Genomic DNA, 71,036 nt, shown 5'->3' with positions numbered 1-71,036 from the left:
GGAGGATTTCATGGAACCCAGTGAAGGCCATCTGTGTGTATCAACTTGTTTTTATTTTGAGCCCACCAAAAATACATTTTGTAATTGTAACCTCACACATTGTATGTTTATATACTGTGTACATCGAAATTATAAATATATGGTACTGCAGTGATGACTGGCACATACAAACAATCCCATGGGTAAGAACCGTCACCATACTTAGAATACACAGAGCCTATAATTTTTTAAGTGTGTCACATGTCAGGGGAGGTTAGTAGACACTCCTTTTTAAATCCTTTATATTAAGTTCACTTGCTTGCTTGCTTGCGCGCTTACGACCGTGCAAATCTTTCGGTCGTTTTTTAACCCACTTCCCGTGATCCAATCGAGCTGACATTTTGCACACAGACTCGTTGTGCGTGACAATGTATTTTCCTGAAAATTTTTTTCCATAACTTTACACTTTTTAGGAATTTTTTTTAAATATTTAATTACCAATTGCTTAATGGTGGCAGGCAATCATCTGACCCATAGGTGGCAGCCATCTCAAGCCAGAGGACGAGAGGACTCTCGCCGCCACACATATAAAGGATTTATAATGAAAAACTTTGTTTTTACGGGTTAATTTTTTTCATATGATAAAAGTTGTTCAGACAGCGACCTCACTAGGTTGGCCATGCTTACCGAATGTGAAGAAGGACTAAATGTACTAAAACCATACTCTTTGGTTCTTTCGGTAAAATCACGTAGGTATAAAATAAAATAAATTAAATCACGACGTTGTGGGCGTAAAACAAGCGTCCGTCATCAGGTGGGACAACCACAGCAAGAAACAATTGCTGAAGTGGGCAAAAGGGGCTGCTGCAACAAGAGGCAACAAAAAAACAAAATACATTTAATTTTATTTTATACCTACGTGACTTTACCGAAAGAACCAAAGAGTATGGATCCCTGCAGTCACCAAAATTTCGAATCTGTACTAAAACCAGATCAGGAACAAGACACAAATAACCGACGTGCACAATCCCAATGGTTCAGGTGCATACACTTTATTATTAAGTGACCTGAAGGGAACATGTTTACAACACATTACAACATTGGTTATAACCGCATGTTACCCCCAGAATTTAATTCGTGAACATAAAGCTGACCTGAAACACGGTAGGACTAACACCTCAGCCGTGGCAGATCACTGTTACAACTCAGTGGGCTCACATGATATTGACTTCTCCAAGACAGAGGTTCTCTGCAAGCCATCTGGCTATCATGAGAGATTCGTTCATGAGGCGATCCACATATACAAACACAGAGACAACTTTAACCGAGAAGATGGATTCTGGCTCAGCAATCATTGGAAGGACGTAATAAACCATTTCGATACACATTAGGGTGTGTAGAATAATACATAGTGTGATATTAAATGTATAAGATATAGGTTGGTTTACAGCAATACAGTATATAATTTAATGTTGGGTTTATCTATGGCAGTATATAGTACGGTATATGCTCGTGTGATGTAAGAGAATAAGGTTTAGATGGAAGCATATTATAGAATTTTTACGAGGTAAAATTGTAATGTATTACTTGCTGTTAGTAACTCAGCTTATTATAGAGTATAGTAAGTATACTGATGGTGCGATGCAGTTTATACTTTAGTTTTTTATGTAGTTTATACTTTAGTTTTCTACGTGTTGTTGAGTAACTGCAGCTACATATCATTAACATTCCTTTCCTTTGTTACTGCTAATCCCTGCACCCCCCTTGGTTGCTGCTGATCCTGCATAATGCATGGGCATAATATGACTTTGACACCCCCCCGCCCAACGCCTACGCATTTTCCATGAATATGCTAAATCCCTCTTCACATGCACATTCTTTTTGTTAAGGCGCTCTTCAACCCCCAATGCAGCTTATATATAAGCTCCTAGTTTGGTAGTGTCTCATTCTTCACCTGAAGACGGCTGCTTGCGTTGTAGCCGAAACGTCGTGAGAATTGTTTTATTATGTTTTATTTTTATTATTTTATTACTTCCCTTCTACGTGACTTTACCGAAAGAAACAAGAAGATGAATCTCTGCAGTCACGAAAGCTTTAAATCGAAATTTAACCGCCTCTACGGGGAGGGTTTCCACATAACTTTGAGATCCTTCAACAAGCTCCGGGATAAGAAGGCTCAGCTAATCGAGTCTCTCACCTTTCTGAAGAGATGCCGCGACTCTAAGGTAATACCAAACGCATTTACACTAACATCTGCTGCTGTAACTTCTTCTAATGCGAAACGAATTCTGTCTAGAACTAGCTTAGCTCTTATCTCAGAGAAAATCAGACTTACGCGCACCGAACTAGATCAGTTAGACAAGACACTCTACAAATCACACTTATCTTTGAGTGTAACAATGTCCACATCGGATTGGGAACATGTGGAAAAAATGACTGCCTCTTCAGCTGCCGCTATGTCGACTAAATGTAAGGACAACTTGATTTCCAAATTCAATCGCCTCTCAAACAAGAAACCGGACCCACACATTGAAAAGCTAGATATTAACAAAGTCGTAATTAATCGCAGTAACAGTCCTATTTCTGAAGGTTTGAAATCCGTTTTAGCTAAAGGACTAAACTTTGCAGTCACACCTAGACACATACCAGTTAATGATATAATTGCTCGAGTAGATGTAGCTCTCAAGGGCTTGAGTCACATCGCTGCAGACGTAGCAAGATCCGAAATCTCTGTAACCCTCAAAAACGCTAAGATGCCAGCTAGCAACATCAGCAAAGAGGAGCGTTTTGAATTAGCTCAATTAAAAAAGAGGGATGACATTGTCATCCTCTCAGCCGACAAAGGCAATGCCACTGTCATCATGGACAAAATAGAATACAACAACAAAATTCAAGAACTACTAAACGATGGCAGCTATACAAAAATAAAAAGAGACCCCACCAACAGCCTCGTCTCCAAAACCAACAACATCATTGCTGCTTCAACCGCATTAATTGATCAGACCAAACAGTTCTCGTTGAAACCTTCTGCAGCCAGACCACCAAGATTGTACGGCTTGCCAAAGATACATAAAGAAGATACACCTCTTCGTCCCATTGTCTCTACTATCAACTCCCCCACTTACAAACTGGCTCGTTTTTTGTCCGAAATCCTACGGCCTTTCACTGGAAAAACCACCTCTGCAGTACTAAACTCTACTGACCTGGTATCGACAATCAAGGGGATTGCCCTGTCCCCAGACGACCTGCTTGTCAGTTTTGATGTGGTTTCCTTGTTCACCAAGGTACCTGTGCCTGACACCATCGCAATCATTGAAGACTTGGTTCATCAAGGACTGAATGCTGGGGTACCCCCCCTGGTGAGACACTGCTTAACCAATACATACTTCACCTGGAATGGAACCTTCTACAAGCAAATTGAGGGCACCCCAATGGGCTCCCCCCTATCTCCGGTTGTAGCCAACATCTTCATGGAGAAATTTGAGACGGACGCCATCCAGACTGCCACTCTACGCCCGACCTTATGGAAGAGGTACGTAGACGACACTTTTGTCATCTGGCCACATGGCCGGCCTGCTCTAGACCAATTTCTCGACCACATCAATTCCATACACCCAGCCATCAGATTCACCATGGAAGTCGAAAATGATGGCAAGCTACCCTTTTTGGATGTCCTAATCAAAAGGAGACCTGATGGTTCAATGAGCCACTCTGTCTACAGGAAAGCCACCCACACGGATGCTTATCTAAAACCGGATTCCCACCACCATCCATCTCAGAAGAATTCCCTCATCAAGACTCTATATCATAGAGCCCAATGCATCTCCGACCATGAACACATTTCCAGTGAACTCAAACACGTACGCCAAGCTCTTAAGGCAAATGGTTACTCCGACTATACAATCCGCAAAGCCATCACTCCAAACATCAAGAAGGATCCTGTTGAGGAGCCTTTCAAGACCATCACCTTACCCTACATTGCTGGGGTCACAAAAAAGATCTCCAAAATCCTGATTAAACACAAGATCCAGGTCCGATTCAACACAGTACATAAAATCCGTGATCTGGTACCGTCTGTAAAAGATGTGGTTCCAGACATACAGTACCCTGGCGTCTACAAACTAAGTTTCCTCTGTGGTAGCAGTTACATTGGGGAAACCAAACGACATGTCTCGGACCGCATCCGTGAACATAAAGCTGACCTGAAACACGGTAGGACTAACACCTCAGCCGTGGCAGATCACTGTTACAACTCAGTGGGCTCACATGATATTGACTTCTCCAAGACAGAGGTTCTCTGCAAGCCATCTGGCTATCATGAGAGATTCGTTCATGAGGCGATCCACATATACAAACACAGAGACAACTTTAACCGAGAAGATGGATTCTGGCTCAGCAATCATTGGAAGGACGTAATAAACCATTTCGATACACATTAGGGTGTGTAGAATAATACATAGTGTGATATTAAATGTATAAGATATAGGTTGGTTTACAGCAATACAGTATATAATTTAATGTTGGGTTTATCTATGGCAGTATATAGTACGGTATATGCTCGTGTGATGTAAGAGAATAAGGTTTAGATGGAAGCATATTATAGAATTTTTACGAGGTAAAATTGTAATGTATTACTTGCTGTTAGTAACTCAGCTTATTATAGAGTATAGTAAGTATACTGATGGTGCGATGCAGTTTATACTTTAGTTTTTTATGTAGTTTATACTTTAGTTTTCTACGTGTTGTTGAGTAACTGCAGCTACATATCATTAACATTCCTTTCCTTTGTTACTGCTAATCCCTGCACCCCCCTTGGTTGCTGCTGATCCTGCATAATGCATGGGCATAATATGACTTTGACACCCCCCCGCCCAACGCCTACGCATTTTCCATGAATATGCTAAATCCCTCTTCACATGCACATTCTTTTTGTTAAGGCGCTCTTCAACCCCCAATGCAGCTTATATATAAGCTCCTAGTTTGGTAGTGTCTCATTCTTCACCTGAAGACGGCTGCTTGCGTTGTAGCCGAAACGTCGTGAGAATTGTTTTATTATGTTTTATTTTTATTATTTTATTACTTCCCTTCTACGTGACTTTACCGAAAGAAACAAGAAGATGAATCTCTGCAGTCACGAAAGCTTTAAATCGATATTTAAACTATTTTGATTCTATCAGGTAAGGCCCACTGTTCTTTATATAACTCTTTTACAAAAGCGACCTGGCCACAAATGATAACCCAACAAATTGGATTATCATGTGGAATTTTATAGCAGCCAAATACTCTACACGCATTTGTCTAAACGTGGAGACAAAACCGGAGGACCTGGAGAAAAATCCACATGACCACGGGGAGAACATGCAAACTCCAAATATACAGGCGTCAAGGTTGGGATCGAACCCATAACCTCCTGCATACGAGACGAGGGAGTGCATACCAATCGAGGGAGACAGTAATGATTATAGCAATATAAACAAAACATGTTGTGATACTGTGTTGGTAGCGGTGATACAAGCACAAATAAAAACGGTACACACGCCGGTGAGCATATACACGGTGTGTCGGCAGGGTGGAGGAACTGGGGCAAGGGTCATGGAAGACCCCATGTGGAAGCCCCTGGAACCCCCTAGTTCAGCGGTCGGGAACCTATGGCTCGCGAGCCATACATGGCTCTTCCAGTGACGGCATATGGCTCCCAGACAATTTAGAGTTGAAAAAAAAAATCAGTTTGGAACTGATTTTAAAATGCTTGCGATATTACTTAATAATACTGTGTCATTTTAAAGTAAACAGAAATTAGTTTTGAAGATACATTTCACGGGTCACGCCTGCATGAAGCTCAACCTCACCACGTATGAACCAGACTACAAGGCCATCAGCAAAACCATGCAGCACCAGAAGTCGCATTAAAAGTAAGACATATTTAATTTATTATACGTTAAAAATACTATATGGCTCTCAATGAAATATATTTAGAAATATTTGGCTTTTATGGCTCTCCCTGTCAAAAAGGTTCCCGACCCCTGCCCTAGTTGGTTCGAGAAGGGAGGCGCAGCTAGGGCAGAGCCAGGCAGCGCTGGGTAGCATAAAACCAGCTGAGAGTGGGAGCTCGTGGCTGCCGGTTCTGGGAGTGGACTCGTCTCATCTGTCGTCGTCGTCGTCGTCTTCGCCGCCTTCGTCGCTGCCGTCTTCGCTGGATAGTGCGCGGCCGGATAATTGTTGGCTGTCTGGGTCGGTGCCATCGGTTTTACAGGGTTGTGTTAATGTGAGGCTAAATGACTCGGGAGAGTGCGAGGGCGAACCTGTGAACCTGTGAAGGCGTTAATAAAGAAGGTGCTCTCGAAAAACCTTGTCTCCCGCTCCGCTGACGCTACATATATAGAGTTACTAGCTGTACTACCCGGCTTCGCCCGGGACTTGTATCTACCACGGCCGGCCGCCTTTGTCTCCCCAGTGGCGATGTTAATACGCTACAGTAGTTAAGTTACTCGTTTGAGGCAGAGTCGATCTAGGGGAGGTTCAAATAATCGTCACCGGTGGTGGCCGTGAGCGGGAATCGAACTGGGTTTGCCGGGTTGGTAGCGCAGCGTAGCGTTAAGCACTACACCCACCGCTCCTCACACACCACACACGCACAGACACACACACAGACACACACACAGACACACGCAGACACACACAGACAGAAACACACACACAGACAGCACGCTAACCACTACACTACCGCTCCCCACACACCACACACGCACACACACAGACACACACACAGACACACACACACAGACACACACACACAGCCAGCACGCTAAGCACTACACTACCGTTCCCCCTACACAACACACGCACGCGCGTCCATAGGTACACATACACGCGCTTGCTGCAGACACACACGACTTTCAGGGTGCATACGGCAGTAAACGACTGAAATAATAAAGCGGCAATGCTGTGTAAGGAACGCCTTAGACCCGCATTATACATTTGTGTAATGCGAGCGTAAACACACAAACACACACAAACACATACACAATACACACACACATACATGCAGACACACAGACAGACACATAACACACATACATACACACACATACAAACACAGAAACACATACACACACATACATAGACACACACATACATACACACGAACACATCCACAGACGTACATACACACATACATACAGGCACGCAGACATACACATAAACACATACAAAAAAACCCACATACATACACACACACATACATACACACAAACACATGCACACACATACATACACACATGCATACAGACACACAGACAAACACATAAACACATACACACATACACATGACCCGGCTTCGCCCGGGACTTGGATCCACCACGGCGGCAAAACCGACATACATACACACACAGACATACACACAAACACATACACACACACATACATACACACATGCATACAGACACACAGACATACACATAAACACATACACATGACCCGGCTTCGCCCGGGACTTGGATCCACCACGGCGGCAAAACCGACATACATACACACACAGACATACACACAAACACATACACACACATACAAACACACATGCATACAGACACACAGACATACACATAAACACATACACATGACCCGGCTTCGCCCGGGACTTGGATCTACCACGCCCAGCCGCCTTTGTCTCCCAAGTGCCGATGTTAATACGCCACACCAGTTACTCGTTTGAGGCTGAGTGGACCTAGGGGAGGTTCAAATAATCGTCACCGGTGGTGGCCGTGAGCGGGAATGGAACTGGGTTCGCCGGGTTGGTAGCGCAGCGTAGCGTTAAGCACTACACCCACCGCTCCTCACACACCACACACGCACAGACACACACACAGACACACGCAGACACACACAGACAGACACAGACAGACACACACACACACAGACACAGACAGCACGCTAAGCACTACACTACCGTTCCCCCTACACAACACACGCGCGCGCGTCCATAGGTACACATACACGCGCTTGCTGCAGACACACACGACTTTCAGGGTGCGTAAGGCAGTAAACGACTGAAATAATAAAGCGGCAATGCTGTGCGAGGAACGCCTTAGACCAGCAACACATTTGTGTAATGCGAGCGTAAACACACAAACACATACAAACACATACACACACATACATACACACACATACACACAAACACATACACACAGACATACACATACACACAAACACACACATACATGCACACAAACACATACACAATACACACACATACATGCAGACACAGACAGACACATAACACACATACATACACACACATACACACACATACATAGACACACACATACATACACACGAACACATCCACAGACGTACATACACACATACATACAGGCACGCAGACATACACATAAACACATACAAAAAAACCCACATACATACACACACACATACATACACACAAACACATGCACACACATACATACACACATGCATACAGACACACAGACATACACATAAACACATACACACATACACATGACCCGGCTTCGCCCGGGACTTGGATCCACCACGGCGGCAAAACCGACATACATACACACACAGACATACACACAAACACATACACACACACATACATACACACATGCATACAGACACACAGACATACACATAAACACATACACATGACCCGGCTTCGCCCGGGACTTGGATCCACCACGGCGGCAAAACCGACATACATACACACACAGACATACACACAAACACATACACACACATACAAACACACATGCATACAGACACACAGACATACACATAAACACATACATATGACCCGGCTTCGCCCGGGACTTGGATCTACCACGCCCAGCCGCCTTTGTCTCCCAAGTGCCGATGTTAATACGCCACACCAGTTACTCGTTTGAGGCTGAGTGGACCTAGGGGAGGTTCAAATAATCGTCACCGGTGGTGGCCGTGAGCGGGAATGGAACTGGGTTCGCCGGGTTGGTAGCGCAGCGTAGCGTTAAGCACTACACCCACCGCTCCTCACACACCACACACGCACAGACACACACACAGACACACGCAGACACACACAGACAGACACAGACAGACACACACACACACAGACACAGACAGCACGCTAAGCACTACACTACCGTTCCCCCTACACAACACACGCGCGCGCGTCCATAGGTACACATACACGCGCTTGCTGCAGACACACACGACTTTCAGGGTGCGTAAGGCAGTAAACGACTGAAATAATAAAGCGGCAATGCTGTGCGAGGAACGCCTTAGACCAGCAACACATTTGTGTAATGCGAGCGTAAACACACAAACACATACAAACACATACACACACATACATACACACACATACACACAAACACATACACACAGACATACACATACACACAAACACACACATACATGCACACAAACACATACACAATACACACACACATACATGCAGACACAGACAGACACATAACACACATACATACACACACATACACACACATACATAGACACACACATACATACACACGAACACATCCACAGACGTACATACACACATACATACAGGCACGCAGACATACACATAAACACATACAAAAAAACCCACATACATACACACACACATACATACACACAAACACATGCACACACATACATACACACATGCATACAGACACACAGACATACACATAAACACATACACACATACACATGACCCGGCTTCGCCCGGGACTTGGATCCACCACGGCGGCAAAACCGACATACATACACACACAGACATACACACAAACACATACACACACACATACATACACACATGCATACAGACACACAGACATACACATAAACACATACACATGACCCGGCTTCGCCCGGGACTTGGATCCACCACGGCGGCAAAACCGACATACATACACACACAGACATACACACAAACACATACACACACATACAAACACACATGCATACAGACACACAGACATACACATAAACACATACACATGACCCGGCTTCGCCCGGGACTTGGATCTACCACGCCCAGCCGCCTTTGTCTCCCAAGTGCCGATGTTAATACGCCACACCAGTTACTCGTTTGAGGCTGAGTGGACCTAGGGGAGGTTCAAATAATCGTCACCGGTGGTGGCCGTGAGCGGGAATGGAACTGGGTTCGCCGGGTTGGTAGCGCAGCGTAGCGTTAAGCACTACACCCACCGCTCCTCACACACCACACACGCACAGACACACACACAGACACACGCAGACACACACAGACAGACACAGACAGACACACACACACACAGACACAGACAGCACGCTAAGCACTACACTACCGTTCCCCCTACACAACACACGCGCGCGCGTCCATAGGTACACATACACGCGCTTGCTGCAGACACACACGACTTTCAGGGTGCGTAAGGCAGTAAACGACTGAAATAATAAAGCGGCAATGCTGTGCGAGGAACGCCTTAGACCAGCAACACATTTGTGTAATGCGAGCGTAAACACACAAACACATACAAACACATACACACACATACATACACACACATACACACAAACACATACACACAGACATACACATACACACAAACACACACATACATGCACACAAACACATACACAATACACACACACATACATGCAGACACAGACAGACACATAACACACATACATACACACACATACACACACATACATAGACACACACATACATACACACGAACACATCCACAGACGTACATACACACATACATACAGGCACGCAGACATACACATAAACACATACAAAAAAACCCACATACATACACACACACATACATACACACAAACACATGCACACACATACATACACACATGCATACAGACACACAGACATACACATAAACACATACACACATACACATGACCCGGCTTCGCCCGGGACTTGGATCCACCACGGCGGCAAAACCGACATACATACACACACAGACATACACACAAACACATACACACACACATACATACACACATGCATACAGACACACAGACATACACATAAACACATACACATGACCCGGCTTCGCCCGGGACTTGGATCCACCACGGCGGCAAAACCGACATACATACACACACAGACATACACACAAACACATACACACACATACAAACACACATGCATACAGACACACAGACATACACATAAACACATACACATGACCCGGCTTCGCCCGGGACTTGGATCTACCACGCCCAGCCGCCTTTGTCTCCCAAGTGCCGATGTTAATACGCCACACCAGTTACTCGTTTGAGGCTGAGTGGACCTAGGGGAGGTTCAAATAATCGTCACCGGTGGTGGCCGTGAGCGGGAATGGAACTGGGTTCGCCGGGTTGGTAGCGCAGCGTAGCGTTAAGCACTACACCCACCGCTCCTCACACACCACACACGCACAGACACACACACAGACACACGCAGACACACACAGACAGACACAGACAGACACACACACACACAGACACAGACAGCACGCTAAGCACTACACTACCGTTCCCCCTACACAACACACGCGCGCGCGTCCATAGGTACACATACACGCGCTTGCTGCAGACACACACGACTTTCAGGGTGCGTAAGGCAGTAAACGACTGAAATAATAAAGCGGCAATGCTGTGCGAGGAACGCCTTAGACCAGCAACACATTTGTGTAATGCGAGCGTAAACACACAAACACATACAAACACATACACACACATACATACACACACATACACACAAACACATACACACAGACATACACATACACACAAACACACACATACATGCACACAAACACATACACAATACACACACACATACATGCAGATGCAGACACAGACAGACACATAACACACATACATACACACACATACACACACATACATAGACACACACATACATAGACACACACATACATACACACAAACACATGCACACACGTACATACACACATACATAGAGACACGCAGACATACACATAAAGACATAAAAAAAACCCACATACATACACACACACATACACACAAACACATACATACACATACATACACACATACATAGAGACACACAGACATACACATAAACACAAACACACATACACATGACCCGGCTTCGCCCGGGACTTGGATCCACGATGCCCCGCCGCCTTTGTCTCCCCAGTGACGATGTTCACACACGACAGCAGTTACGCTTTTGATGCTGAGTGGACCTAGGGGAGGGCCAGGTCCGTTTCAAATAATCGTCAGCGGTGGTGGGCGTGAGTTGGAATCGAACTGGGGTCGCTCAAGCAGCTTAATGACTGTTTGTACAAAGAACATATAAAGAATCGATTATAATAACCAGGCAAGAGTCCACATTATAGACTGCCAGTACACGCACTCAGCTTCATAAGCAGGCTAGAGTGTACATGATAGAGTGGCAGTACGCTCACCGAGCTTAATAAGCAGGCTACAGTGTACATGATAGACTGGCAGTACGCTCACCCAGCTTAATGAGTATTTGTACAGTGAACATTAAAGTAATCGATTGTTGGCGCGTTGGGTTTAAAAGTAATATTAATAGCACACATTGTGGTGGGGGTGTAGTGAAGAGTAGGAAAAACTTTGATGAATTTACCTCAGAGTGGCGTGGTGGGTGTCGAGGCCTAGTAGCGTGCAAAGCCTGCGGCCTCGCCTAAAATTGTCGGCTTGGAAGAGGCAGGGTACGGGTGGCGTTCCTTCCCCCCCCCTAGCGCTCCAACAATACTGTGTAATGGCTATTATTTAATTAAATACGGAGCTTATGAAAGTGGCGAAGGCGTGGCTAGCCGTTGGCAGGGGCAACCGCCGTCCAATGAAACTGCAGCCCTTGGCGAAGGCGTGGCTAGCCGTTGCCAGGTCCAATGAAAGCGGCGAAGGCGTGGCTAGCCGTTGCCAGGGGCAACCGCCGTCCAATGAAAGTGCGTATGGGCCAAAGTCCACACACACACACACAGACAGACATGAACGATTTTATATATATATAGAGTTATATATGCAGAAATGGGCAACGTTTTGGGTAATGACCCTTCTTTGTGATTTATGAGTTTGATCAGTGATGATGTGGATGTGGCTAGATGATCCAAGGGGTCCAAACATTGAGCCAGCAAGGTTCATAGATAATTATATTTGATAACTTATTATGATATGATTATTGAGTATTTAATGATGATCAAAGGCAAAGGTGCAAGGCTGCCCACGCCACAGTTGGCTTTAGGGCTCCTCTAGAACCAACTATATTAGGGTATTTGGTCTACTCTTCAGCGTTGAGCAGCAGAGGTTGGTGTACTCACACTTCATTCCACCTGCCGATCGACTGTGTTGTACTCATGAATACTGCTAGGTGAACAGCGGTGTGGGCTGTTTGTTGAAACAAAAACCCTCCCCATTGTTTCAAATGCCATGCTGGGCGGTGGAATCGAATCAGCAACTAGTCCAGTCGTGTGCTGACCATTGCACCATGGTAACTGATGCTGCAGATTATTGCTAATAATTGTGTATGTATGATGATGATGTACATGCTCATCGCTAATGATGATTATCAAAACATGTTATGCTGATGTGCATACTACATGATTATTAGTCTTACATTTGTTTACCCAGGAAAGCCTCGGTCTCAACTCTTTTTCAGTAAGGTCCTGCCAAGTTTTGACGGTAGGGGCAATGTTGCTATACGTGATATCAACTGAATAAGTTTCTGGTACTGGTAGGATCCTCCTGGTTACACCAGCCCACAGGGATTATTGTGTCCGTCCGTCCTGCATCCAAAAATGGGAGGGGTAGGGCTGGGTGGAGAGGGGAGGGGGTGGATGGGCTGGGTGGGGAGGGTGGGCAGGGGCTGGGTGGGGAGGGTGGGGAGGGGCTGAGTGGGGAGGGTGGGGCTGGGTGGGGAGGGTGGGGAGGGGCTGGGTGGGGAGGGTGGGGCTGGGAGGTGTGGGGCTGGGTGGGGAGGGGCTGGTCACCCCGTGGTGCCCTTATAAAACTCAACGTTTAACCTACTCACGCCGGCTTGTGCCCGCCCTCACAGTCGGCCATATTTGCGGAATACACCACGCCGCCGTTGACCCTGCAGGCCATTGACCGAGCAACCCAACGTTCCTACCAGCTCCCTCCGCAGGAATGTATTAACTTTTCACCATTGGGATGGGTTTGGCCAATTGCAAGGGCACTGTTTTTGTTTTAGCTTTGGGAGGGAAACCGGAGAACCCAAATAACGTCCATGCAGAACAGGTGGAGAACATTAAGCTAAAACTTCTCACGGAGTCGGGAATCGAATCCAGGAACTTTTGACTGCGAGGCACAAGTGTTACTACTGCGCGCCACCGTTATTATCACTCACGCCAAGCCAGACAGATGACCCCCTCCCCTGCCACGCCGCACGTACGCACACATTCATTCTCTCGCCCGTGCAGCATGACAATCTGAATCTCATTAGCAGCTCCCCAAGCACGTGGTGCCGACATCTCCGCCCACACTGGGGCCCAGGGCTGGGGCTGTCTGTTCATGGGGAGACGGGGGGGAGGGCAGGGGGGGCAGGGGGGGGCAGGGGGGGAGGGGTGAGGGCAGGGGGGGAGGAAAGGGATGGGGGGGAAGGGAGGGGAGAGAGGGGGTGGGAGGGGAGGGGTTAGGAGGGATGGAAATGGAGTGGGAGGGGAGGGGGTAGGAGGGGCATGGGGCAGGAGGGGAGGGGGATGGAGTGGAAGGGCATGGGGTGGAAGGGGCGGGGCATGGGTGAGAGGGGCGGGGGATGGGTGGAAGGGGAGGGGCATGGGGTTGGAGGGGAGGGGCATGGGGTGAGAGGGGCGGGGGATGGGTGAAAGGGGAGGGGCATGGGGTTGGAGGGGAGGGGCACGGGGTTGGAGGGGAGGGGCATGGGGTGAGAGGGGCGGGGGATGGGTGAAAGGGGAGGGGCATGGGGTGAGAGGGGCGGGGCATGGGTGTAAGGGGAGGCCCGTGGAAGGGGAGGGGCATGAGGTTGGAGGGGAGGGGCATGGGGTTGGAGGGGCGGGGCACGGGGTGGGAGGGGAGGGGGGTGGGAGGGGAGGGGGGTGGGAGGGGCGGGGGGTGGGAGGGGAGCGGGGTGGGAGGGGAGGGGGGGGAGGGGGGTGGGAGGGGAGGGGGGTGGGAGGGGAGGGGGGTGGGAGGGGAGGGGGGTGGGAGGGGAGGGGGGTGGGAGGGGAGGGGGGTGGTGACACATCACACCGGGCCCCACGTCTTGCTACGCACGACCGTACCAGACGTCAGCAGTGGCTGCTGCTGGCTGCTGCTGCTGCTGTTGTTGTTATTATTGCACAGCCTCAGCACTGTAGTACTGTAGGCAACCATAACAACAGCGGCAACGAGGAAGGCGCCAGCACAATCACTTTGGTTGACAGCAGCAGCAGCAATAGACTCGTAACGTAATCACCGTGTGCCTGTGCTGACTCCTCCAGTGACGTGCTGTGTTGTGCGTGCTGGTAGTTAGTCTTGGTGGTGGTGGTTAGTCGTGGTGGTTGTTGTTGTTGTTGCTGAATCCGGCGTGCGCCGTGGCCTGGCGCCGCCAGCTGTGCTCGGCAATGTCCGCGTTGTGGCGAACGACGACGAGAAGGCGACTTGGCCATTGAACGCCAAGCTGAGCGTCGTGTCTCCGAGACGTCCCCCTTTGTCGTCCGCTTGACACGAAGAAGACGACGAGGACGACGAGTCGTGTAGAGAGTCCCCTGACTACGACGACGACGACGGTGGTGGTGGTGGTGTCTTGGTCTCTCTGCGGTGGGACGTGAGAGAGACGAGACGGATCAAGGGGGGGTGGGGGAGACCTAATAAGGTACGTGTTGTTGTTGTTGTGTGATGGATAGTTACTGCTGCTGTTAGAAGAAAAGACGGGCAACATACAGGGTTGTTTTGTGTGGGGCTTGGGGGGTTAGATCGCGTGAAAATAAATGTGTCGTTAAACCCGCCACCACCCGACACGGCTCCATTCATGTGAGTTGTCACGTAAACGGAACGTGTCAATTTCGTAACGTAGTAGTGGGCCTTTCGCGAGCAATATCCATAACAGAGGTTGTTGGGGTTCGATGGCGTAAATATATAAACGTGTCGTTAAAACCCTCCACCACCCGACACGGCCAACTATAGTAAGGGTTTTCACGTACACAGAACGTGGACAATTCGTCACTAGTACATCACTAACCTGTGTGTGTTGGAGAGGCCAAGCCACACACATTTACAATCTTGAATAGCGGGTAACGTCTCGCCAAATTGCCTGCCCTGTTGTTTCCAGATAAGGACCACCTCGACTGGTGGACGAGGTTTAAATGTCTCGATGAAGGTTATCTTGGTGTGCCCACGACTCATCATGTGTCTGCGTCAGCCGCAGATGATTGAGCTGTCGCAGTGTGTTCAACCACATCACGTACTACGCCTTGGCTCAAATAAAAAAGCGAGGTTTGTAAGATGATTAAGTTGGACCGGTGTACCGATGATATGAACAACAGAAATGTCTTGACGATTATTCGGAAGAGTGATTTTATGATTTTATGTTACGCTTCATAAAAGACAACATCTTATCTGCACCATGTCTCTCCAACAAGCAAAAAAAAATGTCCACGCCTGAAGGAAATCCTCACGACTGAGACGTAGGAAATAGTGTACAACATGAAACCTAACCTGATCTACATGCCGTGTGGCTTGCGTATATTGGCACAGAAAACGCCTTGTACATCTGTGTTGACGCATCGTGCAGTTATTTATGTGCGATTTTTCTACATTGCGTGTTGTTTACACCCCAGTGTCAAGAAGGAGGGGAGGGGAGGGCCTTGGCGGTCACGATCGTGGTGTGAATGTTGCCAAGCCATAGCCTGGGTTTAAAAAGTCGAGTTTCGGGTTTGCTGTGCCAGTTTGTGTGGTGGGCACGCTGCCTTTTGTCGCTGTGCAATTTTGGTACGTCAAGGTTCATACGTTGTGCCCTTAAAGCTTGCCTTATAATTTACAATGCTATCACCGCAGATCACGTTTCACGCCCTTAATGTGTGTGTGGTCACAAAGCTGGGTTTCTCATTATTTTGACCCGTGTGGTGTGCCGTGTTGGAAGGATCTCTTCTTACAAAAGTAGTTGTTTTTAATCATTAATCTTGCAATGTGTGTGTGTGTTTTTTAAAGATATCTCTAAAATAAGTTCCTGAAAATAATCCACAGTGGGTTTGTGACCGTGCAGCCAAAATGACCCATTTACGGAACATACAGTAAACAGCAAACCTACACACGAATTCCATCCTGAAGTGCCTCTCATCATAGCCTAGCAGACCGCACGACATTGTCATTTAGATCCTGGACATATTGCCATATGCACGCATAGAATCGTTCACAAATCCCCCCCACTTCACTTTATCTTTGGTGGTGGTGGAAATGTAAGTCAAAGTTCATGAGCCCCACTGTATTAAAGGTCTGGGCTTTTGTTGACAGTTTTGGATACACCGTTCACGACGCTTTGGGGACACAGTATTGTGAATTTATTACACTATGTAACACAATTTTTATTCCTGGGTAGTAAGTGGTATTTCGTAATTGCTTATGCCTGAAGAGTATAGAAAATGGCTATTATTCTCCACAAGCTTTGCTTTTGTGACCAGGACGGTGATATTTTGAAATTTACCTTTTTTCAATGAGAAAACGGGCAAATTTGTGTATTTTCGTTCACATAAAGTCAGAAAAAACCATGAATAAAAAATTACATGTATTTATACTAAAGTAATACATAAATGACTACAAAAGAATTAGATGTGAGTAGTTTTTCGAGATTTACGGTTATACTGTAAACCACTTTCACGAATCAGCCCCCAAATGTAGTCTCCCATCATGTTCTCGTTATACTGTCCTTGGTAGCGGCGTTCAAAGTCCAGTATATCCTGGTGGAAGCGCTCGCCTTGCTCCTCCGAGTACGCTCCCATGTTCTCCTTGAATTGATCAAGATGAGCATCAAGGATATGGACTTTGAGGGACATCCTACAGCCCATTGTGCCGTACTTCTTCACCAGTCTCAACCAGCTCCACATAGTTTTCGACCTTGTGATTGCCCAGGAAGCCACGAACCACTGTGACAAAGCTGTTCCAAGCCGCTTTCTCATTGCTAGCGAGCTTCATTGGGAATTCATTTCACTCCAGGATCTTCTTCATCTGTGGTCCGACAAAGACACCGGCTTTGACCTTTGCCTCAGACAGCTTAGGGAAGAAGTCTTGAAGGTACTTGAAGGCTGCCGACTACTTTTCTACAGCTCTGACATTGTTTCATGATGCCCAATTTGATGTGCTGTGGTGGTATCAGCACCTTCCGGGGGTCCACCAGTGGCTCCCACTTGACGTTGTTCCTCCCCACAGAGAACTCGGTCCGCTGTGGCCAGTCCCGCCTGTGGTAGTGCACCTTGGTGTCTAAATCTTTGGTCGTCATATTTTTTTATTACTTTAGTATAAATACATATAAATTTTGATTCATATGTGTTTTTTCTGACTTTATGTGAACGAAAAGACACACATTCGCCCGTTTTCTCATTGAAAATAAGTATATTTATAAATATCACTGTCCTGGTCACAAAAGCAAAATTTATGGGGAATAATAGCCATTTTCTGTACTTTTGAGGCATAAGCAATTTCGACATAACACTTCCTACCCAGGAACAAAAAAAAACTGTTACACAGTGTTATTAGTGTCAGTGCTGGGAGGCGAATGCAAAACTAGCAGCAGTGTGGGATGTTTCCCCGGCAGAGTATTCAAACACCGAATGTTTATTTGGATGGATGTTACGCATGTTTTTGTTCGTCAAAGACCACATGCTTTCACTTGGCATTAGCATCACTTTCACAGTAGTACTGTATGCGGTGCATTACTCAAGTTGCATACACTTTAGCGTTTGCTCTAATCGTGGATAATGTTCTGTATTTACAGCTATTTGTTAATCCACCACTGTATGAGGGCCAAGTTTGACCATTCCTTACGACTCTGTTCTTCGCGGCTTTGTGAAGTGGGTGGCCTTGAACCATTTTTAGATGCCACTCGCCACTGACGTTAACCGTGGCCTGGAATTAAAATTGGATTGGCTGGTTAATGTATTCTATACCCATCCACACTGACCAGCATGGGGAAGTATGGTCTTTTAACCCCTCACGACATGGGGAAGACCCTCATTCAGCGGTGGATTGATGACAAGTTCTGTTTGTGTACAGTATTCTTAATAGTTGTTACAACACCTGGGACTTGCTTATCTCAATAGCTTGTGTGTGCGAATGAGGAACAACGCGTATTTACCCAAGTTGGTTCGAGGCCAATTTAAATATTTATATCATTTTGTGCTAGAATTATGCGGCTGACACGCAGACATATCTTCTTGCACCCAAGCTTTGCATGAAGGTGAAGTAAGCATAAGTTAGTGATTCCGTATTCGCTCCTAAGGGTACTTGTACAGACCCATATAACGTGGGAAGAAGCTGACCCGTACTAGTAATTAATCAGCCCTGGTAAAATTGCAATATTCCCCGTGGTGAGTATTTCTGTTCACTTTTTAAGGCCACGACTCACAAATACACAATACAACTCGAGTGCTGTATTGTTTAGACTGTACTTCAGACGAAACCGAGTAACCGCTTGTCTCCCAAGTATGGATTGGCAATTTCTCGTTGTGGCCATTTGGAAAGATTTGGCTTCTGGCTTACACAACTGCCTTGTTATCAAAAGTGGTTAATATTCAGAGAGAAGTGCTCTGGAAAATTGAAATCCTACAGTGCAAGTTGCGCGATACATTTGTTCGTTTTGCTGGTCACAAGTACAGGTCTTTCACAATCGTACAGTGGCAGAGTGCCTGTTTGTTATTTGTTCACCATAAAACATCGTAGAAGTTCTAGGAATGCAGTTGTGCTGCATACAGTCCACACTCAAATGTGGGTAGACAGTAAGTTAATGCACAACTAGTTATTGTGGCTGCCCTGTCAAACTTTAATCTTCGTTACTAAACTACACTTGACTCACCTTTGGCCAGTCACACAACATATATGCTGTAGATGTAATGCCTAAATTACAAAATTGCAATAAGTTTCTCATTACCGGAATTTGTTTGGTTCATCTCTAATTGTTGCTGCATTCTCCAATTGGAGGGTGTTTTTCATCCGCTCCGAGCCCACAAATGGTAATTTTAAGGTTCATTGCTTATGAGGTTGAAGCCAGCTTATTATGTGCAATTTGTGTTTGTTTATATGCAAGGTTCAAAATAAACACATGTAAAAGCATAATGTAATTTATCCTTATCAGTGGAGGGTGTTTTTTGGTTATTTGGTCCTTTAGCTAGGATACAAAATATAAAAAACCCTAATTAAGCACTTTGTAAATTCCAGCCTCAGTTTTTATTCCTCTCACGTCTGGTGTTCTGCATTGTCGGGTGTGGTGTTTTTACGGATGGATGATGATGGTATGCTGAGGATGTGCCGGGCCGATTAATACGGCGCTATACAGCTGAGGTAATATTGCTGATGCGTTCGCAATGTTTCGTACAACACTTTTTTTTGCGCCCACTGTTGTAGGTAGGGGCGTTATGGCGGAGGGTTCCTCAGGCATCCACAGACATGCCCTCCCGGTGGCGTAAATGAACAGCACGTCAGATGTCCACAGCGGAGGAGAAGCCAGCCCCTTCCTCTGAGCATGGGGGAGACCAGTACAGGTTGGTCCACGCATATGAACGTAACCCTGTGTTTTTCTTCGTAGCTCTACCCTGCATGAACATTTGGTCGAAAGGCAGCCTGCATGTGAGTGATCGAGTAAAGTGTGCGTGCTCCCACCTTTTCCAGGACGGCTGGCCAGTGCGGACAAGTAGGCAAAATAATATTTTAGAGAGGTCTCTGGAGCGCCTTCGAGTGGATGCCCTTTTGGCAGTAGTGGTGTAAGCAAGCAGTTGTAAGGCTGCATCCTTTTCCTTTACCCAATGTATAGGAAAAGCAGTTATTCTTCAAATAGGGGCATATAAGAATGCAGTAATTGTCAACAATTTACAGCCCTTTGTCAATTTGCTACTGGATGTCGGCCTCCCCACATCACGTCGGTTATGAGGGTTGTTTTACCATACTTCACCACACTGGTCATTGTGGGTTGGTGAAGAGGGTGAGACAAAGGATTGTTTCATATATTACTTCCCACTGATGCTAGCTATGGCTAAGTATCAAACTCAGGTGGCCAGGTTCATCGTGCAGTGTGCAGACTGCTATGCCACTTCTTCACAGGAGGGACATTGGTGGTTTATTCAAGCCAACTGCTTGTGTATACAAAACACTCATGATGTGTGTTGTCAAGGATTTGGTGGTAGTATAAGTAATGAACAAAAGTTTACCTCTGTATAAAAAATAACATCGCATTTTTGTTGTTGGGTCGGATGAATTGCATATAGATCCAATGGTCTTAAATATTTTTATGTTAAAGATTATATATTTAAAACCATTAGACCTTTAGCAGTTGCCATGTTGGTCTTGTTATTCTTCAAAAGTTTTTGTTTTAACTATATGCAGGTTTGGGCTAGATCTGGTATTGTAGCTTTCCCTATCTGAAACTCATCTAAGTTTTGAAGAAGCTTTGATATATGGATAAAATAACCGATTTACTTGAACCTTCCTTGCATATTTTATGGGAGGAAAAAATATCTTTCTCTGCATGACATGACAGATAATTTTAATGGTGTTTAATTGCTCCATTAACATGAATAAAGTTGTCCTGGGATTCTGAAGACTGAAGTTTTGATAAGTGGGATAGTTTTTAGATTTTAAATGACACTTGTTTTCTAAAATTAGAAATCATTACTGTCCTGCAATGGTGGCTTTTTAAACTATTTTACTCAATTCTAAATGAGAAACATACCGAAATTCAAGTCTCACATCGTTAAAGTTTTAATAACGTGTAAAAAATGCTGGCTAACCGTTCCACAAACCATCTGTAAAATATTGACGAACCTTCAGAACCATTAAATGTATAAATTGCAATTTTTCGGTCGAGTTATATTCAGTTTTGCATCCTAAAATACACAGCAAATATAGGTTAATCATTTAGTACTCATGACCAACCAGTGTTTAAGCGTTTTTTATTTGTTTCACAGATGATCCCGTTTCGCCAGTTTTTCCCGGCTATTTTACTTGGAGATCCGTCGTGCATGAGCATAGCTACAATAAAACAGTCGTAAAGAAAATAATGGTGAAATTTCACAGGCATTTTCTAGTTTATTTACAAACCTGAATTGTACGCTTGGATTTTTATTTTGTATTCCTGTCTTTTGCTCCATGGGTCCTGTGTGGAGTGCGGGAAGCGAAAGCCCCTTCTGTCGGATCTGTCACGAGGGCAGCGCCCAAGAGGAGCTGTTGTCCCCATGTGAGTGCACCGGCACCCTGGGCTGGGTGCACCGGAGCTGTCTGGAGCACTGGCTGGCAGCCTCCAACACCAGCTACTGCGAACTCTGCCACTTTCAGTTTCTGGTTGAGCGCAAGCCACAACCGTTAACGCAGGTACGTTTTTGTATGCAAGACCATTTGTTCTGCAAGGAAGTACTGTACCTACTTGTGCTTCCGGGTGGTGGCGCACGCCTGTAATGCACCACTGTGGCGGTGAGGGTTGGTGGAGCGCACGAATGTTGCAAAACTCCCAAGCCCTTGGGCGTTCAAGTGCCATACCTTGGCTTGTCAGAAGAGGGCAGTAGCATACAGCAAAATGTGGACTCGTAAACTTGCGTTTCTATGGAATTGAGTGTTTCCCCCTCGCACGTATGGAGCTTCTTTGGGTACTTGGGTTTTCCCCACATGTAAATACTCATGAAATGGTGAATAACACTTTAATATATAGAGGGCCGCGGAGCTTAGGCATTGTCAGCCCGCACCTTCGATTAGCATGGTTGGCTACATATGGTGCAAAAGAAGTTCAACATAATACATACTTCATGCTTGTCTGTGGTTCCAAACTCCTCTGAGTCCTTGTCTGTCTCCGGCAGTGAATACCGTTTGTGTTACAAATTGAAATTATTATTCCAGCATGTTTTTATTCTTCTATTATGAACTGAATGTACAGCATTCATTATTGTGAAGTTTTAACGGCATAACAAAATATTGATTACATAAAGTGCCAATCGTCCTTAATAGAACCCTTTGGAAGGTTTAAAACTTTGGCTTTTATTTATTGTTGTATATAAGGCCATGGCTTTTCAGCAAATGCAGTGCATCTTCATAGAATTGGGAGATGCACCGTATTTGTGTGTGCAGATAAGGTCTTAATCTTAATTTTAGAAACTTTCGTGACTGCAGGAATTATTATTTGGTTCTTTCGGTTGTCACGTCTAAAGATAAAATAATAAATAATATTTAATAATAATATAATAATATTTAATTTTATTTAAGATAAGGTCTTGTTTATTAAGTGTTTTGTTTTGGGAAATGTCTATACAGTATCCGGTTTTATAATTTCATTTGACAGTTGTACTATAATTGTAGTGCAGTTAACGAAATGTTATGATGCAAGACAGATGTGTTAAAAGTCTTTTGATGTTTAATCCGAGTCGATGGCCCCAGCTTCATTAATTACTTCAGATCGATAATCGTATACAATTGGAGTTTGCTCTATTTGTTGAAATGTATATTTTAGGGCAACGACAGCTTTGTCGAACCATTTAGATTCCCTTTTAACTGGTTGCACTTGAATATTCCTGTCTGCCAGCCAACAGAGGCCATCCATCATTCCTGAGAGTTAACGGGGTATGGGGGGCTTCAAACACCATCACATTCCTGATAACTAACTTGGAAAAGAATAGATGTTCGGTGCCTATCTTACAGTAGAGGAAAATTGTTACTTATGAGCTTTAGTACCATCAAATAACAATTAGTACATTTGTATTTGATCACAAGGTGATTTTGGTAAAAAAAATTATATTGTCTAATACTGTAGTACTGTACTCTTAGACATAATAACATCACTAAATATAATCTTATCTGCGAAACATGGTGTGGGAAAGTGCTCCCCCCTCCCCGAGAGAAAGAAATGTCACTTGAAAGGGTCTCAAAAGTAGCAGTTGGAATCGTCATCTGTGTGCGGCTCTAACACACCAGGTAGCACTGCTGTGCGAGTTCCAAATGGAAACTTTATCTCATCACCCAACAGCACAATGTGGATAATATTGTGGAAAACACAAGAAAAATGTGGCACTGTTAATCTTATTTCTGTAGTGCTTTTTTATTGCAGAGGGCCCCATTGTTTAGATGGATTGCCCTTGCCAATAAAATTTCGTAACCAAACATTTAACAAGACTGACTACTGAAGAAACAGATCAAAACCATTTCAGTTTTCTTTCTCCTGGATGTTGGTCTGGAAAGCCAATAGACTGATGAACTAAAACATTTTTATTTATGTGGAGACACAAAAACAGTGCTGCTTATATAATTTTTTGTTAATTTTCTGCAGTGGCTGAGGAACCCCAGTCCCAAACAGGAGCGAAGGACTCTGCTGAGTGATACATTATGCTTCCTGTTCATCACACCACTGGCCGGCATCTCAGGGTGGTTGTGCCTCCGTGGGGCAGCTGACCACCTAGAATCTGGCAACCGCAGTCAACTCGAGGCCGCTGGGCTCATCGGACTAACCGTAGCTCTGCTTACGATTTACCTCTTCTGGACAGCAGTGAGTTTTTTTTCTTCCAGCACCTCATTTTGATTGTTTTCCTATGGAAAACAACTCTTATTTGTGATTATCTCGGTGGACCACCTACGTAAAATATTTTATATTATGAAAGTTGTGGTTCAATTGTCACTATCTTTATCCTTGCCTTGTTTTTCAGAAAAGTACCAATTTAGTAAAACCATTACTAAACACCATAATTCATACGTTTTTATAATGTATCTCGTTGGCAGATTGCAAGTTGCTACTGTTAGGCAAATGGCTCCATTTTCTTCTTCCTATTCCCAAGTGTTTCCTGTTGTAGCTTCTTAACTTATTCAATTTGTCTCTGCTGCTGCTGCCGCGTTCCTCTGCCTGTTTGGCCTTTTCTCAATGTCCACTCCGTGAATCATATAAACCTTAGCTCTTGATGGTTTTTTTTAGGTTTCTGTACGCTATCACATACGACTGTACCAAGAGTGGAGGAAGACGCACCACCGAGTGAAATTGCTCACACCGCGACCCACTGGCCTGCCTGCCTGCCAGAACCCCTTACTGGGCCCTCGCCAGCCAAGCAAGCGGCTTTCTTCAGAGACTGTAGTCTGATAGGTATGTGAGGAAACTTTCAGAAATCTTTTTTCAACTATCAACACATGGCGAACTTATGTTCCAACATTGACTGACTATTCTGGGGAAGTCCTCTGGAACTGCCAGGAATTCAAGTCAACAACATGTGATAACCATCTCCTGCAGCCTAAACAGATTGGACTGTAATGTCATGCTGTGACAGGTACATTTGGGTCAAAGTGGTTGAAATAAAACATGTACTTGTGGTTTATCAGATAAAATAGTTAACAAGCTTGCGCATGTATAGCAACTAATAAGGGTATATGGTTTACTACTTTTTGGGTCTTTCAGTAAAGTCACGTAGAAAGAAAAATAATAAAAATCACGACGTTTCAATCGCAACACAAGCAATCGTCTTCAGGTGTATTTTTTCACCTGAAGATGATTGCGTGTGTTGCGATCGAAACGTCGTGATTTTTCTTATTCTTTTTTACCGAAAGACCCAAAGAGTATGAATTCCTGCAGTCACGAAAGCTGTAAGTCAAGATTTATATGGTTTACTTTTAAATGTTACCAGAAGTAGCAATTAAGTTTTCCATAATGGCTGACAGTAATATTTAAGTTTATTATTTGAAATATAACAAGTCAAACAAAATTGTGGAATAAAATGCTCAATGTAGTCATAAGCATATCAGACCGAAAATTAGAATTTTATAAAATATATATAAACATTTGCTTTTTTTAAAAGCCTTCAAAAATCTTTTCCCTATATCATTGTGGCTTTACATAGAAGTACATAAAAGTTATATTAACATATTTTGGGAAGTACAGTAAATGTGTAACTGCAAATGTATATTTTGTATTGCATTGTTTAGACTGCATTTATCATTTATCAACTTGTGATCTTTAATACTTGGCCAAGCATTTTTTTAATGAACATTTTAAATATAACCAACATAAACCAGGAACAGCAGTTAACTATAAATTAAGCATTTAAAAGAATGCAAAAATACAGAAATCAAATAATTAATGTTTGATACAAAAAATCGTTTCAACATTGTATCAATGAGCATTACCATTTGTACATTTTAAGGTAAAACATTGGCACTCGTAAAGTTTTGTAATCTTTTAATATTTGCAATGTTTGGAATTTCTTAATTCTGCTGGACCAATGGGATAAACCTGCTTGCACATCAGCCCATTGACAAAACCGGTCAGTTCTGCATTGCAATAGTGAAATGAGTTAATATTCTATTCAAATACATTTGTCCAACTTCATTACATTTTGACAAATTAAAATTCCATAGAACAAAATGGCACATATGTTTACAGTAGCTGGAAATGTCAGCATCCCTAAGTATTTGTGACAGGGTTAAATATAAGTTAATAAGAGGGATTATTTGGATAAAGCCACTAAATTTGAGGTGGCTTGATCGCTTGGGTCAAGAGCACTAGGTTGGGCACTGCTGGGTTTGTTTATAGGCAGCTACCTGTGATTAAACCACGTTCAAGTGCAGAGTTCATGGTCTTAGTCCAATCACTGCATAAAAAATGATTAAAATGAAAGCTTGGTTTTGCACTTAATTTTGCTAAATTCCAACCAGAAAATAAAAATATTTGGTTTGTCATGTGGTCAACAGAGTATCTTTGTAGCAGGGTATGTGGAAAAGTGCTGCCCCCTAAAGGTCACTTAGAATAAATTCTGTAGTATCTCCTTTCGGACCAATCTCTTAACATTGAATTACGTTGTTCTACAAGCGGTCTTAATATTTCTGATTAACAGAACTGGTTTAAGTCCAGAAAAAGAAAACAAACATAAAGCACCAAGTTACTTTGTTTAGTTATGAGGAGATTGAAGACAAAATTAGGCATATTAAGCAAATTGACTGCTCAACGTCTGGGACAAGTGTTTTCCACTGGACCACGTGATTTAAGGAATGTTGCCTCCATTGATTATTGCTAATTTTTAGCAATCAAAAGTTATGAAATAACAAAATATCCATGTTTAAAATCTATGCATGTTGTACATTAATGCAGATGCTAGTACATTTTGCGTAATATCTTATTAAAATGCAATGAGAAACAGACAATGTATTATACGCATAACAGTTGTGGAAAGTTTAAATAAAAATCCGTGACTTTTTTTGCAATTTTAAATATTGTCACATGAGTTGGAGTAAACTTTGCTTGTATTGTGTTTTGCCACTGCAAACTAAAATGATAATAAATTCTGCTGTGTGAATTTACCAAAATTGATCATGGCTTTGTTGGTGAAGTAAACGTTTAGCCACCGGTATAAATAAAAAACAAAATCAAGATTCCATTACAAAAAATGTTTATTAGAAACATGCTTTAGAAAAGTTGACAAAACCCTCAAAGTCCACCCAATACTTTCTTGCTCCCTTTGGCATGCATTCTTTATGAATCAACTAACCACAGACCATTGATACATGCTTATTTTTACCTTAAAAAAATAAAGCCATTAAAATACTGCAAGAAAAATATTCCAGAAAACACCAAGCTTAAAACACCCTTAGTTTTAGAACCTTTTCCAAAAGTACAAAACCATACACATTGGTATGCTTGAAACACATTCTCAATACCTAAAAAGGAATATAGCAACCTTTTTTTTTTACAAAGCACCAGATCTAAACTTGTGCTCAAGGCAACTCCAGTAGGGTTGTTCAGCTGTGGTTGGTGATGGCTCAGTAGTTGTGTACAGCCAGATGCCCCTCCGACATTGCCATTTCCTCAATGTAGAGATATGCAATGTGTTTTATAATTAGCGAAGACTGGTAAAAAAATGCACGTTTTGAACCTTCCCATTCCCTTCACTCAATAGTAACAGCAAGTCTTAAAAGCCATTCCTCCCTTAATGTGTATCATCGAGGAAGGAAAGACATCTGTATGGTAATCACTTTGTAATCAAGCTCCAAACCTTTGAAATACATTTTCATTAAAAGGTGGCACATTTGTGAAAGTGTGTTTGAACACTAAGAGCTATCAGTGTCAAAAACATTGCCCATTAATTCATCAGTGGCAATGGCATATAGTGGTCCATTCTTTTTAAACAAAAAAAACTAAGGTATTTGAAGAAATTCCTTGTACAAATCACATGCAAAATGTCCAGTAAAAATTGGGCTCAGCCTGCTTTAAACACTTGTTTAAAGAGGGGACCATTAACACGTAAAAAACCCAACAGATTTACTTCTGTTGCATGAGTAAAATCAAACACTCCAAGTGGTGTTGCCAGTGTCATGTAAACTCCAATTCATGTTATTATTTGTGCAAAAAAAAATCTATAACAAAAATTTGTATCATTCAAAACATTGCTGTGCTGTAATAAAATGTGCACCCACATTAAGTGTAATGTTGAGTGTACTTTTCTCACCTTTGGTAGTGTTTACAAATAATGGCTTTAGAAAACTTAAAAGCAAAGCAACATATGCGATAAGTAAAAAAATTGACCTTAAAGACAATTCAAAGGCAGTGTATATTGGAGGTCAGCTTTTTAACTAACACCTCTGAAGACCATATCACATGATTATACACCTTTTCGAGGATGTGCTTTCAACCTGTAAAACAAAACATTTTCATTAGTTTCCCTTTGTATGGTATTTTAATACAGAACAACCATGGAGCATTGGCAGGTTTGTGCACATGCATTGCGTGGTGTCCAAATATTACCCTAAACTTACATGATTCATATTGAGAACTTGATTTGCTAATAGTTTAGTTAAATTGAGGTACACTAATATCGATACATTCAGAGCTATTCTATAATTGGATATCAACACTTAAACATTTTTAAAATGCTAAAATATACATAGCACTTCCTAACTTACAGCCTGAATTCAAATGTTTGTAAGTAATATACCTATATACATGTAATCTAAATTGAAGTCCAATCAATTGGAGATTATCCTATCCAACCACTATCGCCACAATCAGCAAGGTTGTTGCATGTTGATGCAAGCCAGCAGTTATCCAATCAGTAAGCGCATTAGTCACATGACCAGTGTCTGAGTTTGTGCATGTGTGTAGGTGTGTGTAAAGACAAAAATCCCCCATATAGCCTGTAACAGACTTGGGGCAAGGCCGGCACGGCACACGAGGGGGGGTGCGTGGCAAACACCACACCCGATCGCTTTTGTCTCCCTCGTGGTGATGTTTACATACCGCACTAGGTACTAATTTGAGGCCGAGTCGACCTAGGTGAGGCCCAGGACCAGTTCAGATAATCGTCACTAGTGTTCGCCCTGAGCGGGAATCGAACCCGGGTGGCCAGGTTCTTAGCACAGCGCGCTAACTGCTACACTACCGCTCTTTGTATGTAAGTGGAGGAGCGTCATGAACGATGCTACTGGGCAGTTGAAGGCAGTCGCCCTCCAGCAATAACGGAGGGCATAAGAGTAACGCTTACTACGAGTGGAGTGCAGGGCGGCTAAAACAAATCAAGTTGGCAGAGTGGGGAGCACAGTTGGTGCATTTATCAATCGTCTCAGTCAATCCAAGGCACCTGGGTTTGGTCCGTGACCTACTGTGAGCCCAACACTTCACATGGCCTCAAAATGCACCTTGCCTGGCGCAAGTGCCGTGGTGACGTCACTGCCACGAGTGACAACAGGTGGATGTATAGTGGGGAGTGGTGGCGCAGTGGTTAGCACACTACACTGCAAACAGACTCCTGTTCACAACCAACAATGTTGGATATTTGAACCGATCCTGGGCCTCCCCTAGGTCGACTCAGCCTTAAGTGAGTACCTGATGCAGTAAACATCGGCACTGGGGAGATAAAGGCGGCCAGGTCGGGGTGTTGGCCTACACTTCCACTCGTGTACCGTGTTGGCCTTCATAGATGCTCGCGAACAGCACTTGCTCCAACAGTTTGTTAAAAAGCTATACAGGGTACTTTGTCTTTCTACATATGATTGATGTGTGCTTTTTGCATATTATTTGTGTATTGTTGGGTGTGTGATCAATGAACTTGTGTGCATGTTTTATTTATGCATGTGGTAGGTGTGGAAATGTGCAGGTGTCTTTCTATTTTCCTGACTCAGACCATCCTTTACAGTATTCCAATTGAATGTAGTCCATCCTGTAGCATAATTCTTTACCTTGGGTGCAATCCAGTGAGTACATCCCTATTATTAATATATATAAAATTGCAAGTATACCAAGACGATAAAGCATTGTTTTTGGGGTACTGGAATGTTCTTCTACATTCGATGTTATTTGTATAGTACGCAACCTTGTACTACTCAATCTACAAAATTACCAATGATGCAAAAATACATGAAATGCATTTTAGTCATTAACATTAGACTAGTCATGTATTTGAACGAATGTCTAAATGACCAGAGGAGAGTGATTTGTTTTTTTAATCAAGATATACTAGATGTCTGCACACTATTTACAGCTCTGCTGCGAAAAAAGACTTGGGTCAGATTTTTTTAATTATCCCACATAAGTGATGAGTATTTAATATGCTGGACCAAGGCAACTAATATGTTTTGGATGTTAATTCTGCAATGCGCCTCATTTTTATAATTTTTTTAATGTTCCTTTTTTAAAATTTGGTGAACCTAACATTTACAAGTGGATAGCATGCACACTTTACATTTTATCCATGCAGTTTACACACCTCATGAAATTGTACATTTCAAACAGGAATGGATCATGCAGGGAACATTTCTCACATCACAACGCATGCACAAGATTGTCAACACTACCTTCTTTTGAAAGGAAACCTGGCAAGGAAAATTAATCAGCAAATGACGCAGCATTTTCTCCTCTTTGCCTGTGTATAATAAAGAGAGCATGAAACGTGGAAATAAGACCAAAAACAGAGATAGAATAAGAAATTAGAGCTGCTAAGGTAGAAGACGAAATGAAAAAAGAATGCAGAAGAAAAATGTACAGGCTGACAGATCTTTTGAAGTGCATTTGTCAGACATCAGTAGTGAAGGTTTAGATGTCATTCAATCAGCCACATATTTTACAAGCAGAAACAAAAAAATAGTATTCCATATGTAAATAATTTACAGAAGCGTTAGGTTCTGGAGATGCAAACCTGATATTGAAGAGGCTCTTCTCTTGTGTACTGCATCACTTCCTCATCGGGTTTATCTGCCACTTTACTAGATCGCACCACATTCCGCACAGCAACTTCCTAAGAAGGGTAAAGCACCAGTTCAGGGAAGGATTAAGATATTTTCACAAAGAACAGAGGTAAACCCACAAAAGAGATGTAAAGTAATAAACAGTGCCACAGCCTTTATCGACTAATTTTGACAATTTTCCGAACAATGTAGTGCAGGTGTGTTATTTCCAGTAAAAAAAAACATCAAATTGTATGTCTGCATTATGACTTCAGCTAGGCACGCATCAATTAGTTTCCCCCGCATTCCATTCACCTTCCTCCATCATGTATGTTTAAATTCTTTTGAAGCAAACATAGCCAACCGTACTAATCGCAGGTGCGGGGGAAGCGCAACAAACTAAACACAAAAAGTAGTTCTCAAGAAATGAGTTTTCAATCTATATTTAAAAGTGCATAGCTTCCTAATATCGGAAGAGCAATTCCAGACGGCTGCAGAAGCACATCTAATTGTGCACGATGCAGTGACTGTCTTTGTTCAATGGCCAGCCAAAAGCCACTGCAAGGATGACTGGAGTTAGCATAATGGTTTATGCTCCTTGACGAGATTAGTGAATAATCAATTCATTATTCAATTAATTTGTCTCGTTTGTATACTCATCTGTTCAGCACACTTGTAATTTTCTTCATTGAATTGGCTTCAGATAATATTAACATATCAAATGAATGTTGTTCACCTCAATATTTGAAAGATAATTTCTCATGTGAACAATTTGATGGATGTATTGTAAGTAAAATAATTCATGTTAATTGATTAATCGATGCATTGTTGCATGTCTAATAGTAAACAACCTCCGATTAGCACGGTTGGCTATGTCCGGTGTGAAAGAAGTTTAACATACAACAGTGCCTGCAGTTTTTTGTACCCAAGACAATTCCTTACCTCTCCATCAGAGTTAAGAAGTGAGGTTCGAATGTCGTCTCCGGTACCCCAAGAGCTTTGCGTTTTCCAAAGTAGGTCTGATGGTGGGTTGTGCGATACCCCAGCATTGGCTGCCCAAATCTGACATGCAATTCATTCAAGCACAAGTGAAACATTTACATATAATCACGTAATCCTGTATAGTGCATGGAGGTAATGAGAAATACACTTCGAACTATTGGCATATCCTAGAATCTACATTCATCCAGAATATAAATGTGAACATTCTATTTATTTTCTACCACTTTGCAGGAAGGTGACTCCTGTTCTTTACAGATAAGTGCAAATATGATTGAGTACTTACAGATCAAGTCCAGGTGAATCATTCACGAACGTGTGGATATAATAGGATTTTCCACAGCTGTTTTCAGAAGCATTTACAAATAGGATAAGCGAATTATGTCACTGTAGTTAAATGTAACACTGACCGTCACAGTTTGTCCTGCTTTAAGAACATAACGAGAAGAAAACTTATAAGCAATCTCAGCTTGATCTTCAATTTGCCTCTTCAGCACCCAGCCTCCGAGTGGTTGATCCTGAACACCGTTTGAGGAATAAAAATATTTCAACACAAAATAACATGAAAGAAACAATTAAACAACTTTACTGCAATTAACTTCCATCAGATCTTACATCTGGCAACGATCACCTCCACAACATGAATGTAAATTTGTCATGAGAAAGACACCACATCAATATGCCGAGTCACACCTTTTCAGAGTTGTTAACCATCGTCACAGACTTCCCCTCCATGTCGACCTCTTTGATGCCGATGCTGCCGCTTGCCGAAGCATGCTGTGACACGCTTCGTTGGCTTTGCGCCATCGAATCCACGAAGCTCTCCAGCTGCACTCGCTTTCTCTTCCCTGGCATGGTTCGTATGCTATGGCTGGAAGATGTCGACGTCTGCACCACCGAGCTCTGGACCCCCTTTCCAGGAGATAGATTCAACCTGTAAACATAAGCATTTATCTTTCAAAGATTATTCAGATAAGGCATGTATGAAATATACATAGAGTAATGAATGTAACAAAGATCAAATATGGTGTCAGGATTAAAATGTTTGTCATTGTAATGGTCTGCCAAAAGAAGCTTAAAAAACTGATAAGATACAAGACTAACTGCAAGCAGTGTTATCATTGTTCTTACAAAAATGTATTTCATTCAACCTTTACTCCAATTAAACGGCCAAACAGAATGACATGAGATGGGCTTATCTACAGGAGATTCGTATCAATACAAGTTAACCACCTGTATGCTAATTAATATAGTATACCCAATTTATTATTGCAAAAAAAGCACAATATGTTCCAAAGCGATGGTCAGCATTATTACAATTGTTTTCTCAATGGCTCAGCTTCACTCAAAGCACATCACCTGGACTCCTCTCCCTCCAGAAGCTTGCGATAGGCAGCAATCTCCATGTCCAGGGCCAGCTTGATGTCAAGCAGCTGCTCATACTCGATGAGCTGCTCATCCATGGACTCCCGGAGCTCTGCCAACTCACGGTCACTCTCATCCAGACGACGTTTGCTCTGGTCGCGCTCGTGGCTCAGCGTCTCCTCAAGCTCCCGCACACGGCCTTGCAGCAATGCCAACTGCAATGCAGCAAGCACAAAGCCACATTGTATTTGGTATGCAATCATTTCCTTGCCTGCCTAGTAATTATCCCAAAGGCCCCTTTTGCTCTGGCGCCTCGAGATGTACTGCATGACAATGACAGCAGAGGCGTATCTCGCTTGATGAGCGAGATAGGTTCCGTGAAAATTGCTCGGTAAGCAAAAACTCGTTAAACGATAATTTTTTAATTGACTCCCAATTAAAAGCTAAGTTTCGTTTCAGCCCCAACATTGTCCACTCTCGAACAACTTTTTGAACATGAGAAATACAAATAATAATTTAAGAAAAGTAATAAAATATCAAATGTAAAACTTACTACACATGAAGAACCAGTGCTTGCAGATGCCCAACCTCAGCATTTACAATTAATTAGCGCCCCCCCACCACACCCATTAGAGCCACCACAAACCCCCCCTCCCCCACAGCCAAACACGTGGGCACGCAGAACAGCACAACTGGTAAACAGCTGTGTCCTGCGTGCACCCCCAGTCGCAAACAATTTGTCCGAAATTAAAATTTATCGTTAGAGCAAACTATCGTCAGAAGAACGCTCGTTAAGCGAGACATGCCTGTTTAAATATTAAATGATACAGCTCCAGTTGCGATAATTGATTCTCCACGTTCGATTAAAGGTATGGAGCAAAATAAACTATTTAAATCGATGAATTGTTGCATGATAAATTAAACACTTTAAGTTCAGATTTTACAACCATATGTCTCATGACAGGGAAACATGGTCTGTCGTTAAGATGTGAAAATGGAATGATGAGATCAGCTCGTGTAGAGGAGCTTAAATGGATTGTTGTACAGAAAAATCACGAGACATAGCGAGGGATTTGAAGCATCTCCAAGTGGCTAGATTATGGCTCTTGATGATACTTAGTGGTTGAAAGTTCAAACAGATTACCATAAAAACCTGCAGCTTTGTGGTATGTGGGAGAGCTCACATCGTGCTGGGCTGCAGAGAGTTGTGAAGACAGTGTGCCAACGCGGCTGGTCGCCTCTCGAAGATCTTCGCGAATACTGACATCCAGGCTTTGTTTTTCAGGAGTCAAAATGGATTTCTCCAACTGCATCCAACATTTGTGCCTTTAAATGTTACCACTTGCACAATATAACTGCATAACAGACTTAATGGAACAAATACATGACTGCCTTTCTTAAAACTCAACTTGCATTTTTAGCGTTCATACAAGTACTAAAGTAATTTCAATGTAATATCACTTATGTTAAATGTAAAATACCTTTAAATATTTAATACCTGTTCTGTACCTCCTTGCTGTTCACAACTCTGATCTTACACTTCCTGCAACTAACATCGACATCAGCCTTTCTCTCCTGGCAGGGACGAAGAAACTCAAATTCCTCGTTTACTTTCAGCTGTCATTGAGAAACACGGTTTACTATTACAATTGCCTCCTACATAATATTACATGATTCTTTCGGTAAAGTCACGTAGACAGAAGAAAACAATTATAATAAAATAATAAAAATTAAGTGAATAAAAAATATCACGACATTTCGATCGCAACACAAGTGGTCGTCATCAGGAACAGGGAGGTTAGCCTCTGAGGGCAAGCTGTTTATAAATGTTTCGAGATGGGCAGGGCAGCTAATGTTAATGCAGGAGAGGTCTCCGACATCGGCAGTAGGTCTACACAAATCAAAGCATTGCACCTCGCTCCACACACCCACACTGCTGACGGTGGTGGACAAGAAAACACAAATCAAGTCATGACCCAAAGTGGTTGATGACATCTTTCCAATGATTGCTGGGTTTAAAACCGTCGTCTCGGTTGAAATCGAAACGTGATATTTTTATTATTTTTTTTATTTACTTTATTTTCATTTTTGTTATTTGATTGTTATTATTTTTTATATCTATGTGACTTTACCGAAAGAACCATAGAATATGAATTCCTGCAGTCACGAAAGTTTAGTAAAAAAATCCTACGTAATAGTTAATAAGATATGTAACACTATGGGAACCTCATTTGCCAGTAAAAATATGATAATTGGTTCTTTACCCTTCTATCTGGCAACAAAACTGACACCTTTTTACAAGGAGTCATGTTTGCATAGACCGCAATACCTGCAGTCATAATACAAACAAAAGAACATAACTCTGATAATGTGCACTGTCCTTGAAGTTGATTGGTCCACACCCGAGACAGCTTTCCTTTGAGCCTAGTCTCATATGGGTTGGACCAGATGACGCCAAAAGGCGCACAACTCAAGGACAATGCACCATCAGAGTATGAGAGCTCGGGGCAAGCATCTACACTATGGGAACCTCATTTGCAATTTACTGGCAATACTCTGATGGTGTATTATGACTGCAGGTATTGCGGTCTATGCAAACATGACTCCTTGTAAAAAGGTGTCAGTTTTGTTGCCAGATAGAAGGGTAAAGAACCAATTATCAAGATATGTAACACATAACTATATTTTCCAAGGGTCAATTCTAAATGCATATTTTGCATGGCTACTTGTTTTTTTTACAATAATGCCAAGTTAAACTAATTCTATGTAACGTACATAACTTTTAAAAACTTGAAATACAACTCAGGTCTCAATAATATGGTTCTACAGTTGGCCAGGATGCCAAGCATTATCAACTATTTGGCCAGTTATGAATAAAATGCAACATAAGTGGAACGAACATGCAGCACTTATGACATTTAGCCAAAAACAGAGATTCTATTTAGTTCACTGGCTACAACCTTTTTTGGCTTGGCAGGCCCTTGTTTCACATACTAAATACATAAATACATTTTCCACATCAGAATTCGTGATAAACAAATTCACATTTTATAAAGAGAATGCACGAACATGTCTTACTTTAGTTAAGAATGCATTACGAATGTGATATAAAAATGTATGCTTCTATAAAATGCATACTGTTCACGGGCTTTAAAAGTACAGCATTTTATTTAAAACCATTTTTACCATTCCTTTATTAGGTACACACTTGAGAAGAAATGAGAACTGCTGACCATTTTTATCAGCACAACATCAACAAATGAGAGCAGCTGTTGGTACCTTGGCACGCATGGTTTGGTCCAGTTCCTGACGGTACAGTTGTACCTGCTCTTCATGTTGCTGCCTAAGCTCAGTGAGCGCCTCTGACAGCTTATACTCAAACTCCTGCTGTTGACCGCCATCAATCTCCAACACATGGGTCTCTCTCTTGCTGCGTGACTCATGAATCTCCTGTTGATAAAAAAACAGGCGATAGGACTTCATTTTTCTAAAATCTAAAGTTGAGACACAAAATAAGTAATATTATATAACTAGTGTATATGTAGGGTGACTGCGAATGTAAATACTGAAATCATTTTTTAATATTCTATTTAACAAGTGGAACATTTGGAATCAAGCAAGGAGATCATAGTCATCACCAATTGCATTTCTAAATTTAACAGCAAGTAATACGTTATTATTGAAAACAAAATTACATCAGAAAATAAAAATACGACCCTTTACCAGAATTCCATGAGTGTTTCTCAAGTAGTAATGATCAACCACTATACGTTCACATGACTGCATACTGGCAGTTAGTCATTATTTGTATGAAAATAAGGCTACAGCGTTGAAAGCATTTTATAAACCTGTTCATGAATGCGTTTTGTAAATTCCAGCTCCTCTTGAAGAGTCAGCATGCGGTTCTCCAAATCCACACGAGCCAAGGTCTCCTCCTCCAACTGTTGCTTGGATGACACTAGTACACCCTCCAGCTGGTTGACCAGACACAATAAACATCAACCATTATTAAACATCAAGATACACTCACAACGTGATCCCTTTCACACATTTAAACAACCATTGTTGATAACAGTGGGCCATATATTGAAACAATTGCAATGATGAACTTTAATTAAATTATTTGCAGGAAACATAAATACCCATTACATCCTTTGGCTATCGTCTAGAGAACATGGCACATTCAACATAAATAATTGATATCGTGCAGTGAAATTACATTTTTAAGCTGAAGCAGCAGCACAAGTACTGCATTGTGGTTAAACAAGGTGGGTTTGACATCACAGGGGATGGCTATTTACTTATAGGTTAAACGATGCATCTTCCTCTACAGAATCTGAAATTACACATTACCAATAAATCAAAATAATTTTCACGGAGCAAAAAGTTTGACGCTCAAGCTAGGAATGTGGTCTTCTCAATCAAATTCTGACATTTATGCTTTTTGGTAAGAATAGAGAGATGAATGTGTGTTAGAGGACAAATGATGAGTACATAAAGCAAATTGATTAAGAAAAAATAGAATTCACAATTTGTGTGGTAGTTTATGGCTACAGCTACAAGCCACACCTTGCATCGTGCAGCTGATGATGCCAATGACGTCATCAGCCCTTCCCCATTACCTCCCATCCAGGGTCATATATGGGATCAGGTGATAATTTTTCAGCAACATTTTTTGTGTATTCTGATTAGATGAGTAACCGAACCAAAAATCGGTAGAATGATCAGTTACTCAAGTAACTTAAACCTACTTAAGTAACTTAAACCTACTTAAGTAACTTGATAGTGCAACTCTCAATTTAAACAGCATTCGAAGTGGTGACGAAATATTTGAAATATAAAGACAAAGATTAAAATATCTGTACCTTGTTTAACTGATTTCTAAGATCATCAACCTCTGTTTGTAAATATTCCTTATCCCCTGATGCTGTACTCAAAGAAGCTTCCTTTGCACAGAGTTGTACTTCCATGTCCCGAATACGGCCTAGGGCAACATTCCATTCTTGTTCATACTTGCTGCACCTGAAAAACAGCACAAAGGTAGGACATTAAGTACTACACATATATTTGGCTTGTATTCCTTCTCACCCAAATTAACCAAATGTAATCTTTAGAAACAACTCACGTTTCATAACCAAACATATCCGTCATTTAACTTTTTTTCCCAGGTGATATATGCATTTAAACTTGCAAAAAACACACACCAGTGTATATGCAACTTCAAAGTTTCTAACTGTGTTATATAATATTTGCTGGCAGCTGACGAGCATTCAATCAAGCAAGCCTGGACTGATGATGAGACACCATGTTGAAACCGGTCCAGTTTGCTCGTCTTGAATACATAGAAGAGCGTGCAGATAATGGGTTGTGTAAGAAATAACTTTATGTGGAGAGTCCGATATATGAAGGAGATAGTCTGCTTATCTATCTTGTTTTATAATCGTTGTGATATGGTAAAGTTTTGACATGTTTATATTTTTTTAACACTTAATAATCTGAGCGGCAAAAGCTTTCAAAATCTTTAAATGCTGGTTATTAATCTTCACGTGTAGTGGAGGTTAACCATCAATACATATGTTTTATCTCATGGCTGTGAAATAGGGTCACTGTTAAAACTCTTTACATTCTTGTTGCTGATGAAAACTCGGGGCTCCTTAGCAAATGCCAACATTTCCAAACACTATCTCGGGTTGTCATAACAACCGCATAAAAAAAAATCCTGGCAAATAGATACGATTGCCAAAGTGGAAAGAGCGGTTTGTATTCTCCATCACATGAAGAGGTAGGCGTGGCTATAGCAGTTTGTACGACTGCAAGAGAAAAAAAACACCTTTCCCCACAAAAATGTGTATGTGTGGGTGTTTTTGTTACATTTTATCATTGCAAGCTGTCGGTTTTGCTTAACTTGCTGAGCCTAGTATAGCACAGCAGAATACATTTAATCACTTTTCTTCGCTTATATAACAGCTAATAGATTAATTTTGTTTTTTTTATTTTAATAGGAGATGAAACATAAGCATTAAGACAGATTGAAACATGGTATCTTGTGCAAGGGCGACTTGGGTGACATGCACAATCTTAAGACTTAACGCTCAAAAAAAGCACTCGCTGAAAGTTGTATCCACAAAACTACATCTCTCATTTAATTACCATTCAACAAAAAAATCACATAGTTGTATATTTTGCAGTATTTCCACTGCCAGCAGTTTCTCCTTGTGCCGAGTTTCTGTACACAATAATAGGAATTAAAATGGGATTGGGAGATTGTCGATGTACCCTTCCGCTTTCATGAACATTTGTTTATGGACGAGCGCAGTTATACAATTCAGACGGTATTAATTCCAGTTTGAAAGAGCATTGCCAGGAAAAATTATGGCAGAGACATGCAATAAATAACGTTCTCAAAACTAGGCATACGCATTTACAACAGCGGAGGTGTTTTTTTAAGTGTTTTCATTTATAGTCAACCTTTCAACATTCTGTAACAAATCCTGCTTAACATAATACAAGCTTAAATTAGACATTAGCCACATCTAAACTATAATTCATAATCGCAACCTCAAACCATGTTCATAACTATGGTCATATAACCTCAAGTAAATAATTACAATGTACGTACAGTACCCTTAATTAAAATAAACATCAGCATCTATCACATTCAGCTGTACAATTAGATTTTTATATACCGTGATTATGGGCTAAACGTGTGCACTAATAAAACTTGATCAAATTTTACTGTACTGCAGTACGTATTTGTTTATGCCTATACGATCTACAGTATTATTTTTTATATGAAAAACAAATTCGTGAGTAAATGAAGAAACGCTGCAGACTAGTCAAACAAAATACTACGGCAAACTTGCATACATTCGTAATGCATTCGAAAAATAAATGGCCAAGTGCGTTTGGATCACTTTGTCCACATAACTCTGTCAAGCAAACCCAGCCACCTACTCAAACCCGTGCAATTATCCACAAAACCAAGAAACCCAGCTAACTTTCCACTCAAATCCCACTCATTATCCACAAAACTCAGAACCCAAGCTACCGTTCCACTCAAACCTAACCCATTAGCCACAAAACCCAGAAACCAAGCTACCATTTCACTCAAACCCAACTCATTACCCACAAAATTCAGCGGCTTTTCCTATCAAAACCAGCCAATGCCCATTAAGTTTAAAACTCAGTTCATCAATCCAGAAACGCCTTTACACAAAATCCAGACGAACTTTTCCCGATTAAAACTTTTCTACCGTCTCATAAACTTTACATTAGCTACTATAACCTATGGCATTTGTTTTTATTACCAGGAAAGGCCCACTGAGCTGCATATCTCTTTATAAGAAGCGACCTGGCCACAAATTATAGCTCAACGAAGTGGCTTTTCTTGTAGAAATTTACAGCAGCCAAGCACACAAATTAACCGCGAGGTCACCACAACGCATGTGCCAGGCCACGTGCACTCCGAGGCCACGTTAAGTTGTCGCTGACAATTCACGGGACAGATCCGAGGCTACGATGGCTTGACCGAGGTGACTGGCAGATTTCACCACCCGTGCCCCCCCTACTGCTAGCTGCATTTAGCTGCGCTAAACCCAACTACTTGCACCACCTGTTATTTATTATTTTATTTCTATTATTATATCTATTATTTTTATTTTTTTATTATTTTCATTATTTTAACTTTTTATTTTTACCTACGTGACTTTACCGAAAAAAAACCTAAGAGTATGAATCCTTGCAGTCACGAAAGCTTCAAATCTAGAATAAAACCACCTGTGTCACCTACCACTCCCCTCCGTACCCTTCTCATGAAACCCAACCACATGTTTTGCACCACACCCACCCACCCAACCTGGTCCCATGCACTTTATCCACCAAACCACGTTCCCACCGCGTTTCCACCACGTTCCCAGCACGTTCCCACCACGTGTCCACACAGTCGCTCCGTTGTCCACCACCTCACCTGCTGTGGCTCTCGTCCCTCTCGACCTGCGCCTGGCGCAGCTGGATCTCGAGGGCCGCCCTGGCTCGCAAGGCGTCGTCCAGGGCGCGCCTCGCCTCCGCCAACTCGGCGTCGTAGGCGGCACGGAGTCCCCCCGTCGCCTCCTGCTGCCGCTCGCTCTGCTGGCGCTGCTCTTCCTCCTCCTCCTCCCACATGGAGACGCGGGCGAGCAGCCGCGCCTTGTCCACCTCCAGGCTGCGGACGCGCTCGATGTAGGCGGCCAGCCTGTCGTTCAGCTCCACCAAGCTCTCCTTCTCCTGCAGCCGCGTCACCCGAGTTGGGCTCAGTAGAGATTTCATCTCGGTTTTCTGCTGCTGCTGCTGTTGATTGTCCTCGTGATCTTGTTGCTGTTGTTGTTGTTGCTGCTGCTGCTTCTGCTGCTGCTTCTTTGCCGGGGTGGCCATCGTCGCCATGGCGCGTTCCGAGCGCGGGAAACTCGCGGGGCCCTCGAGAGAAGTGGGCGGGGCGTAGTGGGGGTGGGCGTGGCATCGAGAGGAGTGGACGGGGCGTAGTTGGGGGCGTGGCCTCGAGAAAAGGGGGCGGGGCGTGGTGGTGGGCGTGGCCTCGAGAGGAGTGGGCGGGGCGTAGTGGGGGGGGCGTGGCAGGGTGGTCACGCGTTTCGCCATCAGCCAATCACAACGTCTCCCGCCCTTTTTTTTACACGTGCGCTAATTTAATTTGTCTTTTATGCGTTTGGTTCTTTCGGTAAAGTCACGTAGAAGGGAAATAATAAAATAATACAAATAAAACATAAAGAACCAAGAGGATAAATCCCTGCAGTCACGAAAGCTTTAAATCGAAATTGTATTTGTCTTTATTTATGTACAGTACGTTGAGCTTCTTTCGCGCCGTACCTAGACAGCCGTGCTTAGCGTAGATGCGGTGATGATATTAATACGCCGTATGTAGTTACTGTATATATAAATTCAATGTATGAGGCGCGGATGCTTAACTACATTTACTGTTGAGTGTTGTGCATCTCCATATACATAATAGGCGTTTCCTGCCATTACCGCTAATAATCGCCTATTTTCTGCTGTATAAGGGCGCAGTGTTGGAAAATGCCTTGGATTTGTAATACCTGCAATGTACACGTTAAACTAGCAGTGGATTGAACATGGTTGATGATAACGATGGCCTGCATACCGTGTCAACACATGCGGTTTTACACGTATTCTTGTACCGAGAAATTAAGTTTTCATGCCCATACGGCGTACAACCATTTCAATATTGGAGAAAAAAATGTCTATTTGTTTGTGTTTCTCCCTAGTGATGGGACTTTGTACGATGAACGTTCAGATGTATAAGGGGGCACGGGGTGACCAGTAAGGTCTGAATTGGTCTGTAATAGGATAGGGCAACTGATAAGGGGTTGACAGGAGCTATGTACGTGTACAGGTCACCTGTACACGTCCTCATTCCACTCGTGGGCGCCGCGGTGGCTACGAGATGTTAACCACCTCGCCTGGTATGCAGGAGGTCGTGGGTTCAACCCCGACCCTGACACCTGTATAGTTTATAGTTTGCGTGTCTCTCTACCTGTGGATTTTTCTCCGGGTCCTCCGGTTTTTCCCTTCCACATTTATAATCAACAAAAGAGCTGTATAGTTCGGTGGACCTGAGCTGGTAAATTAAATATCGTTTATATGACTGGACGTCGATCATCGTACCTTCTAGCGACGTGTACTTTCTCAAGTCCACTTCTCTTAAGTTTTTCAATCGCTGTGTAAATTTACGTCCCTTTGTGTCAATCCACTGCTGGATGAGGGGATCACCTTGGGTTTTGTGACCAATCTCCCTACAACACGGGAAATGCTGGATATGTATAAAATGACACACACCACCAACAGATAAGGGCACTGGTACAGAAATAAAGTGCAAACTGCGATGAACATGCTGAAAAATAATTGATTAAGATGCAGTATTGTGCATTACTATGCGGTTTATAAATTAAGGCGAGAGCGGGGATTCGAACGGTGTTAACATTTTAAAAAACAAGCAATACTAAAGGGTTAGTAACCTTCATTCAGTGGCTTCATTCCATGCATGGCACCTCCGATTAGCGCGGTTGGCTACGTACGGTTGCGAAATAAGTTAACAAAACGCCTAAAGAAGTACTGAATGTCTTTGTATTTTGCTTAGAGGATCTATTTTGTTTATAAATATATGTACAGGGCCAAGTTTGTAGGGGCAACCGTTGTCTTCGCCTGGTTTGCCTCGGGCTCTGTCTTCTGTCTACGCTGCAACCTTTGGGACGGAATTTTCCCCACCCTGACCTGGGTGGGGTCGGTGAATTACCTGCAGCAACATTTAACCGTGCAATGTGTTATACGTACGGTGCGAAAGAAGTCCAACACACATACGTACTACCGTCATTGTCCTGTATTGCAGGAACTACGAATACATATTTAACCACCACTTGAGGTGAGCCCAACATATTGTCCTTTGTTCCGTCTGGAACAATTATAAAGGATGCTTTTCAAGGCTTCTTAAATAATTCAGGGTCTCATCATGTAACACATTTTAATATTCCATTGCTAACAACAGGAAGCTACATACACTACGTGAGCATATTTAGCAGACAGTTTGTTTTCAACTCATTTTATTTCACAATTGTTGTGCTTCAATTGTATAAGCTTTACAGTATGTACTGTCCTTTCAATGCCAGTTTCAAACACAAATGACTCAGTTTAACACGTAGGCTTTCGCGACCAATATCATCCATAACAGAGGTTTTGGGTTAGATCCGCGGATCTAACCCAAAAACCTCTATTATGGACAAATGACTGTATTCAACATTCATATTCAAGTGAAATATTCGTTCAAGGATCAAATGAAATGGCAAAACAAACAATTTCCAATGAGTTAAAAGCCTATGCAGTATCCAATACTGCAAAAGACTGAAAAAAACATTCTGAAATAATAGCTGGAACGCAACACACCTGATCTAAATTCCTTGGAAGTCTTATATTTATTCTTGCTATGCACACGTGGGCAGCATTACACGTGGAAGCAACAACATCAACTCGGCAAGCAAAACAAAAAGCCACGTGTTCTGAAGCCAATGCAGTTGGGGGGGGGGGGGGGGCACGTGGAGACGTTGCCACACACTTCATCTCCACGCCTTGAGCAGAGTCTGGTGGCGAGAGAGCGGAGAGTGGAGGCTGGGTTGGAGAAGGGCAGAGCGCTCCATCGCGAGGCAGAAAGGTGCCTCCACGTAGAAGCCCCCTTGCCCGTGGCAGAGTCTTTGGGCGCGATCAAAGAAGAGGCTTTCTTCGTGAGGCCCCCAGTACAGACCTGCTCTCTTCGCATTCTGCGTACAACAGAGGTTGCACAAATCGCCCGACGATGCTGGATGTAATTACCGGCGAAACGTCGTACTCACATTCTAAATGTTGTGGATTTACTCTCCGCACACACCGGTGGGCTGAAGTAGTAACTAATTGGCGCGTTTTGTGTACGTGACAAACCTTAATGGCTGTGTCGGGTGGTGAAGGGTTACGACACATTTATACTTACGCGATCTAACCAAAAAACTTTTATTATGACCCTTAAGATTGTTGGGTCAAGTGCTGTTAGCGAGCACCTTTGTTTCCCCTGTGGTGATGTTTACACACTGCGCCAGGTACTCATTTGAGGCTGAGTCGACCTAGGGGATGCCCAGGACCGGTTCGAATAATCGTCACCGGTGTTACCGCTTCCCATCAGAGGTGCACACACAAGTTCATATGCTTGAGACTTTTTACCCTTAATTGGCTCTCACATTGTGATGAATAATGGCGTTAATACATACTTTCTGACCTTAATCCATGACCTTTCTGTGAATTATTGTTTGTTTTCTTCCTTTACCTTAACCGTGAATTTCACCAAATGTTACCATGACGAAATTGCAGCCTTACCCATAATTATCCCGCTTTCGAAACTTTATTTGAGCCTCTGGCATTCATGCGGAACTTTTCTCATGCCAAATATGTCTTGGTCTGGCTCTATAAACCTTGGGTATGAACACTGAAACAAACAATCTTAAAGATACCTTAATCAACTTTTGTCAAACTTTATGTATGGGCCAAACATTCCAAATGCAGGATTATCCTAATAAGGTATTGAGATGCAGTGAGGTTTTAAGGCACACTTAAATAAATAAATAAATGGCCATTAAACAGGCAGTGTAAATGTTATTTCTGGCTCTGTTCTACGATTTTGCATCATTTGGTATACGTATTCAGTTTCTATTATGTAACTTGCTCATTACATATGTAAAGTCCTGTAAAATATATATAAACTGTAGAAAATGAACACGAAACAAAACATAAACAATCGGTAAAATATAATCAGAATTTGCCTTGCATTGTAATGTAACAACGCCCCACGTGCCAACCTTTGTGGCGACAGACGCAACTTATCAGGACACATTCTCTGCACCTCGAGGATGAGTGCCCTGTTCTTCATGTCCTGTTTCCACGGCATGACGTATCTCTGGGGCATGAGAGGGTGGCGACTTGTGAACTTGGGCGTGTGCATTTCCACAGAGCTTCGGAAGGAAATTCACAACACACGCACACAAAGGATTAACGATGAAGCCATACAATGCTGCACCTGAAACACGTTTGCGGTGGAGCGGTGACGCAAAACCCTGGCAAATCGTATTTCCTTTGGATTCCCAAAGCCACGACTGGCATCAGTGGTGAGTGATTTCTGAATCGGTCCCGGATCTATCTTCGTTCAACCCGCACTGACCAGCGTGAAGTATTGAAAAAAACAAAAACCCGATTGACTGAAACGGCACAGGGGAGGCCTTCATCCAAGCTGTACATTTTGAATAATGTGTATGACCTTCGGCTCGTGTGCCGGTGCTATGTGAATTGTTAAATCACAGGATAGTGAGAGATGGCAAGGTCTTGAGGATGCCTTCATCCAAGCAGTGGATTGATGGCTACTGCTGGTGCTGATGGTGATGACTTTGCAAGAGCCAAACTCACATTGGCAGTGAATTGTAATAGGGCCGGCAGCTATCCACAAATCTGTCATCGCTCTACAAGACACTGGGGCCCTTCAGGTGAAATATTTATCGCCCGTGTCGACTGCTCCGTATCCGTGTGTCTGCGGGAGGGCACGGTCGGCATAGTGAAGTGATTTTCATAATTTATCATCCGTTTATCGCGTGAAGCAATGTGCTCGTCAAATGTCAACCAATTATTAAGTGGTGATCTGCAGTGTTCCGGTAACGGGTACATGGGGCAAATCCACATCAAAAGTTTGTTAATCGTTCATCACTAGAAGCCACGCGTAGTTAATCTTGAGATTCATGCTTGAATATATATTTACAGTGAGCTTAAACTTTAGGGTAAAGGTGCAGCCCGGCTATAGATTGCTTGTGCCACTGGTGGCCGAAGAGCCTCCACTTGAGGGAGCTCTAGAGAGGATCTCTAGGTAATGTATTTGTCCTATTATTCCACACTAGTCAAGAATCTTGGAAGAGGTGGGAGTAGCTACAATCTACCCGACCACACGCGACCCGTTGATCGATTGTGGTGCAATCATTTATGCCGCTGGGTGGACAGAAGCGATGAGATTTAAGAAACTTGCCCATTTATTCAACTTCCGCGCCCGGAGATCGAACTGGAGGCATCTGGATTGCAAGTTACTGATATATGGGATAGTGCTAAATCAAACCTTTTCTTTTAAAGGACCATCACTATAAACAATTCGCAGCTAATTCTTGTTTGGATTCACGCATGAATATAGCATCTCTTTATAAGTGCTTATTATAATGTATTAGTATTATATACACGCGTTTATAAGTGCTGGGAGATAACATTTTCTACTTGGCTTTGAGGTCGAGCAGTGTTTATCACAGCAACACTTTACACCCAGCCACCTGAATTGGATTCCTGGCCACGGCTAACATCAGTGGCGGGTTCGATCTCTGGACTGGCCCTGCCCGTCCTCACCAACTCACACCGATCAGCATGAAGTATGGTCAAACGACCCATGACCGACACTGCTTGGGCAGGCCTTCATCCAACGGTTGACCATGGCTTTTAATCATGATGATGATAATTATAAATAAATGCGCAGTGATAGACAGACTAAATATATGTCCACATCCTGGATTTTACCAGAGGTAGCGGGATTCAACAGCACGATAATACCAGGCAATAGCAGGCGACAATAGCGCACGGACAGAGAGAAATACGACCGCTTAAGAAACCCAGCGTTGTGTGTGCGAATTTTAAAAAAAATCAGCTCGTCTTACCATCTCGATTTGCTGCGCGCTGTTGCCACGTCGGCCATGCCTTGAGCTTGAGTTGGTAGCAACACGCGCAACGGTGCCAAGGAGGGCCACGGAGTGAGCGGCGTGGTGCTCGTGGAGCCCTGGGACGTGGCTTGGCTTGAGACGCGTGTGGCTCGGTGGAGCGTTGCGTGGACAAAAAAACGCGCGTGGGCTGCCCCCACCACCACCTCCACCACCTCCCCCCCCCTTTAGGACGCATGCACTTATCCCCCTGCTGCCACTCAAAAGCGTTATAAGTAGGGGCTGCCAAACGTTTCGATGTGCCACTTGCGTCTGTCACGGCACGAGACGAGTGGTGGGCACGTTTCAATTTAAATTCACCCGCCTGCTTGCTGTGGAGTACAGCGTGAACATGTATAATCAGGGGTAATGTATAATGCAATTGTATTGCGAGTATAGATGTATAATGCAATTGTATTGCGAGTATAGATACCCCACTGATTAATAATGATGTTACTTCTCAAGAGGTGATTGAATATTGCGACCGCGACGGCTCTGTATCTTATCGATTAAATATTTAACAATGTGTTTTGGGATTGGTAGGAGACATGTAAGATGCTTTGAAGTGTTGTTTTTTCTTAATCTGTGATTTCTGCCAAATTATTTCAGCGCTGCGTCTATCAATGGATCACCCGCTATTTAAGAATTCACAATTGTGTTAAACCTTTTTCACGTTAGGAAGGTTAATTAATATTGCAGTGGTGGCGTTACAATCCAGGAGATGCTATTCATAATTTACAGCCCTTTCTCAGTCCACTGCTAAAAGAGGGCCTCCCACCGTGGCGTGTTGGTCGTGGAGGTTGTTTAGCCATACATCACCACGGCTGGTTAGTATGGGTTGGTGAAGGGGTAGCCCAAGACCGGATGATAGCCGTGGCTGGGATTATAACTCAGGATGCTGGGTTAATGTATACTACCAAAGGACCATTGCCCGAAATGTTAGACAACTTATGTTTATCTAATCTATGTATTAAAACGTACAAGGCAACGTTAATGAAAACGGCTGTGGGGTTTCAAGTTCATCGCTGTCAAGGCTGTCTGTTACTTTTCGTAACTTTACCTACAGATTTGTCAATCCACTGCTGAATGAAGGCGTGTTGGTCATGGGGCCTGTTTGACCATACTTCACCATGATGGTCACTGCGGGTTGGTAATGGAGTGGGGCGGGGGGCAGCACGGGTACAAATTTCACGCTAACAACCCACCCCGACAAGTGTGGTGAAGTATGGTCAAACAACCCCCATGGCTGTATGCGGCGTGGAGAGGCACTCATTCTACAGCGGGGCTTGACAAGATGTGTAACGAAATAATTCTGTGAATTTGCGAACTGATCTGAACAAACACGGTTCATTTAGACTGCGTTGTGTGTGTTTCCGAGTGCCGACAGGATCTCGAGGCCAGTAACAGCACGAATTGTACCACCTAACGTCAACAGCAACCGGCCCATCGTGTATATGCCCAGCATTGTGAGTGAGGCAATAATACGCACACATACCTCTGTTCAAATACCTCTACAGATCGTGTAACGCGCCTAAGGAGCGTGTATTACTATAGAGACTATGTTTGCTTTTTTACATTGCACAGTCAAATTACAAATACCCCGTGTGGCCACGTAAGGTCTCTACACACAATTGTGGAAGAGGTCAAATGCAAACACATACTTTGCACAAAACGACAAGATCCCGGTAATGTGCAGCAAGGTTTGAGTCATAAAAAATAAACACTCACACAAATACCACATTTAGTTAATTGTATTTTGCAAATGTAGTTGTACTGTATGTATTTCAATCTACCGCATTATTGAATAATTTATGCAAGCCCTTTGGATGAATGCCTCCCAACGCCGTCATTCAATCATGAGGGTTGTTAGACCATACTTCAGTGCAGGTTGAAGGCAATGGAGAAGCAGGAAAGGTTCTGATGACTTGCCACTGATGTTAGCTGTTGCCGGGAATTGAACTTAGGGGGTCAGGTTCATGTGTGGTCCAAAAAACATTTCACCACTAACCCTCCACTGCATTCCTAAGCATAACTTAAACCCGGTACCAAGGGGTTATCTCTTTCTATAGAGACTACACTCCACGAAAGGCAAATGATTCAGTTAACTTGTTGGGCGTGGTACATATATTTTAGGTGTCTAGCAACAGACAAATTAAATGAAAACCGCACTTTTTGCCCTGTCCTATGACGTAAAACCAGTCAATCCTTAGCAGGCATGTTTGGGTTTCACACTAACATGTATTTTTTTATCCTATAGTTACAAGCATAGACTAGACTACATTTGTGCAAACAAAATTCCTGCCCTTCGAGAACATTATTATATTTACACAACTTAGCCACAATGTATTTCTGCCAAGTGATGAGAAAACGGTCCTGGAGTTACAATTTTGAAGTCGCCAGTTTGATCTCCCGGTTTCATGGTTAAACAATGGCCACGTTTCTGACATTACCTTCCTCTGTCTACCTAGCAGTATAAATAGGTACACCAGTTAGTCAAAGTCGAATATGGTGGGGTGAATTGTGGGCACTACCATCTCTCCCGAGACGTTCGGCAAATGTAGAAGAGTAGGCCACATATCCTCCAGAGAAACTGATTAGAGATTTCTCTTGTAGATTTCCTTCTGTCAGCAGTAGCATGAGCAAGTCATTGTAGGGCTGCACCTTTACCTGTTACACTAATAATTATTCTCAACGTGTTCTATCCTTTTTGTTTAGAACCGTTCGTTCATAATCGATCTCAAGCCCATTCCATCCTTAGCCCTTTGGGCTCAGAATCCTCCTTGCAGGCCAAGCTCTTCGTCACAAAAACCAGGTGCGCAAATCATCTCCAAGATGAGACATCATGAGACTAACACACGTCTTACGAGCACTGCACAGGGCAAAAAGTTAAACGAAAATACGATTCATATATTGATGTATATATGCCATGCCCTGTCATTACAGTACCTACTTGTAGGTCTACACCCAGTCAAGGTAGACAATACATCTTCCTTCTGTCGGGAACTGACATTAAGTGCAGTCTCTTATGAAACGTGTGCCCCCTGTTAAGGTTTTATGGGAAACGCAATAACGGTTCTTTTTTAAACTTTATTTCACCAGCAGAAGAAAGGATTTCATATGACGGTCCATTTCATGCTCTCAAACGTGGATTCGACCCCGTGCACAGCCAACCTCCACTGCAGTCCTGGCCTCACGAAAGCCCAATCCATGGACTTTGGACAGCACAACCATCATTTTTCCCTTCACCTAGTAAGATTTCAGAGAATTGTGGACACTCAAAAATTATCAAGCCACTAATTCAGTAGATAAGTATTGCTTCGTAGAGGGTTTTAAAGTGGTCTTTGAACATTGCTACCTCTGATCATGAAATGTGATGCATATCCTTCATTTACAGACTTGGAAAGGCAGCATAATGAAATGAAAAAGTTAGAAATGAACCCCTACAACACATCCCCTTGGAATTCGATGGGCCCAGCTTCCAGACCTCCTGCTGGAAAAGACTTTGGTAAGTTTTTTTTAACGAAAAATTAAGTTAGTGTTACCATTGAAAACACAAGAGTAATTAATTATAACTCTGCTCTTTCGTCACTTTCAATCAGCATTGACAATGTATTCTTTATAGGAGAGACCTAAAACATTTTAACTATCAAAAATTGTATATTTTTTATTCAGCACTTCCAAAAACATCCATAAACCTTTGTAGCCTAGGTTCAAAACACTTTTTATTATTAAACGTTTTATCCCAAAATTTTGGGTGCCGAGATTCTATTTTCACTTTCATATCTTAAAATCGAATTTGTTGGATTCAGCATCCTGAAAAACATCCAGATAAAAATCGATGTCTCGGCCTACCTCATAAGAATTGCATCACTCATTTCGTCACACCCATCTGTATAGTAACTTGTTATACTGTTCGGCATCAGATATTAACATATATCTTTGCATTTTTTAGTGTGCTGCCGTTACAAACTATGGAGTGGATGAGAAATTGATGCAGAAGATAAATACATAATATTCCAAAAATCAAATGCTTCAAATTTAGTACATCGCATTATTTATTACAATTTCTAAAACACCTTTCTTTCAGATGTTTTATGACATATACATGTAAATGAACCAAATCGTTAAATACACACCATCCAGGGTTGCCATGATAATCTTTCACAATACAATTACATCAAATTTTACAAGGGTGATTACCGCAATATCAGTTTCCCATAACTATGCAATTGTATTTCACACTGTTGTTGTGTTTTTCTGTACTTCTAGTAATAGTTTCCCATAACTATGCAGTTGTATTTCACACTGTTGTTTGTGCTTCGCTGTACTTCTAGTATGACAAAAGATTACTCTTAGGGTCCTTCAACTGCAGTTCCCTCAATACAAGCAAAACTTAAAACTCATGTGATTACAACTTATAATGCTTACAAGGCATATGCTGTCAGCCACACAATCTTTAAATTAACTACAAAATGTCTTAATCGCCATGCCATGAATTACAGGGAAAATTCGTTTGTAAAATCTCTAACTGGATAATAGCTATTTATCAACAACTTTCATTGAGTTTTGTCTCATTTAACAGGAAATTCAGTATTTAAGAAATATAAAATGAGCATAATTGAACGATACTTTGAAAAAAGGATGATGCGATTATTGAGTCATATATCATACGATATACAAAATGCCAAATCATGGCAACCCTAAAAGAAACATGTTTATACAAATTGATGGATGTGTAATGTTGTTTTATTATGAAAATGTGAACTCATAACTTGAATACTAATACACACTGTAGTATGCATCAAGACACTTCAAATAACAAATGTAACAACAATGGAACATATTTTTTAGCTTTGATCAAACAATGCCTTTATCACCACATTAAAAAAAAAACATGGTTAAATCAATGGTACGCTTGTCATCTAGATACTGACATTCTCGGTATTTTCATTTACCAGTGATACTACCCTCTGCTGCCCCTGCACACTGTTACGGGCAAATGTGTATAATTGTTGCTGAAATGAAAAAATTGTTTGCAAAGGAAACACGACATGAGTCTTGAGGTTACAAGCCTCGGGGGAAACATTGAAGGAGGGTGAAGGAAGGAAAACACAATTACAGGTGGTAAAATATATACACATTTTGAAGCAAGCTTCAGGAAATCTAGTTAGGTTAGAAGAGTTCTAGGTCGTTTGGGTGATCAAGCTCGAGTGAATCGCCTGTGGCAGGGCTTGGAGGCGGTTGTGGAGTTGGAGCGCGCACATCACGGCCGCACACATCTTCCAGAGCAGCCAGCTGAGCTTCGGCGGTGTCGCTGGCAAAGGTCTCGCGTGAAGTGTCATCTTCAGGGTCCTGCAGATCCAGACCCTGAATCGCTCGCTTCATTGAGCGTGCCACTAAATGCTTCCGTCGCTTCAAGGCTGCCTTTTTACTTGCGTAGTCTCGCTGATTTTCCTCGTGGAATATTTCCTGAAAAAATAAAAAAAATATTTATAGTTCGCCAGTCCAATCAAAACGAATTATTACATCATTTCGGATGGTATCTTAATGTTTGGAGATGATATTACATTTCTTACTTTGATTTGTTCCTGGGTGACGCTGGGGGTGCTTTTCATAAGATTCAGATACACTCCTCCAGGGGTTCTTCTTCTGGTGCCATTCTTACAAATGAAAACAAGTCACTCACTTGAATACAAAGTTAGTAATACGAGGTAAGTGATACTGTGCTTATTACACCATAGGACTGAGAGTTAGCAGCGGCTTGGGGAGGCCCTCATCCAGCAGATGATTGATCCTGGCTGATGATGATACTGTAATAAAGAAAACTGTTTTACTTACCACAATCATCAAGCCTCCATTCCGCTCAATTTCAGCAGTTTCATAAAGGAGCTCGAGTGATTTCTTAACACCGATGATGCTCACCACTCTTACAATTAAATCTTCTTTGGCTTCGCGTAACCTTACACCAATAAAAAATACATTAAAAAAAGCATGAACCGAGAGGTCATTGGGTTTATTCATTGTGAGCAATGTCATTTGAGGGCCAACACATTGTGCAGCAAAGTTTACTGTGGCAAGAAAACCAAGTATAAAGTGTCTCACCTGTAAGCAATTTCTTCAGCTATCCTATCAGCTGGATCATCCTCTTTAAGTTCATAGCGACCGACAAAGTCCATTTCAGCCCTCTCACCGAGCCGTTCTTTCACCGGCCTACGCTTCCGCTTTTGAACTCTGGACTGTGCATTTGCTTCATCCTTGAGGTCCTCACTGAGGACAAATCAGATGTATACACACATACATATTAGAAACAATGCCACCTACAGAGCAATACATATATGACAAGCTCAATTAAATATCTAAAATTGTCAATTCCAAGCAGGAAACAGAAATCTAGAATAACATTTTGCAACAGTCTTTTAATCACTAACAATAATTCCACAATTTAAAAATACCAAATATTCCATTTATAAATATGCAAACATAATTTACACGATAATATTTTGAGTCCTAACACATTAAAGAGTCAGTGTGTTTCTCCTATATCCAGTTGATTGCTGTATTGCAACTCAAGTAATATATTATACTAATAAATGTACGGTAAATTGCACTTGAAGTTTATACAAGTCCTCACCACTGCTCCTCAGCCAACTGCATATCCTTGCTCGCAGTGTGCATATAGCCATCCAACTCAGCTTCTAGTTTGAGCAACTCTTGAGTCTCTTCTTTTTGCCGAATCTTTTTTGCCAACATGTAGTTGTAACTTTCAGAATCACGGGTCCTGATGCTCAGGTCTGCCTCCACACCCAGAATACCAATCTCCTGGGCCACAGCATCCTGACATTGTTCCTGAAATTAAGAGGCACAACAATATATCAAGCACAAAAATCTAACTTAAGTGACTGCATTGGCAGTGGTATACAAACACAAATAAAAAAACATCACGAACTCCATTAACATTGTCTTATAACATAAATCCAGAGGTTTTTTTTGGGTTAGATCACGTAAATATGTCGTGAAAACCCGCCACCACCCGACCCGACACAGCCAACTAGTAAGGGTTGTCACGTAAACAGAACTTGGCCAATTCGTCACTAGTACAGCACCACCAGTGTGTTGGAAAGCCAAGCCACAACATTTACAATCTGAGTACGACGTTTCGCCAGTAATTACAACTAGCTTTATTAGGTGATAACCAGATTTGTGGAGAAATCCTCCTGTTTCGTTCCTTAAATAGAGGGATAGATGTGATGGTATCATTTGAGCCCTTCTTGAGCGAAGTGGGGGGAGGTAATGAATGCATATCAGGGTATCCATTGCCGATTGGGTTATTTATATGGTAACCAACGTAAATTATGCATCCGCATTATGCAATACATACATACTGTATATATACTGTATGTATTTATGTATTGCTGCTGTATGTTTCTGGAATACCCTTGCCACTCATCTACAACTTGATTCAGTCCCTTCACTTCCCCTCTTTATAAGCTGTGCGACATCAACCAATTAATAAAAATTGCGAAATTAAAAAGTAAAATCTTTCCTCCATGTTTTCCCATGAAGTTCCACTCTGCGATCGTGCTATTTGATTCCTGTAGTGCAGGGGTGGGGAACGTCCGGCCCGCGGGCCGTATAAGGCCCGCAAAATAATTTTATCTGGCCCTGCCAAGGCAACCGCAGGCGGGACTCGAAATTCAATAAATCTAGGAGCAAACCTGGAAAAGTAGTTGCGAGTAGCAACAACATCAATACCAGCTAACATCACACGCCTCACCAAAGAGAAGCAGTTCCAGCCATCGCATTAGGGGCGAGTTAATTAAATGTTTGACCAAATATAACAGGCTACTTTTGAAGTTGATAAATTTGTATGGCCCGCAAATTATGTTATAAATATCCAAATGGCCCTTGGCAGAAAAAAAATAACCCGTAAAAACAAAGTTTTTCACTATAAATCCTTTATATGCGTGGCGGCTAGAGTCCTCTCGTCCTCTGGCTTGAGATGGCTGCCACCTATGGGTCAGATGATTGCCTGCCACCATTAAGCAATTGGTAATTAAATATAAAAAAAATTCCCTATGAAGTGTAAAGTTATGGAAAATGTTTTTTCATGAAAATAAATTGTCACACATAACGAGTCTGTGTGCAAAATGTCAGCTCGATTGGATCACGGGAAGTGGGTTAAAAAACGACCGAAAGATTTGCACGGTCGTAAGTGCACAAGCAAGCAAGCAAGTGAACTTAATATAAAGGATTTAAAAAAGGTTCCCCACCCCTGCTGTCGTGGGTTATGGGTGCAGTCACAAATTGCCAATAACTGGCAAATTACAGTGATTCGAGGATTGGAACACAAATTATTAGTTTCTCCTGGTTATGCTTTTACCAATAACGTTTTACAACAACATATGAGTTCGTACACAATAAATAAAATGCGTTTTACCTGCAGCACTGCGCCCCAGACGTTGTTCACCTTCCTGGAATTATCTGAAGGGCGGGAAGCCGGGCGAGCCGGTCCCCTGGCTGGGGGAATGGGCTGAGCTACCATCGGAACGGGGGGCCGCTGATTATTGTTCTTCAGCCTTTTTCTCCTCCACAGGCGCTCCTCGTCGTCATCTGAGTCACTGTCGCTATCATTGCTGGAAAAGCCCTTGTTAGTGGCGCGGTACCGAACTGCTGTGTCGATGAGAGGGGGGCACGAGCGGCCCCCTGCAGCACCGGCGTCAAACGTCGCATTGGTGGTGTTGCTGCCTTGAGCGCTGCTGCCCTGTCAGGAATACGCATGAAAGACAAGTTTAAATGTTACATCTTTTAAAAAAAAATTGCAGGTGCAAGCCCATTGAGATTGAACGTCTCCCAAGAGACCTGGGTAAACGAGAACCATACAGACCACGTGTGACAAAAATCATTTTCATCGGTATACAATGTCAAACAACATATTATCCGACATAGTAAATCCAACTTTAGGTACGATGCACCTTTTAAAAACCATGCACGTTGGTATTTGTACAACGAGCACAACTGCCAATTAAAAACTGACCGGGAGGAGGAAATCCGTTCAGATGTGTTCCCATCGTACAAGGAGCAAGTATAACACCGTGTGTTAAAGATACACTGCTGTAGATGAATCCCTGCAGTCACGAAAGCTTTACATCGAAATGCTATCAAGCCCTTTAGAAATCCACTGCTGGACATAGTCCTTCCCGTGACGTGTCGGTCGTGGGGGTTGACCCTACTTCACCACGTCTGGTCAGTAATAGTTGGTGGATGGGGAGGCCCAGGGAAGGTTCTGAACATAACTCCGCCACTTGACGTTCCGCATGGCCAAGTTCACAGTGCAGTGCGTCACTGCTACCCCCCACCACTGCATTCAAGTCCCGTGTAGTATAAATCATGGTAATTACTCTCCTTACGTGTAGCAATGTTTGTACAGTAGTTAAGACTCTACGAGTGAAGCATTGCATGTTTCACTCGTGGAGTCATGTACAGTACCAGTGATTGGCGCCAAACTTAAAGAAAATTTAGAATGTTGGGTGGACCTTGTCCTATATTAGGCGAATCGGTGCTCGCGTCTTTTAGACACATACCGAGCTGGGCTCCGTGTGTGAAGCTTTGTTAATAAGAACAATATATATACGGTACATTAAAGTGACTGCCGCCACCACCGCATGTGATGATAACATTCACTGCAATCACTCCAAAGCCACTGGAGCAACGTTGGCCGTCAAGTCACTTTAAAAACAATATCATTCACGAAGTTTCGAATGTGTTGATTAGGCATGCACAAGACAATAGCCGTTTTGTAAACAACATTGATGCATTGATACAAAACAACGCGAGGCAGCACGCATGGCCACATGGCCTACGATGTTGTTCCAGCCTTCCCCAAACGACACCGAGTGTCAACAAGGCACAGCACAATGCAAATAAACGACGAGACAACGGGTAGTAATTCATATTTACATTGAAGCGATCACGTACAAATCATTTGTATACGTTCGATAGATTAGTCTCCCGGTTCTGAGGGCCCGTGGCCTGATAATCGCGCCCTTCAGTTCAAACGCGACGCGAAACGCGTGCGGCAGTAGCAACGCTTCTGTGAGGCGTCTAACATTAATAACCACGACACATATTTAACACACCCACCCCTCGAGGAGCACACGAGAAGGGCCAGGCACGTACATTGTTAGTTGTTGGCGCCTTGCCGTGGTTCTCGGAGCCGGAGTCCGAGTCGGCGAGCTCCCCCTCCTCGAACTCCACCTCCATGGCCGGAGTCTTCGCGGGGCCCCGTGAGGGCGGCGGGGGGGGGGGGGCTGGAGGGGGGGGGGGCTGGAGGGGGGGGGGCGACTACCGGATATTGACGGGAGACGCCATTGGATGTGACGCGTCACTTCCGGTGCTATGGTTGAGGCGACGAGCCGCCATCTTATGTAGGGGTGTGGGAGGTGGGGGTGTTTGGGGTGTGGGAGGTGGTTTAGGGGGTATGGGGGGTATAAGGGTTGGGTAGTGTAGGGGGTGTGGATGGGTAGTGTAGGGGGGGTGGGTGGTTTGTCGGGGCTGTAGGGGGTAGGGATTGGGTGTGGGGGGGTATAGAGGGTGTGGGGGGGTATAGAGGGTGTGTGGGGGTGTGTAGAGTGTATGGGGGGGGGGCGAGACTTCATACTTCATCACTGGCGTTACGTTGAGTTACCAAATGCCGTCTTATGTAATCGGTGGTGCAGCGGGGGCACCCGAGTTCGATTCCCTCTCACGGCAGGCGATTATATGAGCCGGTCCTGGGCCTCCCCCAGGTCGACTCAGCCTCAAATGAGTATCGGGTGCGGTGTTTAAACATCACCACGGGGGAGACAAAGGCGGCCGGGCGTGGTGCTGGTCACCCACCCCCTCGTGTGCCGTGCCGGCCTTAATAAGTGCTAGCTAACAGCACTTACCCCAACAGTATATTAAGGCTACAGGGGGATCTTTATACATTAATTTGACTAACATTCACCTGCTTACGATAATTAATTTGACTTAAAGAAACCAAGTGAGAGCACATGGGATGCTCAATTCTGTTTTGAAATGAAGACCTGGAGTGTGAAGCACGTACACGTAGTGTATAGACATCTCAGTGAAAAGGTTGACGAACAGTACTGACGCTTATAATTAACACGTGCACAAATTAAACACGAAGTGACAATCGAAATGCTCACACCAATGTGTTCGCGAGAAGAAAGCTCAAATCAATTCAAGTTCATTTATTTCAAGTTCATTTATTAGGTATAGCCCTGTGAGCCACTCGGCGCTTGAATCGGGTGCAACCGTAACAAACATAAAACAAAAACATGAACAAGAAAACATCTTAAAGTGAATATGTGACTAAGTGCAAACAGAAAATCCAAGAAAAGACAGCAAAATATTGCAGAAAAAACACCGTATACCAACGCTGTGTGCAAAAATCCCAGTGGGATGCAAGTCAAACAACAACCACAAGACAACTTAGATTAAGGCCATCCGTCTTACCCCGTACTACAACAAACAAACATGGCCAAACCAAACAACTTTTCGAATCACCAAAATAAAGCCATGAAAGCAATGAAACAGTGATCAGTGCATGCCGCCAGCCACGAAATATATCAGAAACATGGACAAAGGAAACAATATGCTTGAAGTGACACGGAGACAGAAAAGGGACATGGATCAGGAAACAAAAAATAAATCAGAGGCATACTTGTAGTGTATTGTATTCATAGCTGTCAACCCATACCATTTACCCCGTATTTTTGTACAGGGAAATTGAGCTTTCAGGTCCATACGGCGTACAGCAGTTTCAATACGGGCACATTTTTGTCTATTTGTGTTTCTCCCTAGTGATGGAACTTTGTAGGATGAACGTTGAGATTTATAAGAGCACGGGGTGACCAATAAGGTCTGAATTGGTCTGTAATAAGGTAGGGCAACTGATAAGGGGTTGACAGGTTTGTGTATTTACAATAGAAAGTTGATTTGGCCATAACACATTGCGAAAAGGGATGATGGCCGATGAAAGACTGGGGATGGAATGACAGTCAAATGAAAGAACGGGTCGACAGGACGATCACCAGTAATGGAATTACCAAATTGGCTCTTGTGCTGGATGGAGATGAATTGTAGCATCACGGAATGAAGGGGTGGCGATGTACAGGTGGAGGCATTCATCCTGAAGTAAGATCACGGCTGCTATTATATAGTCGTTAATGATTAAATATTAGATTGCAGTGTTCTTTATACTTGAAAGTGTGTTTTTTTTTCTCTGATCATGTTTTGCTGTTCAGTTTGGATGTTTGCCTTTTTGATGTCAAGTTGAACTCTCATCCGCGGATATTTGTGGGATGTATTCGCAAATGTGAGTCGCGGGTGATAGGGTTGCATATGAGAGTTTACTTTTCATGTTTGTTTTGTTTAACCAGGAGAGGACCCAAGATAATAAGCATAGCAAGAGTGACTAAGGGTCACCAAAACGACAAGCAACAACGTAACCACGAGGTACACACATGAAGCGACTATAAATCAAAGCAAACACAATCAAAATAAAAAAAAGCTCAGGTCGCCCTTGAAAAAGAAGCAACATATCACGTCTCGATGAGTTAATTTAATCTGGTGAAATAAAGGATATAAAACAAAGGTGGAATTTGCTTGCACATGAGGTTTACATACATTTTCAGCTATTCTATTAAAGCGTATATGTTCAGGAGCTAAATGGAAATGTCCAGGTCTGATAAGCCACGATATTAGTTAGAGAGTTCGTGTCGTGTAATATTCTTCCTCCAATGTGTTGCATGGCCACAGCCGCACTGTGGCTTGTCTTTAATTTTCAATTTACGAAGGAGAAGTGCGAATTCGCCTTTTGATGTCTACGGCGAATGTAAAAACCAGTAGGCGTGCGATGCTTGGGTCTGGAATGAGGTGTTTATTCTGGACGTCCACGTTGTTCCACTTTGTCCGCCAGCGTCCCCCCAGACCTGGGTGACATTCTCGGACGGTGACAGTGCGAACTCAGAATCAGAATATGTATTTATCCTGGACGAATCCGATTAGCTATAAAGCTCTTTTTCCCCACAGATCAGGACTTTGAGTCATCCACACAGCTGGTCACAAAAAATAACACGTACGTTACTGGAGGTGCTTGCCATCAATTTAGCAAGAAAGGACAAATTCACAACTTTAACATCCGACAGCTGTTGAATGCAAACGTTGGCCCCTTGATTCTGATTGGTCCGCGCGAGGGGGCGTTGTCCCTTTAATACCCTCCCCCCTGCCACACGTGGCCACTCAGCTGATCGCAGTGACGAGCGCCACGTGGTGGCCATGCTGTGCGCACGGAGCCTCCGCATCCTTGGCCGATCGCTTCACTCACCTCCGCCGTTGTCTCTCCGCTGTCTCTCGGCCATGGCGAGCCTCCTGATAGAGCAGCCCAAGTACTCGTGGCTCAAGGAGCTCGGCCTTCGGGCTGAGAACGACGGCGTGTACAACGGTGTCTGGGGAGGGCGCGGGGAGGTGAGCTCGCAGCTTTGCTAGAATTGCCTAAAAATAGTCGCACTCGTGTACGGGCCGAGCGTTATGTTATGCAATGCAGTGATGTTGATGCATAACTTGACAACTTTTTGGATACCACTTTGGCAGCGGTGCACGAGCACAGACATCAGAAACTCAACACATTAGTCAATAACGTTTCGGTCAGTTGTCCTTCATCTCTGCTGAGTTAAAGGGATTTAGTGCATTAGTTTACCCCATTATAAAAGTATGACCATTCTTTTAATGCAGAGTTAACTTTTTTGCTGCTTTGGATGCAGCATTCTATCACGTGTCACACGCTGTGCCTTTGTTTGACGTGTACAGTATTTGCACACAGAGTCGTGCCATACTAACAAGTGACGCTGCACCATATCGGCACGCCCATCGACTTACGTGTATTGGGTTGTCTCCTGAATGATCTCGCGTGGCTTTCAATTAGATATTGGATGTTCAGCCTTATTCCTGTCAGCCGATTGTTTTCCATTCGCTGAAGGTATTCGCATGTTGCCCCTGGCACGTGAAGGCACCGTTGACTGAAACTGTCGTCGGTGGGTGTTTCATTGCTTTTATGGCTTTATTTTGGTGATTTTGAAAACTTTTTTTTGTTTGGCCATGTTTGTTGTAGTACAGAGTTAGAATGATGGCCTTAATCTAAGTTGTCTTGTGGTTGTTGTTGTTGTTGTTTGACTTGCATCCCACTGGGATTTTTGCACACAGCGTTGGTGTACGGTGCTTTTTCTGCAATATTTTTCTGTCTTTTCTTGGATTTTCTGTTTGCACATAGTCGCAAAGTCAGTTTAAGATGTTTTCTTGTTCTTGTTTTTGTTTGTTGCGGTTGCACCCGATTCAAGAGCCGAATGGCTCACAGGGCTCTACCTAATAAATGAACTTGAAAATGAACTTGAAACTTGTGAAATGCTACGTATGGTACGAAAGTTCTACATACGTACATAGGCAGTGACAATGTTCCTTGCCAGCAATGCGATACTAAGTGGTTCACATCAGATATGTGAACTGTAAGGCAGTCACTTTTTTCCATTTTGGAAACTCATGTACGTGTGTCAGCACACATCTGTGCCAGCATTGCACAGCAATGTGCCACTGCATACCAGTCAAAACACATTCCTGCGGAGGGAGCTGGTAGGAACGTTGGGTTGCTCGGTCAATGGCCAGGGTCAACGGCGGCGTGGTGTATTCCGCAAATATGGCCGACTGTGAGGGCGGGCACAAGCTGGCGTGAGTAGGTCAAACGTTGAGTTTTATAAGGGCACCACGGGGTGATCAGTCCCTCCCCACCAAGCCCCACCCCTCCCACGCACCACCCAGCCCCAACCTCCCACCCAGCCCCTCCCCACCCTCCCCTCCCCACCCAGCCCCTCCCTTCCCACTCAGCCCCTCCCTGCATGACGGACGGACACAATAATCCCCTGTGGGCTGGTGTAACCAGGAGGTTTCTACCAGTATAAAGTGTCAGTGATTTACTGCTAGAATGAGCACTGGCTATTTTCTTCTTAAGCACCACCTCCAATAGGCGGTGCTCATCTGTTTACAGTCCTGCAGAGCCAGTGGTGGAAATTCCACATTCCTAGGGCGAGTCTATCCATAGGACAACCACTTCTTAACCTCTCCACAAAGTCGTAACATTATTGTCGACCCCAGAGAGATGATGATGGGATGTGTCAACGCACAACCAGGATCAGAAATCACAACTGTCCAATTGCAAGGTGTGCATTACATCGGCAATGTTTGCTGAAATTTCAAGTACATTGCGAATATTCATGAAGAGTTGTAATTGACCCTACGTCTTCTGCGTGGCTTTTTTATTCTATGTACTGCCGGAGAAAGTACATCTTCATGTATTTTTTCATACGAATACGTTGTAGTGATTGGATTGCACGGTGTCTGTAACGTACCAAAACCTTGCTAAACATATGTCTGCAATCGACTGTATTGCAAAACCACTCGATTGCGCAAGCTAATGAGTTCACGTTTTTATTTATTATATTGATGATTCTCTTGTGTTGGGATGTTTAGCTCGTGACGTCATACAGCCCTGCTACGAATGAACCCATTGCACATGTGCGCCAGGTATGACTCAACCACTTCACATGTCAAGCTGTCGTTTTGATTGACTTCACACAAAAAATGACAGCAACAAAGCAATGCTCTTGGTTTATCCAGGAAGGCCTCGCCGAGGCTGAAGACTTTGTCAACAAAGTTATGATTGGGATATTTGGCCAGTTCCATTTGAAGGAGTTTTGTGGCTGGGAGCAAACCCAAGCACCTGAAAACCCCCACGTGCATATGAGAGGATGACACTTGAAGCTTCACCGAGATAGATTCAATGATACATTGCGTTACTGCCATCTCCTGGCTATCTCATCTGAAGCCTAGAAACACCTGGTATTCCCAGGCAGTGCGGGGTCACCCTCACAGCGGCTTTTGGCTAGCGATCAAACAATCACGGTCACTGCATCACGTGCTTTCAGATGTGCTTCTGCAGCCGTTTGGAACGCTCTTCGGATATTAGGAAGCCACTGGAGCTATGCACTTTTAAATCTAGAATGAAAACATTTCTTTAGAACTGCCTTTTGTGTTCAGTTTGTTGCCTTACCCTGCACCTCTGATTTAGTACGGTTGGCTACGTACAGTGTGAAAGAAGTTCAACATACATAAATACAGACAAACAGGCTTCGCACTGCCTGGCTTTGTTTTGATGATATTTGGTGCATGCAAGGTGCACTGGTCATAGGGCAGTTGTGGATATCGTAAGACAAATAATGGCAGTTGTCTGATTGAAATATCGTTAAGTACAATATTAATGTTTTGAACTGTTTTGTGTGTGATGGGTTTGCTTTGTTTTTCATAACAGACATCATTGTATCTCACCGCGTCTAGGCCACACTTGCAGATTATGAAGACACTGTGATGAAGGCAAATGAGGCATGGAAAGTTTGGGCAGATGTAAGTTTGTTTCTACTTTTTTATTACTATAAAAGCATTGCTTGCATGCTATTTGTCTATGAAGTGATGCATGTTGTAATTATCTTTTTCCTTCAGATTCCTGCACCGAAGCGGGGTGAAATTGTTCGACAAATTGGTGATGCTTTGAGAAAGAAGATAAAAGTTTTGGGGAATCTGGTAACTAAACTGCTAATTTATTGCTGTTGAAGGCCTCGCATTAAGTACCATCACGAATTATTTCTGCAATTGTTAATCACTTTACACCCAACAATTTAATGCATTTATCAACAAAAAATCAAAACATGTTTTTTTTTATGCACATCCTACAGCTCTAGTTGCTGTAGTACATATCACCAGATAGAGTTTGGCATGTATATATATATATATGCGAGTTCAAAGCACGTAAGATTATGAGGAGCCCCCGATTGAATGTATTAACATGGTTTGTTAATGCGTTGGCATGAAGGTGTCGCTAGAGATGGGCAAGATCGGAGTGGAAGGGTTCGGAGAGGTGCAGGAGTACGTAGACGTCTGTGACTACGCCGTGGGGCTGTCGCGTATGATTGGCGGCCCAGTCCTGCCCTCTGAACGTACGTTACGCACTACCGCTCCACGATGATTGGCCGCATATCACGCGCAACATTAACGGTTTGTAGGGGCGCCACGGTGGCGAGCTGTTAATTACCTCGCCTGATATACAGGAGATTGTGGCTTCGATCTAGACTGATGCCTGTATATTTGGAGTTTGCATGTTCTCCCTGTAGTTATATGGATTTTTCTCCCGGTTCTCCGGTTTTTCCCTCTACATTTAGTAACATGCATGTACAGTATTTGGAAGTTGTAAATATCCACATGATAAGCCACTTTGTTGAGCTATCAATTGTGACCAGGTCTCTTCTGAAAAAAGAGTTATCTAGCTCTGTGGGTCTTACCTCGTAAAATATAAATAGTTTCAATAGTTTTTTATATGGCTATATCATTAACTAAATGTTGACTAATCTCTGCAGTGATCCAAATGTTAAGCTTTTTGGCAAAGTTCAATTTGCACTCACAACTAGCTGTTACTTATTCACATTTGTAATTCATTACAAACGTTGTTATTTGACTGTTTAATAATTTCTGATTTTCTCTTGTGCTAGGCCCTGGACATGCCTTGATTGAGCAGTGGAATCCAGTGGGTCTAGTGGGAGTCATCACAGCCTTTAACTTCCCCGTGGCTGTGTATGGTTGGAATAATGCACTTGCGCTTGTCTGTGGGAACTGCTGTTTGTGGTGAGCAATGCTTAATTATGTTCAGCCTCTTGGATACACAGTGTTAGGGCAGTCACGTGACCGAGCAACGGCACGTTTGCCGCTTGTCGGGAGAGATTCGCTGTTTGAGCAGATGCTACACTGGGCACGTGGACCATATATAAGAGCCATTGCTTTACAGTGGACGTTAAAGATTTCGTGACATTCGAATGAGAGTAGGACGAGTGTGCTGTAGCCATGGTCCAAATATGATAATTGCTCGCAAATGAATTGAGGGGAAAAAATGGCATAGCAACATCACCCCCCCTAGAGGTAGGGCATTTCCATTTTCATGCCGGTGCTGCATGCATGTTATGAAGCAAAGGGACATCTGCCAAGTCACAGGGTTTTGATTTGCCTTGTGATTTTGTTCTTTTAGGAAAGGTGCACCAACCACTCCACTAACAAGTGTGGCTGTTACCAGGTGAGCTGCTACATTTCCATTAATTTGGTTTCAGGACTAAGGCCTGTATATTTAAATATGACATTTCATCATCATATTTTATAGAGTTGATCAGCCCTAGTCAATACACTGCTGGATGAAGGCCTCCCCAAACTGTCACCATTCCTCACAATGATTTGATGCAACAATCCATCTAGCGCCTACACACGGCTTGTTTCATCCCTCCATCCCCTCAGTGGACGTCTTCTCGGACTCATTCAATCCCTTGGCTGCCACTGTCATTATTGCCCAATGGCAATCGTACCCTACCCAAGCCCACTTTTTCAATTAGAATAATGTTTTAACCTGCATATGATCTGTAATTCATTGTCTTCTATTCTTGCCTATGGCGATATTTTCAGGAACGAAATGCCAATGTCGAGGTCTACTAGTCACGATGAGAGGGCGCCAAGAGAGAGCTTGCGTAGTATAGCTATTCCTCCTCCATTGCAGGAGAGCATACTACAGTGGTTTAGCTACATGGTCAGTAGTTTGGTTTGCATGGCCACTTTCGCACTGTGGCTTGTCTTTTATTTTTCATTTATGAAGGAGATGTGCGCAGTGGCCTGTTGATGTTTTGTTTGCAGTTGGTGGGTACACCAGTGTCTTCGAAGAATGTAAAAGTCAGGAGGTGTGATGTTTAGGTCTCAAATGAGGTGTTTATTGTCTAATCAATGATAGAGTTGCTTATTTATAATTGCAAGATGCGTCTTCTAATGTCTTTTTATATTCCAAAATCAGAATTGTTGCAGAGGTTTTGGAGAGCAATAATCTTCCTGGAGCTATTTGCTCATTGACTACTGGTGGCGCTGACATTGGGTATGTGTGAAATGGAACATTGGAGATTTATCTCAACAACACCCACTTAAATGCTTTATGTATCTATTTAAAACACTGCATTTACGCAATTGTAACAAAATAATATTGAATTATACGTTATACGTAGGGATGATAAAACACATGTCGCTATCATCATCATCATCAGCCATGGTCAATCCACTGTGGGATGAAGGCCTCCCCAAACTGCCGCCAACTTTCACACTCCTAAGATGCAACAATCCATCTGGCACCTGCACACATGCTGATTTAATTGCTCCATCTTCTCGTTGGTTGTACACTATGATGTGACACATCAGTATACAATCACATCTTCGATAAGCACGGTTGGCGATTTACGGTGCAAAAGAAGTTCAACATACTACATTTTTTGCTGCTTTGAAAAAATAAATAAAAATGCACTATGTCTTTGGACCAATGTTTTTATTTCTATTGCAGCACGGCTATTGCACGAGATGAGCGTATACCGCTGGTGTCCTTTACTGGCAGTACTCCAGTCGGCAAGCAGGTGGCTCTCATGGTACAAGAACGCTTTGGTAAGCAAATCAACAGAGCAATGGATTGATCTGAAAAACACATGCAAGTTAATAATGTGATTACTACATGGTGATTAAATTCCTTAATTGTTTCATATGACGTCTTTTCCATCAGGTAACAAGCTGCTGGAGCTTGGGGGAAACAATGCCATCATTGGTATGCAAACATTGTTAATATAGTCATAATTTAAATGTATCTTAGTATTAATCTAGTTGACGGCAGCCTGTGGCATTTTATTCAAGCCATAGTTTGTGGATTCCATTTTGTCATTCTATGTGTCTGGTTGACGACAGCAGTCATAAATGTAATGCACTATGGATTATTTAGCTGCTATACATTTCCAACATGATCAGCCACTTTGTTGAGCTATCATTTGTGGCCCAGGTCCCTTCTGAAAAAAAAGTTAATTGCTCATTTGGCTTCATGTGGTAAAATAAAAATATATTTTTTATTTGTATACTTTGCATTCCTATCGTGCCTGTGCATAGTTTGTTGTTGAAACTTCTGACCTGCCCCGACTGGACAACTGTGAAAAAAAGCTTTATAGCTCATCGGATTCCTCTAGTATAACTTAAGATTCTGATCAAATGTTTGTACGTTTGTTGCACAATTCCCCCCCCCCCCCCCCCCACGAATATCATCATGTCAGTCAATCAGTATACTTAGAAAATATATTTTTTATACATATATAGTCAATTACCATTTTTGTTCTTCCTCAATGCACTGAAAGTCTCTAATGACGTTATTAAATTATCTTAGTCTGCGTCTTCATTCAGACAAGTTAATTTCATCTCATCATAGTCTGCAATGCTTAGGTGGGTAGCTGTAATAATCATCACGCTTGATGATTTTTGTGCACTCATAGTCATGATTGACGAATAAAAAACTGCCGTTGACATTTTGTTAACAAAATGAACGTTGCACGCAGGTTCCGTTTGTACGAGGGTAAACCAAATTGGAAAAGGATCTCTTGCACACTGTGCTTTTATGTTCCGAGTGCATCTTTGCGGTTACAAATGTGCTTGTTTTTGTCTTGGCAGTAATGGACGATGCAGACCTGAATCTGGTGATCCCCGCAGTGCTCTTTGCTGCAGTGGGGACAGCTGGACAGCGTTGCACCACTACCCGCAGGCTGGTAAGGCAGTGCAGGTGAAAGGTTGGCCATTGTACAAGCAGTCTATGTAGGCTGATCATAGTAAACAGGTGAATAGATCTGACCAATTAACACCCACTCTTAGATTTACCAAACACTCATAAATGGAACCGACAAAACATCCAAATAAATTTTACCAATTTGTTTAATTTGTACTTTCAGGCAAATTAATCGGCAAATCTTACGGAGCAGTGCGCCCCATGTGTCCGACAATCATCAGATGCAAGTTTCACAGGACATAAATTTTAAATAAAATCCTTGAAATTGCTTTTCTATCTTTTCCACACGAGGGGGCACAAGTTCTTCTGTGAGATTGTCACGTGACATTCAAACCATTTTAATTGTTTAATGCTCAGAGCTGGAATTTAGCTAAATCGAGTGTAAAATCTAATTTTATATAATCATCTTTGGTAACCGGAATGAGAACATCACCTCGCTATACCTGAGGAACCCAGTTTTAATCACAGGTAGCATCCTGAATTTGAACCCAGAATGTTATCTCTGCCAACTCGGCACTCTTACATCTGTGCCACCTGGCTACCTCTTACTCAAGAATTTTTTTTGAATTTATAGTCTTTCTTGCATAAACAAATAATATAATAATATACGTGTTGTTATATTTGACATAATGTAGCACTCCGATTGCAGTGTAGAGCATATGCATTGTGTTTTTTTCTTCTTCTTCATCATGCAGCTGCAAATTTTTTTTATTTTTGTATGTGGTTTAATATGTGATAGATAATTGATTGTTGATCAATACTAATTGAGAAGATTAAATCTCAATGGAAGGCCTTTTCAACTCCCTTGAATAACAGGCATTGTCTCGGTGGATCTCAAACAGTTCTAAATGAACCTCATTGATTGATTGATTGAACGTGCTGTGCCACTTTCCTGCCCAGATTTTGCACGAGAGCATTCATGATAAGGTGGTGGAATCATTGGTGAAAGCCTACAAACAGGTTCGCATTGGAGATCCTCTGGATGGTAAGGGCTCTGGAGTCCAAAACTCAGCTCCTGGATTTTAGTAAATTCCTCTTTCAATAGACTCCTTTCAAAATAATAATATTGGTCGCAAAAGCCTACGTGTTTAAACTTCTTTCAAAAGCTATTACATCTCTGTCGGCAAGAAAGTTGAGTGAATTCCTAGTGGGACGTGACCCATCCATGAACTCTTGCAGACATTGGCAAAAAATTCTGTTCAGCATTTTCACGCTAAATTCATTTGACATTTAAATAATTCAACACCTGCTTCCCAAGGAATGCCAATTTTGGGAAAAGATTAATATCTATAAATCGCTGACAGCTTCATTACATTAAGTCCTTGGCATTTATTGGAATGGCTTAAAAAGCTGTTGTGGCACTTAAAGTTATACGGAAAGTAACTTGAGCAATCTTGGCATTTCTGTCCAGCTAATACCTTGTACGGGCCGCTGCATGCCAAGCAATCGGTGGAGATGTTCAAGGCAGCGGTGGAACAGGCTGTGAAGCAAGGAGGAACTGTGGCGTGTGGTGGCAAGGTCCGTTTGTTTGCAATACCTATGGAGTTACATTTTTAAGTATCAGCCCAGAAATTTCTTATTTGTTTAACATCTTCACATTTGAAATGTTGTTGGCAGAATTGTACAAATCCACTTTACCCTGAGATTTTTTTTTATAAGCAAGGCTGTCGCAAACTGCAAGTCTGTCTATTCTAGCTAATGATTTTCTGAGCATCCTTAATGTCATTTGTAAATGGCACATAAACAGACAGCCAGTGGCTTGTCTTTAGCAAAACAAAAACAAATTAATGTACATTATCTGAATGTATTTCAGTCATAAGAAAACGTATCAGGAAATTGGGTGATTTAAGTTTGATTGCCATCCATGGATATCAAGTGATATCCAAACTGTTGTCAAGTATGAGCAGATGACACTTAGGACCCAACACTACGCCTTTATGCAGCAGTGGATTTGCAATTCATTTCTTTAGAACAGTTTTTAGTGTTTCTTATTAGTACGGTTAGCTACGTAGAGTGCGAAAGAAGTTCAACATACATACATACATACGACAAAGGGATGTAAATGTAGAACTTAACTCTATGGGAACTGTGCAATAGCGTGCCACAGTGAAAACCACAGGTTCATGCAAATTTTTGGCCAGTGTGTGCTTGTCGAAGAATGTAGCTCAACATGCCCAGGAGGGTAGTGTTTTAGTTACAGACGAAATAGTTATGGTCCACATTGCGGGTTGTGAACCGCATGATCATGAGGTCTGGGAGTGTCCAGTTTAATGCGGTTCTTTGACTTGCGGTTGATTTGAAGGGTGCAG

General features: G+C 42.8%; 6 protein-coding genes across 19 annotated transcripts in view; 3 read left to right on the top strand and 3 right to left on the bottom strand.

Annotated features, from left to right (window-relative positions):
* The first annotated feature begins 15,223 nt into the window (after positions 1-15,223).
* MARCHF3 (membrane associated ring-CH-type finger 3) lies at positions 15,224-27,443 on the top strand. 4 transcript variants are annotated; one of them, XM_061553541.1, is made up of 5 exons: positions 15,224-15,817; positions 20,557-20,695; positions 22,300-22,515; positions 24,455-24,670; positions 25,091-27,443. In XM_061553541.1, the coding sequence occupies exons 2-5, from the start codon at positions 20,675-20,677 to the stop codon at positions 25,250-25,252; spliced, it is 615 nt and encodes a 204-aa protein (XP_061409525.1). In that variant the 5' UTR covers positions 15,224-15,817; positions 20,557-20,674; the 3' UTR covers positions 25,253-27,443. The 4 variants fall into 4 exon arrangements, with proteins under 4 accessions (XP_061409525.1, XP_061409523.1, XP_061409524.1 ...); XM_061553539.1 differs by having other exon boundaries at positions 15,225-15,817; positions 20,557-20,693; positions 22,311-22,515; positions 25,091-27,435; XM_061553540.1 differs by lacking the exon at positions 15,224-15,817 and adding an exon at positions 16,053-16,437.
* An 88-nt stretch (positions 27,444-27,531) lies between these two features.
* On the bottom strand, positions 27,532-43,348 carry LMNB1 (lamin B1). Its single transcript, XM_061553315.1, has 12 exons — positions 43,335-43,348; positions 41,645-42,208; positions 38,544-38,700; positions 37,527-37,652; positions 36,958-37,128; positions 34,863-34,985; positions 33,673-33,893; positions 33,007-33,247; positions 32,724-32,831; positions 32,257-32,376; positions 31,287-31,385; positions 27,532-28,788 (listed from the first exon to the last, which is right to left on the bottom strand). Exons 1-12 carry the CDS (start codon positions 43,346-43,348, stop codon positions 28,750-28,752), a joined length of 1,983 nt encoding a protein of 660 aa, XP_061409299.1. The 3' UTR covers positions 27,532-28,749.
* Positions 43,349-43,824: 476 nt separating this feature from the next.
* On the top strand, positions 43,825-52,527 carry LOC133343750 (uncharacterized). 9 transcript variants are annotated; one of them, XM_061553529.1, is made up of 7 exons: positions 43,925-43,972; positions 46,213-46,367; positions 49,366-49,444; positions 50,694-50,790; positions 51,078-51,227; positions 51,373-51,483; positions 51,931-52,527. In XM_061553529.1, exons 2-7 carry the CDS (start codon positions 46,258-46,260, stop codon positions 51,960-51,962), a joined length of 579 nt encoding a protein of 192 aa, XP_061409513.1. In that variant the 5' UTR covers positions 43,925-43,972; positions 46,213-46,257; the 3' UTR covers positions 51,963-52,527. The 9 variants fall into 9 exon arrangements, 8 of the variants coding, with proteins under 8 accessions (XP_061409516.1, XP_061409513.1, XP_061409515.1 ...); XM_061553531.1 differs by lacking the exon at positions 43,925-43,972 and adding an exon at positions 44,850-45,393 and having other exon boundaries at positions 49,357-49,444; XM_061553532.1 differs by lacking the exon at positions 51,078-51,227 and having other exon boundaries at positions 43,825-43,972; positions 49,357-49,444.
* SPMIP10 (sperm microtubule inner protein 10) lies at positions 44,269-48,114 on the bottom strand. Its single transcript, XM_061553542.1, has 3 exons — positions 47,940-48,114; positions 46,106-46,214; positions 44,269-44,996 (listed from the first exon to the last, which is right to left on the bottom strand). The coding sequence occupies exons 1-3, from the start codon at positions 47,975-47,977 to the stop codon at positions 44,796-44,798; spliced, it is 348 nt and encodes a 115-aa protein (XP_061409526.1). The 5' UTR covers positions 47,978-48,114; the 3' UTR covers positions 44,269-44,795.
* Positions 52,528-52,706: 179 nt separating the features above from the next.
* PHAX (phosphorylated adaptor for RNA export) lies at positions 52,707-58,274 on the bottom strand. Of its 3 annotated transcripts, none has more exons than XM_061553527.1 (7): positions 58,155-58,274; positions 56,416-56,739; positions 54,610-54,824; positions 54,081-54,245; positions 53,817-53,937; positions 53,555-53,638; positions 52,707-53,447 (listed from the first exon to the last, which is right to left on the bottom strand). In XM_061553527.1, exons 1-7 carry the CDS (start codon positions 58,236-58,238, stop codon positions 53,151-53,153), a joined length of 1,290 nt encoding a protein of 429 aa, XP_061409511.1. In that variant the 5' UTR covers positions 58,239-58,274; the 3' UTR covers positions 52,707-53,150. The 3 variants fall into 3 exon arrangements, with proteins under 3 accessions (XP_061409511.1, XP_061409510.1, XP_061409512.1); XM_061553526.1 differs by having other exon boundaries at positions 58,119-58,258; XM_061553528.1 differs by having other exon boundaries at positions 56,416-56,734; positions 58,119-58,171.
* Positions 58,275-61,252: 2,978 nt separating this feature from the next.
* The window catches only part of ALDH7A1 (aldehyde dehydrogenase 7 family member A1), a 14,814-nt gene continuing 5,030 nt past the window's right edge, over positions 61,253-71,036 (top strand). Inside the window, exons 1-13 of the mRNA XM_061553525.1 lie at positions 61,253-61,487; positions 63,540-63,593; positions 64,404-64,469; positions 64,566-64,646; positions 64,936-65,059; positions 65,609-65,741; positions 66,139-66,183; positions 66,943-67,020; positions 67,477-67,574; positions 67,690-67,731; positions 68,616-68,710; positions 69,628-69,712; positions 70,139-70,245. Coding sequence (XP_061409509.1) covers positions 61,299-61,487; positions 63,540-63,593; positions 64,404-64,469; positions 64,566-64,646; positions 64,936-65,059; positions 65,609-65,741; positions 66,139-66,183; positions 66,943-67,020; positions 67,477-67,574; positions 67,690-67,731; positions 68,616-68,710; positions 69,628-69,712; positions 70,139-70,245 — 1,197 coding nt within the window. The 5' untranslated portion in view covers positions 61,253-61,298. The remainder of the gene's footprint in view (positions 61,488-63,539; positions 63,594-64,403; positions 64,470-64,565; positions 64,647-64,935; positions 65,060-65,608; positions 65,742-66,138; positions 66,184-66,942; positions 67,021-67,476; positions 67,575-67,689; positions 67,732-68,615; positions 68,711-69,627; positions 69,713-70,138; positions 70,246-71,036) is intronic.

Source organism: Lethenteron reissneri, chromosome 18, assembly GCF_015708825.2.
Source record: "Lethenteron reissneri isolate LAM-NWPU_2019-01 chromosome 18, ASM1570882v1, whole genome shotgun sequence".
In the NCBI taxonomy this organism is placed as follows: Eukaryota; Metazoa; Chordata; class Hyperoartia; order Petromyzontiformes; family Petromyzontidae; genus Lethenteron; species Lethenteron reissneri.
This window is presented reverse-complemented; position numbering and strand designations above follow the sequence as displayed.

What these genes read in the sequence shown, in the direction of transcription:
- LOC133343750 (XM_061553531.1), top strand. Translation starts at nt 45,340, where the DNA reads ATGCCCAGGACCGGTTCGAATAATCGTCACCGGTGTTACCGCTTCCCA. An exon ending in AGCCACGACTGGCATCAGTG is followed by an intron (nt 46,368 to 49,356) that starts GTGAGTGATTTC and finishes TGTGTTTCCGAG; the next exon opens with TGCCGACAGGATCTCGAGGC. An exon ending in TCGTGTATATGCCCAGCATT is followed by an intron (nt 49,445 to 50,693) that starts GTGAGTGAGGCA and finishes CTTTTTGTTTAG; the next exon opens with AACCGTTCGTTCATAATCGA.
- SPMIP10 (XM_061553542.1), bottom strand. Translation starts at nt 47,977, where the DNA reads ATGGCCGACGTGGCAACAGCGCGCAGCAAATCGAGATG. An exon ending in GCGCGCAGCAAATCGAGATG is followed by an intron (nt 46,215 to 47,939) that starts GTAAGACGAGCT and finishes TTCCTTCCGAAG; the next exon opens with CTCTGTGGAAATGCACACGC. An exon ending in ACAGGGCACTCATCCTCGAG is followed by an intron (nt 44,997 to 46,105) that starts GTGCAGAGAATG and finishes TGTTGTACGCAG; the next exon opens with AATGCGAAGAGAGCAGGTCT.
- MARCHF3 (XM_061553539.1), top strand. Translation starts at nt 20,635, where the DNA reads ATGTCCACAGCGGAGGAGAAGCCAGCCCCTTCCTCTGAGCATGGGGGA. An exon ending in AGCCACAACCGTTAACGCAG is followed by an intron (nt 22,516 to 24,454) that starts GTACGTTTTTGT and finishes AATTTTCTGCAG; the next exon opens with TGGCTGAGGAACCCCAGTCC. An exon ending in TTTACCTCTTCTGGACAGCA is followed by an intron (nt 24,671 to 25,090) that starts GTGAGTTTTTTT and finishes GGTTTTTTTTAG; the next exon opens with GTTTCTGTACGCTATCACAT.
- LMNB1 (XM_061553315.1), bottom strand. An exon ending in AGGGACGAGAGCCACAGCAG is followed by an intron (nt 38,701 to 41,644) that starts GTGAGGTGGTGG and finishes GCTGTTTTTCAG; the next exon opens with GTGCAGCAAGTATGAACAAG. An exon ending in CAAAACGCATTCATGAACAG is followed by an intron (nt 37,129 to 37,526) that starts GTTTATAAAATG and finishes TTTTATCAACAG; the next exon opens with GAGATTCATGAGTCACGCAG.
- PHAX (XM_061553526.1), bottom strand. Translation starts at nt 58,238, where the DNA reads ATGGAGGTGGAGTTCGAGGAGGGGGAGCTCGCCGACTCGGACTCCGGC. An exon ending in TCTGGGGCGCAGTGCTGCAG is followed by an intron (nt 54,825 to 56,415) that starts GTAAAACGCATT and finishes TCTTAATTTCAG; the next exon opens with GAACAATGTCAGGATGCTGT. An exon ending in ATGGAGGCTTGATGATTGTG is followed by an intron (nt 53,639 to 53,816) that starts GTAAGTAAAACA and finishes TTCATTTGTAAG; the next exon opens with AATGGCACCAGAAGAAGAAC.